The 71,089-nt window shown below is 46.6% G+C and overlaps 9 non-coding genes and 5 pseudogenes across 9 annotated transcripts; all 14 read right to left on the bottom strand.

The window, feature by feature from the left end:
- Positions 1–5,012: 5,012 nt before the first annotated feature.
- LOC142685998 (U2 spliceosomal RNA) lies at positions 5,013–5,082 on the bottom strand (annotated as a pseudogene).
- A 1,284-nt stretch (positions 5,083–6,366) lies between these two features.
- Positions 6,367–6,564, bottom strand: LOC142685964 (U2 spliceosomal RNA). The gene has a single exon (XR_012855376.1). It is a non-coding gene; the product is annotated as a U2 spliceosomal RNA (small nuclear RNA).
- Positions 6,565–7,857: 1,293 nt separating this feature from the next.
- On the bottom strand, positions 7,858–7,999 carry LOC142685988 (U2 spliceosomal RNA; annotated as a pseudogene).
- A 1,280-nt stretch (positions 8,000–9,279) lies between these two features.
- LOC142685951 (U2 spliceosomal RNA) lies at positions 9,280–9,492 on the bottom strand (annotated as a pseudogene).
- Positions 9,493–16,104: 6,612 nt separating this feature from the next.
- On the bottom strand, positions 16,105–16,290 carry LOC142685961 (U2 spliceosomal RNA). The gene has a single exon (XR_012855374.1). It is a non-coding gene; the product is annotated as a U2 spliceosomal RNA (small nuclear RNA).
- A 6,615-nt stretch (positions 16,291–22,905) lies between these two features.
- On the bottom strand, positions 22,906–23,096 carry LOC142685925 (U2 spliceosomal RNA). The gene has a single exon (XR_012855353.1). It is a non-coding gene; the product is annotated as a U2 spliceosomal RNA (small nuclear RNA).
- Positions 23,097–24,408: 1,312 nt separating this feature from the next.
- On the bottom strand, positions 24,409–24,550 carry LOC142685987 (U2 spliceosomal RNA; annotated as a pseudogene).
- Positions 24,551–25,830: 1,280 nt separating this feature from the next.
- Positions 25,831–26,028, bottom strand: LOC142685976 (U2 spliceosomal RNA). The gene has a single exon (XR_012855384.1). It is a non-coding gene; the product is annotated as a U2 spliceosomal RNA (small nuclear RNA).
- Positions 26,029–32,654: 6,626 nt separating this feature from the next.
- On the bottom strand, positions 32,655–32,842 carry LOC142685959 (U2 spliceosomal RNA). The gene has a single exon (XR_012855372.1). It is a non-coding gene; the product is annotated as a U2 spliceosomal RNA (small nuclear RNA).
- A 6,224-nt stretch (positions 32,843–39,066) lies between these two features.
- LOC142685975 (U2 spliceosomal RNA) lies at positions 39,067–39,264 on the bottom strand. The gene has a single exon (XR_012855383.1). It is a non-coding gene; the product is annotated as a U2 spliceosomal RNA (small nuclear RNA).
- Positions 39,265–45,886: 6,622 nt separating this feature from the next.
- LOC142685960 (U2 spliceosomal RNA) lies at positions 45,887–46,072 on the bottom strand. Its single transcript, XR_012855373.1, has one exon. It is a non-coding gene; the product is annotated as a U2 spliceosomal RNA (small nuclear RNA).
- A 6,628-nt stretch (positions 46,073–52,700) lies between these two features.
- LOC142685923 (U2 spliceosomal RNA) lies at positions 52,701–52,891 on the bottom strand. Its single transcript, XR_012855352.1, has one exon. It is a non-coding gene; the product is annotated as a U2 spliceosomal RNA (small nuclear RNA).
- A 13,496-nt stretch (positions 52,892–66,387) lies between these two features.
- On the bottom strand, positions 66,388–66,457 carry LOC142685997 (U2 spliceosomal RNA; annotated as a pseudogene).
- A 1,280-nt stretch (positions 66,458–67,737) lies between these two features.
- LOC142685974 (U2 spliceosomal RNA) lies at positions 67,738–67,935 on the bottom strand. Its single transcript, XR_012855382.1, has one exon. It is a non-coding gene; the product is annotated as a U2 spliceosomal RNA (small nuclear RNA).
- Positions 67,936–71,089: the final 3,154 nt, after the last annotated feature.

Raw genomic sequence — 71,089 nt, 5'->3', positions numbered from 1 at the left:
ACTCCCAGAATTTTGATGAAGTCCGGCTTGATAGTAAACGGGAAGGAGGCAGGAGAAGGCAGGTACCACTTTCCGAAGAGCATGGCTTCCGACTTCCCGCAGTTGACTTTTGCCCCTGAAGCGCGTCCGAACTCCTCACAGGTCTGGACGAGTGCAGTCACCGAACTCTGGTCAGCGCAGAAGACGGTCACGTCGTCCATGTACAGCGAGCATTTGACCTCGAAGTGTCCTGGACCTGGTGCGGTGATCCCTCTGATCTCTCCATTCTGCCGGATAGCCTCTGCGAAGAGCTCTATAACACAAACAAAAAGGAGAGGTGAAAGAGGACAGCCTTGTCTAACCCCCGACGATACAGGAAAGGGGTCAGTCTTCCAGCCGTTCACCAGCACCGAGCTGTAAATGTCGCAATACATCAGGTTAACATACAAACAGAACAACCTGCCAAGCCGCAGCCTACGCAGAGCCTTACCCATGAATTCGTGAGAGACCCGGTCAAAAGCCTTCTCCTGATCCAGACTGACCAGGGCCGCGTGTGTACGGCGGCTTTGCATGTAATGCACCGTGTCCCTCACCAGGGCAAGACTGTCGGCCACCCTACGGCCAGGAATGCCGCAGGTTTGGTCCGATCCGATGATCTGTCCGATGACAACCTTCAGTCTGTTGGTCAATACTTTGGCGAGGATCTTGTAGTCCACGTTCAGGAGAGAGATGGGACGCCAGTTTTTCAGGTCACATCTCTCCCCCTTCCGCTTATACAAGATCGTGATCATGCCTTCTCTCAAGGACGGTGGCATTCTACCCTCCACCACCATCTCCTCATAGAGCTCCAGCAGGTCCGGACAGATCAAGTCCCCCAGCGCTACATAGAGCTCTGCTGGGAGACCATCACTGCCCGGGGTCCTGCCGGGTCTGAAGGATTTAGCGGCAGAGAGCAGTTCCTCCACCGTCAGGGGTACGTCCATAGCCTCCGTACCTGCAGGATCAAGATGATTAGTGATACCTGACAGGAATTTATCGGCGGCTTCGGGGTCAGTGGTTTTCCGGGAGTAGAGGCTTCGGTAGTAGTCTGTGACGACTCCCATCACCTCCTTCTTCCCAGAATGCATGTTTCCGGTCTCATCTCGGAGTTCCTTCAGGGGCGTGTGGCCGGCATGGAGTTTCCTGAAAAAGAACGAGTTACATTTCTCACCCTTCTCCAGGTTCTCCACCTTGGAACGAAAGACAATTCGCTTGGATTCCTCCTCAAAGTGCCTTTTCAGGCCCTTTTTGGCTTCCTCCAGCTCCTTCCTGACGTCCCAGCCGCATTGAAGGAGGTCTTGCAGGGATCGCAGCTGACGCTGCATCTCTCTGAAGTCTCTCTTCCTCTCACACGCCTGTTGACGACTTTTTGCCTGAAAGAAACAACGAAATTCAACTTTAACATATTCCCACCAGTCACAGGTTTTGTCAAAGAAAACTTTATCATTCCTCCAAACAATATAGGCGTCTCTAAGTTCCGCCAGTACCTCTTCTCTTTCCAGCAGGGCACAATTCAGCTTCCAGGAGCCAGGGCCGGGAGGAAAACCGTGGCCGATGGCACCCTGGAAGAGAATGGCCCTGTGGTCAGAGAAGAAGCAGGGGACCATGGAGTGCCCATGCTGCTTGACTGCCCGGGAGGTGAACACAAAGTCAATCCGAGAACGAAGTGAGCCATCGGGTCGGCTCCATGAATAGTTCACAGAGCCGATCCCCATGGAGCCCACAACGTCCTGCAAGGATGCTTCGGTTACCATCTCGATAAGCAGTTTGGAACTGACATCCAGCTTGATTGAAGTGCCGGAACTTCGTCCATCCTCTTCGATGGGGCAGTTGAAGTCCCCGGCCATCACCACTGCCCTAGTGGTGGCGAGCTGGGTCCGCAGGGTCTGGAATAGTTCCAGGCGCTCAGCCTTCATAGGGGGAGCGTATACGTTGATGAGCCTAATCGGCTCTCCTGCCCAGGAACCGTCTACGACCAACAAGCGGCCGCAGGCGAGCTCCTGGACAGAGTCAACAGTAAATACGCTTCCCCTAATCAGGATGGCAACCCCTGCAGACTTACAGTCGCCCCCACCAGACCAGTAGGACGGGCCATGGGTCCACTGCCTGGCCAGATGATGGTATGACCTGGAAGAGGGGAGAGTACATTCCTGCAGCATAAATACATCACTCGACTGCTTGGAAAGAAAAGTTAGCACCATCTGACATCTAGTCCTATCTCTAACACTCCTCACATTGAGGCTAAAGATGTTAAGTTTAGCAGCCATGGGGGAGAATAAAGAAGGTTAGTGCAAACGATACACCTTAGTTACCAGTCCGGTCGGGCGGATCCTCCTCGCCTGGCGGGTCCGAAAGATCCAGCAGGCCCTCTGACAGAAATTGTTCCAGGATTGTAGCCACCTGGATGTCTGTTGTGAAGTCGATGACCTCAGGTTCAGACACGAGTTCCTCCACCATCTGCTCCATTTCCTCCTGCTGCGCAAGGGAATCTTCGCAGATTTCCACGACTTGTCGCTTTGAGGACTCAGCAGCTGGGCTGTCCCTCACCTTTCTCTTCCTCTGGATGGCACCTGAGGAGACAAGAGGGGGAAAATCCTCCAGGGAGAGGACTCCAGCAGCTGGAGGGGAAGATGTTAGTGCTGCTGGAGCTGGGGAGAAGGGAGGCTGGGTTGGGAGAGGTGCAGGTGACAGGACCACTGAGATGGGTGGGTAGGAGAAGGTGAGAGCCTCAGTGGGGGTGACAGGGGTTGGGGACGGGGGGGTGGGGAGGGCCGGGCGAGGGAGGGTGGGAAGGGTAGGGCGAGGGAGGGCCGGGAGAGGGGGGGGAGGGACTGTCGTCTTCTTACCATCCTTCTTTTTCCCGGTCTTCTGTGCCGCTGGAGCTCTGGCTGGGGCGGGGTTCCCTCTGGCTGGAGCTTTCGCTGCTACAGTTGCCCAGGATCGATCCCTCTTCGGGCAGTCCTTGTAAGAGTGGGCTGCTTGTCCGCAGAGGTTGCACATTGTCCGTTTCGGGCAGTCTTTGGTCTCGTGTCCTGTTACCCGGCAGTTCTTGCAGGCGTCCTCCTTGCAGTCCTTCACCGAATGACCCTTCTTGCTGCATCTCCTGCAGATCTGCGGCATGTCCGGGTAATAGATGAGGCCGTAGGAGTTGCCCAGCGAGAATGACTGGGGCAGGTGCTGGAGGCCGTCTTCCGCGCTCGAATCCTTGTTCAGTCGGACGATTACCGACCACTTGCCAGTCCAGAAGCCGAGTCCGTTCAGGATGTGGGTGGGTTCCCTCACCACTGTGCAGAACCGCTTCAGGAGCGTGGTGATGTCTTTGCCGGGGGTGTGTGGGTTCCGCATTGAGACCGTCACCCGCCTTTCCTCTCTTTGGACAGGGCAGTTGCCCACAAAGCGAGAGAAAGGGGATTCAGGCCTCGCCGCTTTCACCATCTCCCAGTACCTTCTGCAGATGTTGATCGAAGCGAAGGTCACGAAGAACATCCCGGTCATGAAGGCCTGGATACTGATGGTCTCCGGCTTAGCGAAGCCCTGATCCAGGAGCATCTTCTGGCAGAACACTTCTTCCGTCATGTCCGGCACTCTCCCGTCCACCTCCTTGAGCTTCAGGGCCACCGTCTGCTTCATCCAGGGCTCCAGGGTTGGAGCAGCCTGGTTCGGCTTCCTGGTGGCCTGTTGGCTTGAGGAGGCTTCAGGAGGAGATGTCCTGGCCTGGGCCGGCTCACCTGGTCCATCAGCCTTCTCCTTCTGGGTGGCAGGGTTGCTGGTTGAGGCCATGGCTTCTTCCAGCTGTTCCTGTCGCTTGGGGAGGATCTTCGATAGCTCTTTCCCGAAGGGGGCGGAGCTATGCAAATCTTCTCCTTGCTGGCCGAGGTTCTTCCACGAAATTTCTTCCGCAGCGGTTCCTCGTCGAGCTTCTTCTTCTGCGGCCGAGCTTCTTCGAAGATCCCCTTCAGCAGCGGCTCTTCTCCGAAGTTCTCCTTCTTCTTCCCGGCAGCGATCTCCCGGAGCTTCTTCCTCGATGGCGGCTTCTCCCTTCTGGATCGTCGTCTTCGCTGGTTCTTCTCCGCAGTTCGTCGCCGGCTTCGTCTGGAACGCTCTTGGATCGCTAAGCTAGTGTTTATAGCCCCCAGTGGTTCTCCGAGCTATCTATCCTTACAAGGACTGATAAGAACAGATTTTTTTTTTTATTGAAAGCCCGAGCCGTGCTTTCTATCACCCAAGTGCATAAAAAGTGCAGAGGTGCCACACAAAAAGTGCACAAGGATGCGGTCTATCGCAGCCCTTCTCTTAAAAGAGAGAGGCCCCGCATAACCATTCCCTGACCCTCCAAACCATAGGCCTAGAGGATCAAGGATCGATGGTCCCCCCTCGCCGAAGCTTAGGGAGACCCAAACACACTCCTAGGCTTCTACCTGGGCTGCCACCCCAGTGTCCACCCAGGAGCCTGCATCCTAGTTGCACCTCCCCTCCGAAGAAGGGAGGCCGGGTTGCAGGGGAAAAAGGAACCAGAAGGCCACACATTTTCCCCCTAGACCTCAGGAGGGTCCCAAAAGGGCACCGCATCCCAAAATCCTTGTGACAAACGTGACAAACACACAGTGAAAAACAAAATTAAATAAGTGGATGTGCGCTGTGATACAGCCTGGACATCCGCCAGGTATATAAAAATTCCTCATCTCCCAGCCAGAAGGCCGGGAGAATAAAGGTGTGTGCTTAAAAGTGTGAAAGAAGAGTGCGTGCAAGTGTGCCTTCACTCAGTGGGATCCCACCCCCAGTGAGTTAAGGCACCCCAGGGTCACCAGCCCTGGGGCACATAGCAACTCGGGCTTTCAAACTACCCGACCTCCTGACCTCGATCCGGCGGTCGCCTGGTCACCTACAAATGGTACCTTTAAACCAAATGCGTACACCAGAGCGATGACCGTTGTGGTTCCCTGCCCTCACCTCGGCGTTCTGTCATCCCCCTACGATGGCCCACGTACCACCGGCAGGGATGATTACTAACCTCAGCTTGAGCAGGTACTACACTTGATCTTAGCCAAAAGGCCGAGAAGCGATAACCCGAATGGGCCTGGCGTTGACCGAGCCTGCCTAATACTGCTGTTCACCCCTTGCAGCGATTCAGCCTACTTCTAGGCAATTCCATGGGGCCCTGCAGGCTCACACACATTTACAGCTACTAAGCGGGAGGTGAATAAAGGCCGGAGAGGAAGCTACACAGGATTTGCTTCTTTTGCTTGCACCACAATGCAGTGCTGAAAGAGGAGGAATCTACATAAAAACGCCTTCTTGGCAACGCCCAAATGCCCTCCTGCCGTGCAAATACTGGCAGCAGCAGCAGCAGTAAGTGCATGCCCACAGCCACCCCTTGTTCCTTCACAACTTGTATTAGCTTTAATCCAGTCCAGTGCTGCCTGCTGAGCAGCACTGACCAACACTGCCTGGGCCCAGGCTTTTATCTATCTCTGAGGCCCCATTATGATGTCAGAAAGCTGGCTCTGGAATCCTGAGGGCTCCACTATGACACGTGCAAAGTTCCGTCTGAACTTTATATAAGACGGTGAGGCTCAGTCAGTCACTCAGTGTTGCCTGAGAGGGCAACACTGCAACAGCCGGCCGCCAGGCTGTCTTTTTTTTGCACATTTATTTGCCTCCAGGAGGCCACAAGAGGGAGACAAGGGACTGCAAAATGGAAAATAAGCATCCACCAACTTTACAGACAACTTCTCCTTGCTCCTACAACCTCCATCCTTGCACAGTTTGTTATTCTTCCAGGTAACAAAGTAACAAATCCAAATTGCTGCTCTCTTTGTAGGCAAGCAAGGGTTTGTTGCAACTGCAATTCTTACTTCTTCTTGAAATGTAGGGACGACAGTACATTCCATCACATCCATCTAGTGTACACAGGTAGGTCCATTGTGGCGGGTAGGCGGCTGGCTGCTTTAATGGCTGTTTGCTGTTCCCCTACTCCACTCCACTCCACTATTTGACTGTGGTGCTGCATCAATCAGTGGCTGGCTCAGGTGCAGCTCTTTAACTTACCTAGGAGGGAGGGCGGAGAGAAGACAAGGAAGGTGAATGAGCTGTTCCAATGTGAAATGCCGGAAACACAGAAACACAGAAGACACACACACACACACACACACACACACAACAAGAGGTGGCAATGTATTAATTAATTGCATTTAATAAATGAGCTCATTATCACACATGACTGTACAAATGCATTGTCCAACAGGTGTTGAAATAATGGGATTAAAAGGGGAGATCCCATCAGAAAGACAAAAACAATAGCAAACACAAATAGCACTTTTGGAATCTGATTTTAGTCAACACATAAGGGAAGGGTGCACCGGTCCTGGAAATACTGCAATACCAGGTCAATGCGTGGAGTGGACAGAGCAAGCTCTATTTCCATCTCCCTGTTCTAAAAATCCATTTAATATATGGTCCCCAGATAGGGGACGTATCAGATATTAAACTGATAAGAACAGATTTTTTTTTTTTTTTTTTTTTTTTTTTTTTTATATCAGAAGAATTTTGCAAAACATGAACAACAGATAAGAACAAAGAACATCAAAGTCCTGACATCAGAAACATTTAAATCATGTCACCAAGCCTTTTCTAACCGCGCAAACAGCAAGCATCTCCAATAGTTCCTGCTTCAGGGGTTTACCATCCCATTCATTCTTGACCTCTTCCACCAACCAAGGTGGTATTTTATATGTTTCCATAAAACGGAAAAATTGTTTTGTCAAATGCGTCTCTATTATTCCACGCAAAACCTCTACATCCGCCTTCTTCCGTAAATTAATCGACTCTCTTATTATATCCTCTCTTTCTTCACTTTCTTCTTTAGATATTTTAACTTTCCCAATTTTCCTTTTTTCAGCAATTTTACCTTTGCCCACATCAGTATCTTTAATACCTCCTCCTCCACTATTCTCCACTTTTTCCGTTACTGGAGAAACCTCTTCAATATTCGGTTTACTTTTCTCCCTGCTTGCTCCACTCTCTTGTTGCACTCCTCTTCTATGTCTCTTTGGACATATCCTGAAGACATGCCCACCCTCTCCACACATGTTACAAATCTTTTCCTCTTTGCAGTCTTGATAGTCGTGGCCTTCATGCAAACATTTTGTACACACAATCTTTTGACATTCTGCTGTATTGTGCCCATATTTCTTACAGTTCCTGCAAAAAATGTCCATTCCAGAAAAGAACAAATCTCCAGTTGTGTTTCCAATTTTAAAGCGAGCTGGTGGGGTTACCATTTTTCCTGAAGTTCTGTCCAGTTTCATTGAACAAAAAAATCTCCATTTTCCGGTCCAGAAGCCAAATTCATTCAGAACTTTGCCTTTCTCCACAACTTTCTCGCAATACTTCCCTAGGAATATACTAATATCCTCCTCTTCAACATATGGCGAGTACATCTTGACGGTCACAAGACGCTGCCACACAGAAAAGTGTGGTACCAACACCACACCTTCCAACTTTGGATCTTCACGTGACTTCAACAAGTTTACCGAAAACTTCAAATACGTTTCTTCATTGATGAACGTGACGTCATAGACACCTCTCTGTGGGTAGTCCATTACCGCCAGTATGTCCTCCTTGCTCAGCCGAAACAGTCCCAGCAACAAATCTTCGCTCAGGAAACGCAGGTCTTTCTTGGTCCTTTCCAGTTCCGTCACCGTAAAACGAACAGCATTCCTGGTCCTCATATATTCCGGTATGGCCTCCATTCTGATGGTTTTCAGGATAGACCTTCAACACCGAGGTGTCAGGTGGGTGATCGCTCCTCGTTGCCCTGGACTAATCCTCCTCCCCAATAGCAGCAGAGGGGTGAAGTCTCTTGTGAAAGAGACGATCCCCCCAGGCCAAGGAAAAGGGTACCAGGGCACCTCCTGACCAAGAAACAAGGCAATACCCTAAAGCACTACACTTGATCTTAGCCAAAAGGCCGAGAAGCGATAACCCGAATGGGCCTGGCGTTGACCGAGCCTGCCTAATACTGCTGTTCACCCCTTGCAGCGATTCAGCCTACTTCTAGGCAATTCCATGGGGCCCTGCAGGCTCACACACATTTACAGCTACTAAGCGGGAGGTGAATAAAGGCCGGAGAGGAAGCTACACAGGATTTGCTTCTTTTGCTTGCACCACAATGCAGTGCTGAAAGAGGAGGAATCTACATAAAAACGCCTTCTTGGCAACGCCCAAATGCCCTCCTGCCGTGCAAATACTGGCAGCAGCAGCAGCAGTAAGTGCATGCCCACAGCCACCCCTTGTTCCTTCACAACTTGTATTAGCTTTAATCCAGTCCAGTGCTGCCTGCTGAGCAGCACTGACCAACACTGCCTGGGCCCAGGCTTTTATCTATCTCTGAGGCCCCATTATGATGTCAGAAAGCTGGCTCTGGAATCCTGAGGGCTCCACTATGACACGTGCAAAGTTCCGTCTGAACTTTATATAAGACGGTGAGGCTCAGTCAGTCACTCAGTGTTGCCTGAGAGGGCAACACTGCAACAGCCGGCCGCCAGGCTGTCTTTTTTTTGCACATTTATTTGCCTCCAGGAGGCCACAAGAGGGAGACAAGGGACTGCAAAATGGAAAATAAGCATCCACCAACTTTACAGACAACTTCTCCTTGCTCCTACAACCTCCATCCTTGCACAGTTTGTTATTCTTCCAGGTAACAAAGTAACAAATCCAAATTGCTGCTCTCTTTGTAGGCAAGCAAGGGTTTGTTGCAACTGCAATTCTTACTTCTTCTTGAAATGTAGGGACGACAGTACATTCCATCACATCCATCTAGTGTACACAGGTAGGTCCATTGTGGCGGGTAGGCGGCTGGCTGCTTTAATGGCTGTTTGCTGTTCCCCTACTCCACTCCACTCCACTATTTGACTGTGGTGCTGCATCAATCAGTGGCTGGCTCAGGTGCAGCTCTTTAACTTACCTAGGAGGGAGGGCGGAGAGAAGACAAGGAAGGTGAATGAGCTGTTCCAATGTGAAATGCCGGAAACACAGAAACACAGAAGACACACACACACACACACACACACAACAAGAGGTGGCAATGTATTAATTAATTGCATTTAATAAATGAGCTCATTATCACACATGACTGTACAAATGCATTGTCCAACAGGTGTTGAAATAATGGGATTAAAAGGGGAGATCCCATCAGAAAGACAAAAACAATAGCAAACACAAATAGCACTTTTGGAATCTGATTTTAGTCAACACATAAGGGAAGGGTGCACCGGTCCTGGAAATACTGCAATACCAGGTCAATGCGTGGAGTGGACAGAGCAAGCTCTATTTCCATCTCCCTGTTCTAAAAATCCATTTAATATATGGTCCCCAGATAGGGGACGTATCAGATATTAAACTGATAAGAACAGATTTTTTTTCAGTTGGCTACCCCTTTGCAGGGGTGTCAATGATTTATTGATAAAAAAAAATTCAATTTTACAATAAAATACTTTTTGGTTACATAGATAGATAAAAAAATTTTTTACATTGTAACAATAGTAAAATCAAATTTCCTTAAAATTTATGTAGGGGGACATGGGGCAAATCTTTATTTATTTGGAGTTCCAGTCAGTCACAAACCATTTATTTAGAAGGGTGGCATTCCTTTTTTTGTCTAATAAAAAATAAATATACATCTCACTAAAACAAAGACCTAAAACATCATCAACCGATAAAACGTCGTGCTTAAAAAGGAGGATGTTCCTGGCCTTCCATAGAGCTTCTTTGGCGCAATTCATCGTCTTCCATGCAATTATTTTCTGATTCGCGGTTGGGCATCCAAAAAGTCCATATAAAATATCCTCATAGTTTAAGTCCTTTAGGTCTGCCATCTTCACCAAAAGAGGGAATATTTTTTTCCAAAATTCTTTTGCAAAGTCACATGTCCAAAAAATATGTCTTATCGTCTCCTCGGCCTGGCAGCCTTCCCTCGGGCAGACGGCAGACCTCGCGAATCCTCTTCTGTACTGGAATGCCCGGCATGGAAGACATTGATGAACGCAGCTCCAGGCCAGGTCCATCTGTGTATTAAAAAGATAAAACACATTAATCATTTTGAAAATAAAAGCACATCGTTGTGTATTAAAATTCTCTACATTGCTGACCGTCTCGCTCTCTCTCAGGTCTTTTATTAGTTTTTTGCTATTCTTGAGTTCATTCACGGTCTTCCCTTTTAAATTGAAGAGAGCCACTATTTTTTCTAAAATTACGTAGTTAGCTGGTAATTTAAAAGCGTATGGTGAGGATAAAATTATGTTAAACCAACCAAACCTCCGCATAAAAAACCCAGTATTAAAACGTAAAAAGTAAGACCAATAGTGCTCTTTAAAAAGGGAATTAAAACAGAAACTAAAGAACTTAATTAAAAGAAACCTATTAAAATCAGGAAAATCTTTGCCACCCTTTGGTTTGGACTTTATTACCGTTTCTCGTTTCAATTTCTCCATCCTGGAACTCCAAAAGAAGGTAAAACATGCTTTTGTTATTTTTCGTAATAAAACTGTTGGGGGAGGGAACACCATGCTTGTATATAAAAGAAGGGGTAAAATGACCATTTTTATGATTAAAATTTTTCCCTCCATGGTGAGTTTCCTCATATTCCACATACAAATTTTATTGTTTACCTTCTGCGCCACCATGTCCCAACTTATAAAACCATTGTCGTGCTCACTGAAGGAGATACCTAAAACTTTAATAGTATCTGACACAGGAACGGGTACGTCTCTAAAAACCATGCTTCCTATTCTTAAAATATTACTTTTGCTGAAATTTATTCTAAAACCAGAAGCACAGCAATAAAACTCAATTTGTTTTAGGGCTTTCTGAAGCGACAGGGTGTCCCTACAAAGTATCGCCACATCATCCATGTACCCCACTGCTTTAGCCTCTATGCCGCCTCCCCCCGGCAGGGGGACTCCACGTATTTGTTTATCACGGCGTATTGCGCATAGCAGAGGCTCTAGTGCACATATGAAAAGCAGTGGGGACAAGGGACACCCCTGCTTCACCCCAGAGTTTAAAAGAACGTCCTGTGTCTTAAAACCATTTACTAAAATTTTGCTTGTGCAATCTTTATAAAAGGCTTTAATAGATAGTAAAAAACCTTCAGGTATACCCATCCGCTCTAAAACCTTAAAAAGATAAAAGTGCGATACTCGGTCGAAAGCTTTTTGAAAATCTATGGATAAAATGGCTAATTTTCCGTTTCTAGATTTTGTGTCTTCAATCGCATCTTTTATTAAATTAATATTATCCCAGATGCTGCGGCCTGGCACCCCACATACCTGGTTAGAGTGTATGATGTGGGGTACTATGGCTTTTAAACGGTTTGCGCATAGTTTTGCCATTATTTTGTAGTCACTATTCAGAAGGGTTATTGGTCTCCAATTCTCTAAAACTGCGATGTCACCTTTCTTGTATAGCAAGGAGACCTCACCCTTCCGCCAGGACTTAGGCAGCATCTTGGAATGAAAGACTTCGGTAAAAAGGTTTAAGAGATCATCTTTTAAAATGTCGTAAAATTTGACATAAAACTCGCTGGGTATACCGTCCGGGCCAGGAACTTTACCTGCTTTAAAACTCTTCACTGTCTCTAAAATCTCCTGCTCCGACAGTTCCTGCAATAAAAAATTCTGGGAGACAGGGTCTAAAACAGTGGTAATCTCCTTCAGCGAGTCACGCATAAAATCACGATCCACAGTTTTCACATTAAAAAGGTCAGTATAAAACTCATGAACTTTACTTAAAAGACCCTGTATATCCGACACCCCATCAATATTTTTAAGAATAGCTTTTTTATTGTTCATTTTCTTAAAAAAGTACCTGGAGCAGGTCTCGTTCTCTTCCACGTGCTGTACTTTAGAACGAAATATAATTTCTTTACCTTTCTGCTCCAGGCACTGAGCTATCTCTTTTTTTAAGTTGGCGATGTCGTCTTTTACCTCTATCTCGTGCGCTCTCATCTTGTACAGGGTCTGTAGGCGGGTGTTGAGAATTTTAAAAAAAGCTTGCTTCTCTCTGGCTTTCGCCACGCTTTTTTTAATAAAAAATTCTTTTATTTTCCTTTTCATTTTCTCCCACCATGTGGTGATGGGAGCCCGCGTGTCTCTCACCCGCCTACTCTCTTTGTAAAATTCAATAAAATCTGTAAAAACCTGTGGATCATCTAAAAGGGAAACATTTAACTTCCAGGACTTTTTACTAATAACGTTATTAAAATCACGCTTTACATAAAATGATAAAAGCTTGTGATCAGAAAACACATTGGTTAAAACTTCACATTTAAAAGGCAGTAGATTCTCATTACAAAATATAAAATCTATCCTGGAGCTACAGGTGGCGTTGCTCCAGGTAACGCCGGCTTCCTCTGGACTGCTCCTGTTACATTCTTTATAAACGTCTTTTAACTTAAAATCACCCACCATATCTTTGAGCAGTCCAGAGGTCTTGTCATAGTTTCTGCTTGTAGCGCTGGTAAGCCGGCGTTCCCCTCTCAGGATACAATTAAAATCACCTGCGAGGATAAAAGGCTCAGTCGTGTTAATAAAAAGAGGTAAAATCGCTAACATTTCTGCTCTTTCATTTTTGTCTGGTGAGCCGTAAAAATTTAAAAACTGCCATTTCACACCGTCAATAAAAGCCTTAACCAATAAAATACGTCCTGGAAGAATCTCTTGGATAAAATCGATTAAAACGTTTCCCTTAAAAAGAATGGCGACCCCTGCTGATCTGGACTCGTTAGATCCAGACCAGACTGATGGACCATACTTCCAATCCTCTTGGTATTTATGGTACTTCATCGTATGGGGAATGCCGCACTCCTGCAGGAAAAAAACAGAGGCTGCCAGGCCAGCTAAAAAGCTGAAGAGAGCAACCCTTCTAACTTTGGACTTGGCGCCCCTCACGTTGAGGGAGATTCCCTTTACTTCTGACATTGTGGAGATTAAAATAACGTCTTGATTTTAAAATAATAAATATTCGTGGAACTTAAAATCAGACATTTCCTCCACCAGCATTACCAGAACTCTCGTTTGCGCTCATATCCCCACCCTCGTCCGAATCGCCTGCAAAGAGGGACGAAAAGGGAGAGGAACTACCTTCACTGAGAGCCGTGCCAGCAACTCTTATCTCGTACAAGGGGAGCCCACTCTCGCTTAGCGTCACCTGGGTCTCCACTGGGTGACCACGTAGGTCCATTTCGGGTGGGTCCCCCAAGGGCCCCGCCTCTCCCCCCAGGCTCTGTTGACGCCGTCTTAGAGGGGGAGGTTGCGCACACGGCGGGGTGTCCGGTATCTGGGAGGGAACAGTGCCCACCCTCCTCACCAGGTCAGGCGAGGAGGTGGTCCTAGGAGGAGCCTCACTTTTCTTCACGTATGTGTCCATCTGCTCCTCCCCTGATTCCCTCCTACCAGCACGCTCCTGTTTTCCCTTTTTTCGGGGACCCACCGCTACCCAGTTCTCCTGCTCGGAGTCAGACTCCTGAGACCCAGGTACAGGAGCAGGCCCGGCACCCACTGGACAACCAGCCCTCTGGGATGCCACAGTATCATTGGTGGCCTGCTCCTTTTCCGCCTTCCGCTTAGCTTGCCTTTTGTCATTGGCGCTGGGCTCCTTCCTTTCTCCAGAGGTTGCTGGCTGCGAGGCACCTGCTTTGGCTCCATTACTCCGCACCACTGAAGCCCAGGTGCCTCGCTGCTCCTTCGCGGCCCCGGCATGCTCCTCTCCCCGGGGGTGGGACTGGTCCGCTGGTGGAGCACGTGGGGGCGCCTCGGGTTGCTCATTTTCTTCGCCTCGGTACCTATGGGGACAAGAATAGTACAAATGACCAGTTTTTTGGCAAAAATTACATTTTTTCTCTTGTGAGCACTCTCTCATATTGTGCTCTTTGCTTCCACAGTTTCTACAGGTGACATCGCAGTTAAAACTGGTATGTCCATAAGTACCGCAGGCCCTGCAGAAGTTTGGCATCCCTGAAAAATAGAGGTCGCCATTCACATTTCCAATTTTAAAACGAGCCGGTGGTAATCTCGTTTCCTGGGTGGAGGGGTCCTTTATCAATGTTACTAAAAACTTCCACTTGACGGTCCACACTCCACACTCGTTCATAACTCTCCCCAACAGTTTGACATTCTTGAAGTAGGCAGCTAAGAATGCTGCCACTTCCATATCCTTCACATATGGGGAGTACATTTTAATCACCACGAGTTTCGTAATTTCGAAGGCATGTTCTACTACCTGGACTCCCGCTACCACGAGTTCACCTTTTCTCCTCTCAGCTCGGTCCATGGCATCACGGAGGATTCCTTCTCCCATAAAGGTGACGTCGAAAATTCCTCGTTTCGGGTAGTCCTGGATAGCCAGAATCTCATTCTTGTGGACCGCCAGTAGTTCTTCCAAGATCTTGTGGACCAAGAACTTTACGCCACGTGGACCGCCTCCACCCTCTGCCACGATAAATCGGGCAGAGTTCCTTAGCCGGGCATACACCGGCACCGCATCAGGCTCGCCTGCCATTTCCGTGGCCAGGCCGAACCGCACAGCAATTGCTGCGCCCTATGGGGTCCTGAGACTTACCAAAGGGCTGGGGGGGGATCGCAACTCGTTGCTCAGGACTAAGCCTCTCTCCCAAATAGCAGCACGGGGGTGAAGTCCAGGCGAACCTGGACGATCCCCCGAGGCCGAGAGAGAGGGTACCTGAGCACCTTCTGACTAAAAACCTCCTGTATAAATACACTTGGTCTTAGCCAAAAGGCCGAGAAGCGATAACCCGAATGGGCCTGGCGTTGACCGAGCCTGCCTAATACTGCTGTTCACCCCTTGCAGCGATTCAGCCTACTTCTAGGCAATTCCATGGGGCCCTGCAGGCTCACACACATTTACAGCTACTAAGCGGGAGGTGAATAAAGGCCGGAGAGGAAGCTACACAGGATTTGCTTCTTTTGCTTGCACCACAATGCAGTGCTGAAAGAGGAGGAATCTACATAAAAACGCCTTCTTGGCAACGCCCAAATGCCCTCCTGCCGTGCAAATACTGGCAGCAGCAGCAGCAGTAAGTGCATGCCCACAGCCACCCCTTGTTCCTTCACAACTTGTATTAGCTTTAATCCAGTCCAGTGCTGCCTGCTGAGCAGCACTGACCAACACTGCCTGGGCCCAGGCTTTTATCTATCTCTGAGGCCCCATTATGATGTCAGAAAGCTGGCTCTGGAATCCTGAGGGCTCCACTATGACACGTGCAAAGTTCCGTCTGAACTTTATATAAGACGGTGAGGCTCAGTCAGTCACTCAGTGTTGCCTGAGAGGGCAACACTGCAACAGCCGGCCGCCAGGCTGTCTTTTTTTTGCACATTTATTTGCCTCCAGGAGGCCACAAGAGGGAGACAAGGGACTGCAAAATGGAAAATAAGCATCCACCAACTTTACAGACAACTTCTCCTTGCTCCTACAACCTCCATCCTTGCACAGTTTGTTATTCTTCCAGGTAACAAAGTAACAAATCCAAATTGCTGCTCTCTTTGTAGGCAAGCAAGGGTTTGTTGCAACTGCAATTCTTACTTCTTCTTGAAATGTAGGGACGACAGTACATTCCATCACATCCATCTAGTGTACACAGGTAGGTCCATTGTGGCGGGTAGGCGGCTGGCTGCTTTAATGGCTGTTTGCTGTTCCCCTACTCCACTCCACTCCACTATTTGACTGTGGTGCTGCATCAATCAGTGGCTGGCTCAGGTGCAGCTCTTTAACTTACCTAGGAGGGAGGGCGGAGAGAAGACAAGGAAGGTGAATGAGCTGTTCCAATGTGAAATGCCGGAAACACAGAAACACAGAAGACACACACACACACACACACACACAACAAGAGGTGGCAATGTATTAATTAATTGCATTTAATAAATGAGCTCATTATCACACATGACTGTACAAATGCATTGTCCAACAGGTGTTGAAATAATGGGATTAAAAGGGGAGATCCCATCAGAAAGACAAAAACAATAGCAAACACAAATAGCACTTTTGGAATCTGATTTTAGTCAACACATAAGGGAAGGGTGCACCGGTCCTGGAAATACTGCAATACCAGGTCAATGCGTGGAGTGGACAGAGCAAGCTCTATTTCCATCTCCCTGTTCTAAAAATCCATTTAATATATGGTCCCCAGATAGGGGACGTATCAGATATTAAACTGATAAGAACAGATTTTTTTTAAGTTGGCTACCCCTTTTCAGGGGTGTCAATGATTTATTTCATGATAAAAAATACAGTTTACAATAAAACCAACTTTTGTACAAATAAATAACAATAAAATCAATATTTCATTGCATTACATTACATAAAAGGGACATGGTGGCAAATCTTTATATGTTGGAGTTCCATTCTTTCACAAACCATTTATTAAGAAGGGTGGCATTTCTTTTTTTGTCTAATAAATAATAAATGTACATTTCGCTAAAACAAAGACCTAAAACATCATCAGTAGATAAAACATCGTGCTTAAAAATCAGGATGTTCCTGGCCTTCCATAGAGCTTCTTTGGCGCAATTCATCGTCTTCCACGCTATTATCTTTTGGCTCGCGGTTGGGCATCCAAATAGTCCATATAAAATATCTTCATAATTCAAATCTTTCAGGTCTGCCATCTTTACCAAAAGAGGGAATATTTTTTTCCAAAATTCCTTCGCAAAATCACACGTCCAAAAAATGTGTCGAATCGTTTCCTCGGCCTGGCAGCCTTCCCTCGGGCAGACGGCAGACCTCGCGAGCCTCCTTCTGTATTGGAATGCCCGGCATGGAAGACATTGATGAATGCAGCTCCAGGCCAGGTCCATCTGTGTATTAAAAAGATAAAACACATTAATAATTTTGAAGATAAAAGCACTTCGTTCCTCATTAAAATTCTCAATCCTGCTGACCGTCTCACTTTCTCTTAGGTCTTTAATTAATTTTTTACTATTTTTCAGCTCATTTACATTTTTTCCCTTCAGGTTGAATAAGGTCACTATCTTTTCTAAAATCACATAGTTTATTGAGAGTTTAAAAGCGTAAGGTGAGGATAAAACAATGTTGAACCACCCAAACCTTCGCATTAAAAACCCTGTATTAAAACGTAAAAAATAGGACCAATAATGTTCTTTAAAAAGGGAATTAAAACAGAAACTGAAGAACTTGATTAAAAGAAACCTGTTAAAATTCGGAAAATCTTTGCCACCCTTCGGTTTGGATTTCATCACAATCTCTCTTTTAAGTTTCTCCATTCTGGAACTCCAAAAGAAGGTAAAACATGCTTTAGTAATTTTTTGCAATAAAACCGTGGGGGGAGGGAAAACCATACTGAGATATAAAAGCAGGGGTAAAATGACCATTTTAATAATTAAAACTTTTCCCTCCATGGTAAGTTTTCTCATGTTCCACATACATATTTTTTGATTTACCTTCTGCGCCACCATGTCCCAACTGATAAAACCATTATCGCACTCACTGAAGGAGACACCTAAAATCGTAATATTATCTGACACAGGGACGGGTATGTCTCTAAAAGCCATGCTTCCTATATTTAAAATATTACTTTTGTCGAAGTTCACCTTAAAACCGGAAGCACAGCAATAAAACTCAATTTGTCTGAGGGTTCTCTGAAGCGACAGGGTGTCCCTGCAAAAAACCGCTACATCGTCCATGTACCCCACTGCTTTAGCCTCTACGCCGCCACCCCCGGGCAGGGGGACTCCACGTATTAACTTATCGCGGCGAATTGTACACAGTAGAGGCTCTAATGCGCAAATAAAAAGCAGTGGGGACAAGGGACACCCCTGCTTCACCCCTGAGTCTAAAATCACGTCCTGTGTCTTAAAACCATTCACTAAAATTTTGCTTGTGCAATCTTTATAAAAGGCTTTAAGTGATAATAAAAATCCTTCAGGTATACCCATACGCTCTAAAACCTTAAAAAGATAAAAATGAGAGACACGGTCGAACGCCTTCTCGAAGTCTATAGATAAAATGGCTAATTTACCTCTTCTAGACCTCGTGTCCTCAATCACATCTTTTACCAGGTTAAGATTATCCCAGATGCTGCGGCCTGGCACCCCACACACCTGGTTAGAGTGTACAATGTGGGGTATTATGGCTTTTAATCTATTTGCGCACACTTTTGCCATTATTTTATAGTCGCTATTCAGAAGGGTTATTGGTCTCCAGTTCTTCAAAACTGCGATGTCACCTTTCTTATGTAGCAGGGAGACCTCACCCTTCCGCCAGGACTTAGGCAGCATCTTGGAATTAAAAACTTCATAAAAAAGGCTAAAAAGATCCTCTTTTAAAATGTCATAAAATTTGACATAAAACTCACTGGGTATACCGTCCGGTCCGGGAACTTTTCCGGCTTTAAAACTCTTTACCGTTTCTAAAACCTCCTGCTCCGTCAGCTCCTGTAATAAAAAATTCTGGGAGACAGGGTCTAAAACAGTAGTAATCTCCTTCAGTGAGTCACGCATAAAATTATGATCCACAGTTTTAACACTAAAAAGGTCAGCATAAAACTCATGAACTTTACTTAAAATACCCTGTACATCTGACACACCTTCAATATTTTTAATAATAGCCTTTTTATTGTTAATTTTTTTAAAAAAGTACCTGGAGCAGGTCTCATTCTCCTCCACATGCTGAATTTTGGAACGAAAAATGATTTCTTTGCCTTTCTGCTCCAGGCACTGAGCTATTTCTTTTTTTAAATTAGTGATGTCAGTTTTAACGTCAATTTCATTATCTCTCATCTTGTACAGGGTCTGCAGACGGGTGCTGAGAATTTTAAAAAAAGCATGTTTTTCTCTGGCTTTCGCCACGCTCTTTTTAATAAAAAATTCCTTTATTCTTTTTTTCATTTTCTCCCACCATGCACTGATGGGAGTACGCATGTCTCTCCCCCGCCTGCATTTTTGGTAAAATTCAATAAAATCAGTAAAAACCTGTGGATCATCTAAAAGGGAAACATTTAACTTCCAGGACTTCTTACACACCGGTTTATTAAAATCACGCTTTACATAAAATGATAAAAGCTTGTGATCTGAGAAAACATTAGTTAAAACTTCACAATTAAAAGGCAGTACATTCTCATTACAAAAAATAAAATCTATCCTGGAGCTACAGGTGGCGTTGCTCCAGGTAACGCCGGCTTCCTCTGGGCTGCTCCTATTACATTCTTTGTACAAATCTGTTAATTTAAAATCATTTACAATATCTTTGAGCAGTCCAGAGGTCTTATCGTAATTCCTACTTGTAGTACTGGTAAGCCGGCGTTCCCCCCTCAGGATACAGTTAAAATCACCTGCGAGGATAAAAGGCTCAGTTGTATTAATAAAAAGAGGTAACATTTCTAGCATCTCTGCTCTCTCATTTTTGTCAGGTGAGCCGTAAAAATTTAAAAACTGCCATTTTACGCCGTCAATAAAAGCTTTAACCAATAAAATACGTCCTGGAAGAATCTCTTGAATAAAATCAATAAAAACGTTTCCCTTAAAAAGAATGGCGACCCCTGCTGATCTGGACTCGTTAGATCCAGACCAGACTGATGGACCATACTTCCAATCCTCTTTGTATTTATGGTACTTCATTGCATGGGGAATGCCGCACTCCTGCAGGAAAAAAACAGAGGCTGCCAGGCCAGATAAAAAACTGAAGAGAGCAACCCTTCTGACTTTGGACTTGGCGCCCCTCACGTTGAGGGAGATCCCCTTTATTTCAGACATCGTGGAGTTTTAATTGTGTTAGTCTTGATTTTAAAAAATAAATAATCGTGTTACTTAAAATCAGACTTGGCCTCCACCAGCAATACCAGAAATCTCGCTTGAACTCATCTCCCCGCCCTCGTCTGACTCTAGCGAGAAAGGGGATGATTCAGGAGAGGAACTACCTTCCGTGAGCGTCGAGCCAACAGCCCTCATCTCGTATACAGGGAGTCCAGATTCACACAGCCTTACCTGGGTCTCTAACGGCTGACCATATAGGTCTGTATCGGGTGGGTCCCCCAAGGGCCCCGCCGCTCCCCCCTGAGGCCGTGCAGGCCGTTCTAGAGGGGGAGGTTGCGCACATGGCGGGGTGTCGGTTGGCTCGGGGGGAACAGTGCCCACCCTCCTCACCAGTAACGACGAGGGGGCGGTCCTAGGAGGAGCCTCACTTTGCTTTACGGACGTATCCATTTGCTCCTCCCCTGTCACCCCCCTACCGGCACGCTCCTGTTTACCCTTTTTACGGGGACCCACTTTCAGCCAACCTTCCTCTTCAGACTCCGTATCTAGAGACCCAGGATTGGGAGCAGGCCCGGCATCCACTGAGCAACCAGCACTCTGGGATGCCTCAGTTATCTCACTGGCCTGCCCCTTCTCAGCCTTACGTTTGGCTTGGCGTTTTTCCTTCGCACTGGACTCCCTTCTCTCCTCTGAGGCTGTTGGCTGTGAGGTACCTGCTTTGGCTCCAACAGACCGTACCCTTGAAGCCCAGGTACCCCGCTGCTCCTTTGCAGCACTGGCTTGTTCCTCTCCCTGAGGGCGGGGCTGGTCCGCTGGTGGAGCACGTGGGGGCGCCCCGGGTTGCTCTTCTTCTCCGCTTCGGTACCTATGAGGACAAGAAAAATACAAGTGACCAGTTTTTTGACAAAAGTTGCATTTTTTTTCTTCTGTGCACTCCCTTATATTGTGCTCTTTGCTTCCACAGTTTCTGCAGGTGACATCGCAGTTAAAACTGGTATGTCCATAGGTACCACAAGCCCTGCAGAAGTTTGGCATCCCTGAGAAGTAGAGGTCGCCATTCACATTTCCAATTTTAAAACGAGCCGGTGGTAATCTCGTTTCTTGGGTGGAGGGGTCCTTAATCAGCGTAACTAAAAACTTCCATTTGGCGGTCCACACTCCACACTCGTTCATCACTTTCCCCAGGAGTTTGACATTTTTGAAGTAGGCAGCTAGAAATGCTGCCACTTCCATATCTCTCACATATGGGGAATACATTTTAATCACCACGAGTTTGGTTATTTCAAATTCATGCTCTACTACCTTGACTCCCGCTGCTACGAGTTCACCTTGTTTCCTCTCAGCTCGGTCCATAGCATCACGGAGTATTCCTTCTCCCATGAAGGTGACATCGTAGATTCCTCGCTTCGGGTAGTCCTGGATAGCCAAGAGCTCGTTCTTGTGGACCGCCAGCAGATCTTCCAAAATGGCGTGGACTAAAAATTTAATACCACGGGGACCGCCTCCACCCTCTGCCACGATAAATCGTGCAGAATTCTTAAGCCGGGCGTACACCGGCACCGCATCGGGTTCGCCTGCCATTAGCGTGGCCAGGTCGAACCGCACAGCTTTCGCTGCGCCCCTTGTCTTACGGAGACCAAGGGGCTGGGGGGGATCGCAACTCGTTGCTCAGGACTAAGCCTCTCTCCCAAATAGCAGCACGGGGGTGAAGTCCAGGCGAACCTGGACGATCCCCCGAGGCCGAGAGAGAGGGTACCTGAGCACCTTCTGACTAAAAACCTCCTGTATAAATACACTTGGTCTTAGCCAAAAGGCCGAGAAGCGATAACCCGAATGGGCCTGGCGTTGACCGAGCCTGCCTAATACTGCTGTTCACCCCTTGCAGCGATTCAGCCTACTTCTAGGCAATTCCATGGGGCCCTGCAGGCTCACACACATTTACAGCTACTAAGCGGGAGGTGAATAAAGGCCGGAGAGGAAGCTACACAGGATTTGCTTCTTTTGCTTGCACCACAATGCAGTGCTGAAAGAGGAGGAATCTACATAAAAACGCCTTCTTGGCAACGCCCAAATGCCCTCCTGCCGTGCAAATACTGGCAGCAGCAGCAGCAGTAAGTGCATGCCCACAGCCACCCCTTGTTCCTTCACAACTTGTATTAGCTTTAATCCAGTCCAGTGCTGCCTGCTGAGCAGCACTGACCAACACTGCCTGGGCCCAGGCTTTTATCTATCTCTGAGGCCCCATTATGATGTCAGAAAGCTGGCTCTGGAATCCTGAGGGCTCCACTATGACACGTGCAAAGTTCCGTCTGAACTTTATATAAGACGGTGAGGCTCAGTCAGTCACTCAGTGTTGCCTGAGAGGCCAACACTGCAACAGCCGGCCGCCAGGCTGTCTTTTTTTTGCACATTTATTTGCCTCCAGGAGGCCACAAGAGGGAGACAAGGGACTGCAAAATGGAAAATAAGCATCCACCAACTTTACAGACAACTTCTCCTTGCTCCTACAACCTCCATCCTTGCACAGTTTGTTATTCTTCCAGGTAACAAAGTAACAAATCCAAATTGCTGCTCTCTTTGTAGGCAAGCAAGGGTTTGTTGCAACTGCAATTCTTACTTCTTCTTGAAATGTAGGGACGACAGTACATTCCATCACATCCATCTAGTGTACACAGGTAGGTCCATTGTGGCGGGTAGGCGGCTGGCTGCTTTAATGGCTGTTTGCTGTTCCCCTACTCCACTCCACTCCACTATTTGACTGTGGTGCTGCATCAATCAGTGGCTGGCTCAGGTGCAGCTCTTTAACTTACCTAGGAGGGAGGGCGGAGAGAAGACAAGGAAGGTGAATGAGCTGTTCCAATGTGAAATGCCGGAAACACAGAAACACAGAAGACACACACACACACACACACACACAACAAGAGGTGGCAATGTATTAATTAATTGCATTTAATAAATGAGCTCATTATCACACATGACTGTACAAATGCATTGTCCAACAGGTGTTGAAATAATGGGATTAAAAGGGGAGATCCCATCAGAAAGACAAAAACAATAGCAAACACAAATAGCACTTTTGGAATCTGATTTTAGTCAACACATAAGGGAAGGGTGCACCGGTCCTGGAAATACTGCAATACCAGGTCAATGCGTGGAGTGGACAGAGCAAGCTCTATTTCCATCTCCCTGTTCTAAAAATCCATTTAATATATGGTCCCCAGATAGGGGACGTATCAGATATTAAACTGATAAGAACAGATTTTTTACTTTTTTATTGAATTATTCAGAAAATACAATACATTATATCAGAAGAATTTTGCAAAACATGAACAACAGATAAGAACAAAAAACATCAAAGTCCTGACATCAGAAACATTTAAATCATGTCACCAAGCCTTTTCTAACCGCGCAAACAGCAAGCATCTCCAATAGTTCCTGCTTCAGGGGTTTACCATCCCATTCATTCTTGACCTCTTCCACCAACCAAGGTGGTATTTTATATGTTTCCATAAAACGGAAAAATTGTTTTGTCAAATGCGTCTCTATTATTCCACGCAAAACCTCTACATCCGCCTTCTTCCGTAAATTAATCGACTCTCTTATTATATCCTCTCTTTCTTCACTTTCTTCTTTAGATATTTTAGCTTTCCCAATTTTCCTTTTTTCAGCAATTTTACCTTTGCCCACATCAGTATCTTTAATACCTCCTCCTCCACTATTCTCCACTTTTTCCGTTACTGAAGAAACCTCTTCAATATTCGGTTTACTTTTCTCCCTGCTTGCTCCACTCTCTTGTTGCACTCCTCTTCTATGTCTCTTTGGACATATCCTGAAGACATGCCCACCCTCTCCACACATGTTACAAATCTTTTCCTCTTTGCAGTCTTGATAGTCGTGGCCTTCATGCAAACATTTTGTACACACAATCTTTTGACATTCTGCTGTATTGTGCCCATATTTCTTACAGTTCCTGCAAAAAATGTCCATTCCAGAAAAGAACAAATCTCCAGTCGTGTTTCCAATTTTAAAGCGAGCTGGTGGGGTTACCATTTTTCCTGAAGTTCTGTCCAGTTTCATTGAACAAAAAAATCTCCATTTTCCGGTCCAGAAGCCAAATTCATTCAGAACTTTGCCTTTCTCCACAACTTTCTCGCAATACTTCCCTAGGAATATACTAATATCCTCCTCTTCAACATATGGCGAGTACATCTTGACGGTCACAAGACGCTGCCACACAGAAAAGTGTGGTACCAACACCACACCTTCCAACTTTGGATCTTCACGTGACTTCAACAAGTTTACCGAAAACTTCAAATACGTTTCTTCATTGATGAACGTGACGTCATAGACACCTCTCTGTGGGTAGTCCATTACCGCCAGTATGTCCTCCTTGCTCAGCCGAAACAGTCCCAGCAACAAATCTTCGCTCAGGAAACGCAGGTCTTTCTTGGTCCTTTCCAGTTCCGTCACCGTAAAACGAACAGCATTCCTGGTCCTCATATATTCCGGTATGGCCTCCATTCTGATGGTTTTCAGGATAGACCTTCAACACCGAGGTGTCAGGTGGGTGATCGCTCCTCGTTGCCCTGGACTAATCCTCCTCCCCAATAGCAGCAGAGGGGTGAAGTCTCTTGTGAAAGAGACGATCCCCCCAGGCCAAGGAAAAGGGTACCAGGGCACCTCCTGACCAAGAAACAAGGCAATACCCTAAAGCACTACACTTGATCTTAGCCAAAAGGCCGAGAAGCGATAACCCGAATGGGCCTGGCGTTGACCGAGCCTGCCTAATACTGCTGTTCACCCCTTGCAGCGATTCAGCCTACTTCTAGGCAATTCCATGGGGCCCTGCAGGCTCACACACATTTACAGCTACTAAGCGGGAGGTGAATAAAGGCCGGAGAGGAAGCTACACAGGATTTGCTTCTTTTGCTTGCACCACAATGCAGTGCTGAAAGAGGAGGAATCTACATAAAAACGCCTTCTTGGCAACGCCCAAATGCCCTCCTGCCGTGCAAATACTGGCAGCAGCAGCAGCAGTAAGTGCATGCCCACAGCCACCCCTTGTTCCTTCACAACTTGTATTAGCTTTAATCCAGTCCAGTGCTGCCTGCTGAGCAGCACTGACCAACACTGCCTGGGCCCAGGCTTTTATCTATCTCTGAGGCCCCATTATGATGTCAGAAAGCTGGCTCTGGAATCCTGAGGGCTCCACTATGACACGTGCAAAGTTCCGTCTGAACTTTATATAAGACGGTGAGGCTCAGTCAGTCACTCAGTGTTGCCTGAGAGGGCAACACTGCAACAGCCGGCCGCCAGGCTGTCTTTTTTTTGCACATTTATTTGCCTCCAGGAGGCCACAAGAGGGAGACAAGGGACTGCAAAATGGAAAATAAGCATCCACCAACTTTACAGACAACTTCTCCTTGCTCCTACAACCTCCATCCTTGCACAGTTTGTTATTCTTCCAGGTAACAAAGTAACAAATCCAAATTGCTGCTCTCTTTGTAGGCAAGCAAGGGTTTGTTGCAACTGCAATTCTTACTTCTTCTTGAAATGTAGGGACGACAGTACATTCCATCACATCCATCTAGTGTACACAGGTAGGTCCATTGTGGCGGGTAGGCGGCTGGCTGCTTTAATGGCTGTTTGCTGTTCCCCTACTCCACTCCACTCCACTATTTGACTGTGGTGCTGCATCAATCAGTGGCTGGCTCAGGTGCAGCTCTTTAACTTACCTAGGAGGGAGGGCGGAGAGAAGACAAGGAAGGTGAATGAGCTGTTCCAATGTGAAATGCCGGAAACACAGAAACACAGAAGACACACACACACACACACACACACAACAAGAGGTGGCAATGTATTAATTAATTGCATTTAATAAATGAGCTCATTATCACACATGACTGTACAAATGCATTGTCCAACAGGTGTTGAAATAATGGGATTAAAAGGGGAGATCCCATCAGAAAGACAAAAACAATAGCAAACACAAATAGCACTTTTGGAATCTGATTTTAGTCAACACATAAGGGAAGGGTGCACCGGTCCTGGAAATACTGCAATACCAGGTCAATGCGTGGAGTGGACAGAGCAAGCTCTATTTCCATCTCCCTGTTCTAAAAATCCATTTAATATATGGTCCCCAGATAGGGGACGTATCAGATATTAAACTGATAAGAACAGATTTTTTTTTCAGTTGGCTACCCCCTCGCGGGGGTGTCAATGATTTATTTATAAAAATTTCAATTTTACAATAAAACACATTTTAGTTACATAGATAAATACAAAGAATTTTTACATTGTAACAATAGTAAAATCAAATTTTCATAAAATTTATGTAGAGGGACATGGGGCAAATCTTTATTTATTTGGAGTTCCAGTCAGTCGCAAACCATTTATTTAGAAGGGTGGCATTCCTTTTTTTGTCTAGTAAAAAATAAATATACATCTCACTAAAACAAAGACCTAAAACATCATCAACCGATAAAACGTCGTGCTTAAAAAGGAGGATGTTCCTGGCCTTCCATAGAGCTTCTTTGGCGCAATTCATCGTCTTCCATGCAATTATCTTCTGACTCGCGGTTGGGCATCCAAAAAGTCCATATAAAATATCTTCATAGTTTAAGTCCTTTAGGTCCGCCATCTTCACCAAAAGAGGGAATATTTTTTTCCAAAATTGTTTTGCAAAGTCACATGTCCAAAAAATATGTCTTATAGTTTCCTCGGCCTGGCAGCCTTCCCTCGGGCAGACGGCAGACCTCGCGAATCCTCTTCTGTACTGGAATGCCCGGCATGGAAGACATTGATGAACGCAGCTCCAGGCCAGGTCCATCTGTGCATTAAAAAGATAAAACACATTAATCATTTTGAAAATAAAAGCACATCGTTGCGTATTAAAATTCTCTACATTGCTGACCGTCTCGCTCTCTCTCAGGTCTTTAATTATTTTTTTGCTGTTTTTAAGCTCGTTCACGGTCTTCCCTTTTAAATTGAAGAGAGCCACTATTTTTTCTAAAATTACGTAATTCGCTGGTAATTTAAAAGCGTATGGTGAGGATAAAATTATGTTGAACCAACCAAACCTCCGCATAAAAAACCCAGTATTAAAACGTAAAAAGTAAGACCAATAGTGCTCTTTAAAAAGGGAATTAAAACAGAAACTAAAGAACTTAATTAAAAGAAACCTATTAAAATCAGGGAAATCTTTGCCACCCTTTGGTTTGGACTTTATTACCGTTTCTCGTTTCAATTTCTCCATCCTGGAACTCCAAAAGAAGGTAAAACATGCTTTTGTTATTTTTTGTAATAAAACTGTTGGGGGAGGGAACACCATGCTCGTGTATAAAAGAAGGGGTAAAATGACCATTTTTATGATTAAAATTTTTCCCTCCATAGTGAGTTTCCTCATATTCCACATACAAATTTTATTGTTTACCTTCTGCGCCACCATGTCCCAACTTATAAAACCATTTTCGTGCTCACTGAAGGAGATACCTAAAACTTTAATAGTATCTGACACAGGAACGGGTACGTCTCTAAAAACCATGCTTCCTATGCTTAAAATATTACTTTTGCTGAAGTTTATTCTAAAACCGGAAGCACAGCAATAAAACTCAATTTGTTTTAGGGCTTTCTGAAGCGAGAGGGTGTCCCTACAAAGTATCGCCACATCATCCATGTACCCCACTGCTTTAGCCTCTATGCCGCCACCCCCCGGCAGGGGGACTCCACGTATCTGTTTGTCCCGGCGTATTGCGCATAGCAGAGGCTCTAGTGCACATATGAAAAGCAGTGGGGACAAGGGACACCCCTGCTTCACCCCAGAGTTTAAAAGAACGTCCTGTGTCTTAAAACCATTTACTAAAATTTTGCTTGTGCAATCTTTATAAAAGGCTTTAATAGATAATAAAAAACCTTCAGGTATACCCATCCGCTCTAAAACCTTAAAAAGATAAAAGTGCGATACTCGGTCGAAAGCTTTTTGAAAATCTATGGATAAAATGGCTAATTTACCTTTTCTAGATTTTGTGTCTTCAATCGCATCTTTTATTAAATTAATATTATCCCAGATGCTGCGGCCTGGCACCCCACACACCTGGTTAGAGTGTATGATGTGGGGTACTATGGCTTTTAAACGGTTTGCGCATAGTTTTGCCATTATTTTGTAGTCACTATTCAGAAGGGTTATTGGTCTCCAATTCTCTAAAACTGCGATGTCACCTTTCTTGTATAGCAAGGAGACCTCACCCTTCCGCCAGGACTTAGGCAGCATCTTGGAATGAAAGACTTCAGTAAAAAGGTTTAAGAGATCATCTTTTAAAATGTCATAAAATTTGACATAAAACTCGCTGGGTATACCGTCCGGGCCAGGAACTTTACCTGCTTTAAAACTCTTCACTGTCTCTAAAATCTCCTGCTCCGACAGTTCCTGCAATAAAAAATTCTGGGAGACAGGGTCTAAAACAGTGGTAATCTCCTTCAGCGAGTCACGCATAAAATCACGATCCACAGTTTTCACATTAAAAAGGTCAGTATAAAACTCATGAACTTTACTTAAAAGACCCTGTACATCCGACACCCCATCAATATTTTTAAGAATAGCTTTTTTATTGTTCATTTTCTTAAAAAAGTACCTGGAGCAGGTCTCGTTCTCTTCCACGTGCTGTACTTTAGAACGAAATATAATTTCTTTACCTTTCTGCTCCAGGCACTGAGCTATCTCTTTTTTTAAGTTGGCGATGTCGTCTTGTACCTCTATCTCGTGTTCTCTCATCTTGTACAGGGTCTGTAGGCGGGTGTTGAGAATTTTAAAAAAAGCTTGCTTCTCTCTGGCTTTCGCCACGCTTTTTTTAATAAAAAATTCTTTTATTTTCCTTTTCATTTTCTCCCACCATGCGGTGATGGGAGCCCGTGTGTCTCTCACCCGCCTACTCTCTTTGTAAAATTCAATAAAATCTGTAAAAACCTGTGGATCATCTAAAAGGGAAACATTTAACTTCCAGGACTTTTTACTAATAATGTTATTAAAATCACGCTTTACATAAAATGATAAAAGCTTGTGATCGGAAAAAACATTGGTTAAAACTTCACATTTAAAAGGCAGTAGATTCTCATTACAAAATATAAAATCTATCCTGGAGCTACAGGTGGCGTTGCTCCAGGTAACGCCGGCTTCCTCTGGACTGCTCCTGTTACACTCTTTATAAACGTCTTTTAATTTAAAATCACCCACCATATCTTTGAGCAGTCCAGAGGTCTTGTCATAGTTTCTGCTTGTAGCGCTGGTAAGCCGGCGTTCCCCCCTCAGGATACAATTAAAATCACCTGCGAGGATAAAAGGCTCAGTCGTGTTAATAAAAAGAGGTAAAATCGCTAACATTTCTGCTCTTTCATTTTTATCTGGTGAGCCGTAAAAATTTAAAAACTGCCATTTCACACCGTCAATAAAAGCCTTAACCAATAAAATACGTCCTGGAAGAATCTCTTGGATAAAATCGATTAAAACGTTTCCCTTAAAAAGAATGGCGACCCCTGCTGATCTGGACTCGTTAGATCCAGACCAGACTGATGGACCATACTTCCAATCCTCTTGGTATTTATGGTACTTCATCATATGGGGAATGCCGCACTCCTGCAGGAAAAAAACAGAGGCTGCCAGGCCAGCTAAAAAGCTGAAGAGAGCAACCCTTCTAACTTTGGACTTGGCGCCCCTCACGTTGAGGGAGATTCCCTTTACTTCTGACATTGTGGAGATTAAAATAGCGTCTTGATTTTAAAATAATAAATATTCGTGGAACTTAAAATCAGACATTTCCTCCACCAGCATTACCAGAACTCTCGTTTGCGCTCATATCCCCACCCTCGTCCGAATCGCCTGCAAAGAGGGACGAAAAGGGAGAGGAACTACCTTCACTGAGAGCCGTGCCAGCAACTCTTATCTCGTACAAGGGGAGCCCACTCTCGCTTAGCGTCACCTGGGTCTCCACTGGGTGACCACGTAGGTCCATTTCGGGTGGGTCCCCCAAGGGCCCCGCCTCTCCCCCCAGGCTCTGTTGACGCCGTCTTAGAGGGGGAGGTTGCGCACACGGCGGGGTGTCCGGTATCTGGGAGGGAACAGTGCCCACCCTCCTCACCAGGTCAGGCGAGGAGGTGGTCCTAGGAGGAGCCTCACTTTTCTTCACGTATGTGTCCATCTGCTCCTCCCCTGATTCCCTCCTACCAGCACGCTCCTGTTTTCCCTTTTTTCGGGGACCCACCGCTACCCAGTTCTCCTGCTCGGAGTCAGACTCCTGAGACCCAGGTACAGGAGCAGGCCCGGCACCCACTGGACAACCAGCCCTCTGGGATGCCACAGTATCATTGGTGGCCTGCTCCTTTTCCGCCTTTCGCTTAGCTTGCCTTTTGTCATTGGCGCTGGGCTCCTTCCTTTCCTCAGAGGTTGCTGGCTGCGAGGCACCTGCTTTGGCTCCATTACTCCGCACCACTGAAGCCCAGGTGCCTCGCTGCTCCTTCGCGGCCCCGGCATGCTCCTCTCCCCGGGGGTGGGACTGGTCTGCTGGTGGAGCACGTGGGGGCGCCTCGGGTTGCTCATTTTCTTCGCCTCGGTACCTATGGGGACAAGAATAGTACAAATGACCAGTTTTTTGGCAAAAATTACATTTTTTCTCTTGTGAGCACTCTCTCATATTGTGCTCTTTGCTTCCACAGTTTCTACAGGTGACATCGCAGTTAAAACTGGTATGTCCATAAGTACCGCAGGCCCTGCAGAAGTTTGGCATCCCTGAAAAATAGAGGTCGCCATTCACATTTCCAATTTTAAAACGAGCCGGTGGTAATCTCGTTTCCTGGGTGGAGGGGTCCTTTATCAATGTTACTAAGAACTTCCACTTGACGGTCCACACTCCACACTCGTTCATTACTCTCCCCAACAGTTTGACATTCTTGAAGTAGGCAGCTAAGAATGCTGCCACTTCCATATCCTTCACATATGGGGAGTACATTTTAATCACCACGAGTTTCGTAATTTCGAAGGCATGTTCTACTACCTGGACTCCCGCTACCACGAGTTCACCTTTTCTCCTCTCAGCTCGGTCCATGGCATCACGGAGGATTCCTTCTCCCATAAAGGTGACATCGAAAATTCCTCGTTTCGGGTAGTCCTGGATTGCCAAAATCTCGTTCTTGTGGACCGCCAGTAGTTCTTCCAAGATCTTGTGGACCAAGAATTTTACGCCACGTGGACCGCCTCCACCCTCTGCCACGATAAATCGGGCAGAGTTCCTTAGCCGGGCATACACCGGCACCGCATCTGGCTCGCCTGCCATTTCCGTGGCCAGGCCGAACCGCACAGCAAAAAGCTGCGCCCTATGGGGTCCTGAGACGTACCAAAGGGCTGGGGGGGGATCGCAACTCGTTGCTCAGGACTAAGCCTCTCTCCCAAATAGCAGCACGGGGGTGAAGTCCAGGCGAACCTGGACGATCCCCCGAGGCCGAGAGAGAGGGTACCTGAGCACCTTCTGACTAAAAACCTCCTGTATAAATACACTTGGTCTTAGCCAAAAGGCCGAGAAGCGATAACCCGAATGGGCCTGGCGTTGACCGAGCCTGCCTAATACTGCTGTTCACCCCTTGCAGCGATTCAGCCTACTTCTAGGCAATTCCATGGGGCCCTGCAGGCTCACACACATTTACAGCTACTAAGCGGGAGGTGAATAAAGGCCGGAGAGGAAGCTACACAGGATTTGCTTCTTTTGCTTGCACCACAATGCAGTGCTGAAAGAGGAGGAATCTACATAAAAACGCCTTCTTGGCAACGCCCAAATGCCCTCCTGCCGTGCAAATACTGGCAGCAGCAGCAGCAGTAAGTGCATGCCCACAGCCACCCCTTGTTCCTTCACAACTTGTATTAGCTTTAATCCAGTCCAGTGCTGCCTGCTGAGCAGCACTGACCAACACTGCCTGGGCCCAGGCTTTTATCTATCTCTGAGGCCCCATTATGATGTCAGAAAGCTGGCTCTGGAATCCTGAGGGCTCCACTATGACACGTGCAAAGTTCCGTCTGAACTTTATATAAGACGGTGAGGCTCAGTCAGTCACTCAGTGTTGCCTGAGAGGGCAACACTGCAACAGCCGGCCGCCAGGCTGTCTTTTTTTTGCACATTTATTTGCCTCCAGGAGGCCACAAGAGGGAGACAAGGGACTGCAAAATGGAAAATAAGCATCCACCAACTTTACAGACAACTTCTCCTTGCTCCTACAACCTCCATCCTTGCACAGTTTGTTATTCTTCCAGGTAACAAAGTAACAAATCCAAATTGCTGCTCTCTTTGTAGGCAAGCAAGGGTTTGTTGCAACTGCAATTCTTACTTCTTCTTGAAATGTAGGGACGACAGTACATTCCATCACATCCATCTAGTGTACACAGGTAGGTCCATTGTGGCGGGTAGGCGGCTGGCTGCTTTAATGGCTGTTTGCTGTTCCCCTACTCCACTCCACTCCACTATTTGACTGTGGTGCTGCATCAATCAGTGGCTGGCTCAGGTGCAGCTCTTTAACTTACCTAGGAGGGAGGGCGGAGAGAAGACAAGGAAGGTGAATGAGCTGTTCCAATGTGAAATGCCGGAAACACAGAAACACAGAAGACACACACACACACACACACACACAACAAGAGGTGGCAATGTATTAATTAATTGCATTTAATAAATGAGCTCATTATCACACATGACTGTACAAATGCATTGTCCAACAGGTGTTGAAATAATGGGATTAAAAGGGGAGATCCCATCAGAAAGACAAAAACAATAGCAAACACAAATAGCACTTTTGGAATCTGATTTTAGTCAACACATAAGGGAAGGGTGCACCGGTCCTGGAAATACTGCAATACCAGGTCAATGCGTGGAGTGGACAGAGCAAGCTCTATTTCCATCTCCCTGTTCTAAAAATCCATTTAATATATGGTCCCCAGATAGGGGACGTATCAGATATTAAACTGATAAGAACAGATTTATTTTTTTTTTTTTTTTTTTTTTTAAAACCATTTCAGTTAGTTATAAGCAACTTATAATGTTTCTCAAAACTTGAAAATCAAATCCACGTTGCTTCAAACTTATCATCATTCTGGTTTGTTCTTTATTTTTTCTTCAATTTACATAAACAATCACAAAAAAAAACAGAACAATATTACCTACATCGTATCAGGAATTTCCATTTTTTGAACTTCCATATCCCCTCTGAATCTAGGCCACCACCACGCTGTCTATCCCACAAATACATGACGTAAAGTCTAGACAAAATCATCCTAATACACTCATTTACAGGCACTAATTTCCTTTTAAACACTAACAAGTTTCTCACATCCCACAAACTTTCCATCACACATGCCATAATTAACCACATAATTCTATCTTTCATACGACTACTTGCACCCATTCCAAACATTGCTACTTTCCAATTAACAAATTTTACCCCCGCTAGTTCTTTACACAAACCACCCACCCCTTTCCATACTTCATACGAATAGTCACAATCCCACAACATATGTCTCACACTCTCACTTGCTCCACATCCATTCCTCGGGCAAACCTCAGACCTAATAAGATCCCTTCTTTTCTGCACTTGCCTAACAGGTAGGATATTATGCAGCGACATCCATACAATATCACGCTGTCTGTTTGACATACCACTCACCTTCAATTTACTCCATACACTCTGCACTTCATTAGACCTCAAACCTGCAATTTCACATGGAATTTCATTCGCACGTATTCTCTTCATCACCGCATTCTTATTTTTAAACTCACTCATTGGCACAGCAAGCAAGTCATTTTTCCTCACAAAAACCTCAATCCTCATATACCACACTGGACACTTGAAAGCCACAGGCACACTTGCATCTCTCTTTACCCAATTCAGACCATACAACATCCAACCAGCCAAGTATCTAATCATGAAACCAGTCTTATTATTCCTCTGCACTAACACAGACACCACTTTGATATAATTCAAAGCCAAAAATACCTCAACATTTGGAAAATCCAAACCACCATTCACACACATCTTATACACATACTCTCTCTTCAATTTTTCCATTCTACTCCCCCAAAAAAATGTAAAAATCATCTTTTCCGTCTTCTTAATTTTGTGAGTAGCAAAAGGGAAAACAACTGCACAAAAAAGTAAAATTGGTAACACAACAGATTTAACTATCAAAATTTTTCCCGTCAGTGTCAAACTTCTCAGTCTCCAAAAGTTCAGTTTTCGTTCTATTCTCATACCACATTCATCCCAACTTTCATTCCCTCTCAAATCCTCATTAAATTGCACACCCAATATTTTAATAGCACCCATCTCACAATTAACCCCATCCATTCTCACACTCCTATCACCAAAACACTTAAAGCTACATTTACCCCAATTCACTTTAAACGCAGACGCACTACAAAACAACCTCAACAACAATCTCGCTCTATTTATCTCCGCCTCTCTTTCACTAACAATCACCACATCGTCCATATAACCCAATACTTTCAGAAACTTACCATTACTCCCAGGAATTAATAACCCCCTCATAAATTTTTCCCTTCTAACCATACACAACAACACTTCAATCACACTAATGAACAGGACAGGGGACATAGGACAACCCTGCCTGACACCTGACCTTATCCCCACTTTTCCACTCAGAAACCCATTTACGAGAAACTCACTTGTTACGTTCCCATACAAACCTTTCACTGCATACACAAACTTTCTCGGAAAACCCATTTTACACAGCACACTAAACATAAACTCATGCGACACCCTATCAAATGCCTTTTCAAAATCCACAGATAGGACCATACATTTCTGCTTTCTATCCATACAGTCCCCAATCATATCCCTTAGTAACAACAAATTATCAGTCATACTTCTACCAGGCACTGCACACACTTGATCTTCATTCACCACTTCAGCAACAACCTCACGCATCCTATTGGCCAATACTTTACTAAAACACTTATAGTCAGAATCCAACAAAGTAATTGGCCTCCAATTTGCCAAATTTTTCTTCTCACCTTTTTTATATATCAGCACAACCACACCTTCTTTCATAGATTTGCTCAACACACCATGCTTCCACATATACTGACATACCTCAAGCAAATCCCCACCAATTATATCCCACATCCTCACATATAATTCAATTGGGATCCCATCCTTCCCAGGTGTTTTATTTTTACTTGCACTCATCACCACATTTCTCACTTCATCCATGGTAATATCACCACACAGAGACTCACAATCTTCCTCTCCAAGTTTATTTTCCAACCCATTCAAAACCTCATTCATCAAATCCTTATCATACCACTTCTCTCCATACAACTGGGTATAAAAACCTTCAACTTCACTCATCACATCCTTTCCAGAAACACACTCACCCCTATCATTCAATAATTCATCCATATCATCCTTTTTACCACATATTTTTTTGAAAAAAAATCTTGTACATTTTTCATCTTTGTCTAAGTTTTCAACTTTTGATCTATATATAATTTTTTTCCCTTTTTCCTCTAATAAAAGCCTACTTTCATTCCTTGCGTCCCTCATCAAATCACTGACATCCACACCAAGCTCGCCAAGTTTTCTCAACCATTCTATTCTAACATTCAACTCATTATATTGGTTTCTTAGCATAGCTGCTTTTTTATAGCCCCATTTTTTAAAGAATCTTTTACATTCATTCTTCATCCAATCCCACCACTCCAACACATTCCCAAAAGATTCCTGCCGCGATTTCCATCCTTTATACGCATATATAAAAGCCTTCACAATTCTTTCATCCTCTAATAAACTTACATTTAACTTCCATACCCCTGCACCACGCACTAAACGAACATCCCCTTCAAAAGTTGCACACATACACACATGGTCAGAAAAGGTCACATCGCGCTGCCGCAAACTCATGCACCCCACATTTTTTGAGAAAAGCACCCGATCTATCCTTGATGTTACCCCTCCTCTATCAGACCTATAAGTGTCGGGTGGTGGCTTTCCCAAATGAACCTCAGCAGCATCTATAAAAGAAAAATCTTTGATTAATTGGTACAACTTTTTACCAGATACATCCATTTTTTCCCCTTCCGTCACACAGTTAAAGTCCCCAACCCAAATCGTAGGAATTCTCCCTGGCAAAAAAAAGGACAACTTCTCTAGGAGCTCTAACCTCTCTTCTTTTTTTGTTGCTCCATATATATTAATTACCCTTACCCTCCACCCTCTGACATTTATCTCTGCCAAAATACACCTCCCCACTTCCACCACAATATAACTTTCTAATTTTAAATTCCTATTCCCTAGCAATATTCCTACCCCATCATTTTTATTTATAGAAGAACCAGACCATATACATTGGCCATATGGCCATTCCTGTTCTGGCACAGGTTCCCTAATACCGCATTCTTGCAAACAATATACATCAGCTCCTAAATTTTTTAAAAAATCCAGAACTGCAGCCCTCCTGGGCTTAGATTGAATCAGTCGTACATTTAAGGATACGACATCAAATGTAGGTTTGGATGCCATATTTTAATTTTCATAGCCAGATAACCGCAGGTTGTCCATTTGCACTTCAGCCTTTGCCTTCTGGAGGCTGGCAACCTAATGTGAAGAAACTGGTCCCTTGATCTTCTAGAAAAGGCTCATCAAACGAAATCACTGATGAGGGGTATTCCTCCTCCCTTCCAGGGGTTACAGGGGGTGACGTGGCCAGCCTGGCTCTCTTAGCCCCCATATCCAGAATTTCGTCTGCAGGTCGGGTGCCTACAGTGGTAAAATCCCCTTGACCTCCAACTCCTTCCAGAAACACTTCATCCAGACTCCAAGAAACAGGAGGAGTCACGGGGACGTCGCCCTCAATTTCTCCCTCACCCTGTAGCCCAGTCTGGGCATCGGATGGGTGAGGAAGATCCTCCTCGACCGGGGCTACCTCCATGCCTGCCCCTTCCTCCACACGTACTTCTACTGGAGATGTGCTTAAAGAAGCCAGATAGTCAGCGGGTACCTCCTCGCCCAACCGTCCAGTTCTCGCTATCATCTCAGCCACTTGGCTCCTGGCTGCCTCTGCATATGACTTCTTCCGCAGAGGGCAGTCTTTGAATGTATGCCCTTCCACCTCGCAGAGATTACAAACAATGCGGTTGACACATTCTTTTGCTTTGTGACCCTCCTGGTTACATCTGGAACACTTCCCTGAATTTTGACATCCTTCCCTTGTGTGGCCAAAAACTTTACAATTCCTGCAGAAGGGAGGACACCTGGGAAAAAACAGATATCCCCTGTCTCTTCCAATGGAGAAGTTCGATGGAGGGAAATGGAAGCCTCCTGGTTCCTCAATATCTTGCCGAAACCGGACCCGAAATTTGTATTTCCCATTCCAGATCATTTCAGTGTTCAAGATTTTATTCTCAAACTTAACATATGCACAATGTCTAGACAGGAATGCCGTGATATCTTGCAAAGGTACATGTGCATTGTAGAGAAAAACAACCAGGAAGACTTCTCCTTCATCATACAGCAGGATAAAAGTAAGTCCTCCAAGCTCAGGATTGTTCACATTTTGCATCAAATTGTAATGGAAAGTATGGCAGGCAGGTAAATCCGTCAATATCAAGGTAAAATGACCAACCTTATGCTCCTGAAGACAAAGGATTTTCTTCCGCTCCACTTTCAGAATTCCAAACAAGATGTTGTTCACCAGGTGTCGTAGGTCCAGGGTCTTCTCTGATCCAACATCAACTTCGATCCGAATGCCGTACTTGACCCGGGTTTCCCCGGCCTTAGCGTGACGTACAATAACGCCCATGTCGATCGCCTTCCTGCCACTGGCTGTCTCCCTATAGCAACAAGCAGCTTAAGCCCCAAAGGGCGATGCTGCAGGGCCGAGAGTTCAGCACTGGACGCCTCTGGTTAGCCACTTGAGCTTAGCCAAAAGGCCGAGAAGCGATAACCCGAATGGGCCTGGCGTTGACCGAGCCTGCCTAATACTGCTGTTCACCCCTTGCAGCGATTCAGCCTACTTCTAGGCAATTCCATGGGGCCCTGCAGGCTCACACACATTTACAGCTACTAAGCGGGAGGTGAATAAAGGCCGGAGAGGAAGCTACACAGGATTTGCTTCTTTTGCTTGCACCACAATGCAGTGCTGAAAGAGGAGGAATCTACATAAAAACGCCTTCTTGGCAACGCCCAAATGCCCTCCTGCCGTGCAAATACTGGCAGCAGCAGCAGCAGTAAGTGCATGCCCACAGCCACCCCTTGTTCCTTCACAACTTGTATTAGCTTTAATCCAGTCCAGTGCTGCCTGCTGAGCAGCACTGACCAACACTGCCTGGGCCCAGGCTTTTATCTATCTCTGAGGCCCCATTATGATGTCAGAAAGCTGGCTCTGGAATCCTGAGGGCTCCACTATGACACGTGCAAAGTTCCGTCTGAACTTTATATAAGACGGTGAGGCTCAGTCAGTCACTCAGTGTTGCCTGAGAGGGCAACACTGCAACAGCCGGCCGCCAGGCTGTCTTTTTTTTGCACATTTATTTGCCTCCAGGAGGCCACAAGAGGGAGACAAGGGACTGCAAAATGGAAAATAAGCATCCACCAACTTTACAGACAACTTCTCCTTGCTCCTACAACCTCCATCCTTGCACAGTTTGTTATTCTTCCAGGTAACAAAGTAACAAATCCAAATTGCTGCTCTCTTTGTAGGCAAGCAAGGGTTTGTTGCAACTGCAATTCTTACTTCTTCTTGAAATGTAGGGACGACAGTACATTCCATCACATCCATCTAGTGTACACAGGTAGGTCCATTGTGGCGGGTAGGCGGCTGGCTGCTTTAATGGCTGTTTGCTGTTCCCCTACTCCACTCCACTCCACTATTTGACTGTGGTGCTGCATCAATCAGTGGCTGGCTCAGGTGCAGCTCTTTAACTTACCTAGGAGGGAGGGCGGAGAGAAGACAAGGAAGGTGAATGAGCTGTTCCAATGTGAAATGCCGGAAACACAGAAACACAGAAGACACACACACACACACACACACACAACAAGAGGTGGCAATGTATTAATTAATTGCATTTAATAAATGAGCTCATTATCACACATGACTGTACAAATGCATTGTCCAACAGGTGTTGAAATAATGGGATTAAAAGGGGAGATCCCATCAGAAAGACAAAAACAATAGCAAACACAAATAGCACTTTTGGAATCTGATTTTAGTCAACACATAAGGGAAGGGTGCACCGGTCCTGGAAATACTGCAATACCAGGTCAATGCGTGGAGTGGACAGAGCAAGCTCTATTTCCATCTCCCTGTTCTAAAAATCCATTTAATATATGGTCCCCAGATAGGGGACGTATCAGATATTAAACTGATAAGAACAGATTTTTTTTTCAGTTGGCTACCCCCTCGCGGGGGTGTCAATGATTTATTTATAAAAATTTCAATTTTACAATAAAACACATTTTAGTTACACAGATACATACAAATAATTTTTACATTGTAACAATAGTAAAATCAAATTTTCATAAAATTTATGTAGAGGGACATGGGGCAAATATTTATTTGGAGTTCCAGTCAGTCACAAACCATTTATTTAGAAGGGTGGCATTCCTTTTTTTGTCTAATAAAAAATAAATATACATCTCACTAAAACAAAGACCTAAAACATCATCAACCGATAAAACGTCGTGCTTAAAAAGGAGGATGTTCCTGGCCTTCCATAGAGCTTCTTTGGCGCAATTCATCGTCTTCCATGCAATTATTTTCTGATTCGCGGTTGGGCATCCAAAAAGTCCATATAAAATATCCTCATAGTTTAAGTCCTTTAGGTCTGCCATCTTCACCAAAAGAGGGAATATTTTTTTCCAAAATTCTTTTGCAAAGTCACATGTCCAAAAAATATGTCTTATCGTCTCCTCGGCCTGGCAGCCTTCCCTCGGGCAGACGGCAGACCTCGCGAATCCTCTTCTGTACTGGAATGCCCGGCATGGAAGACATTGATGAACGCAGCTCCAGGCCAGGTCCATCTGTGTATTAAAAAGATAAAACACATTAATCATTTTGAAAATAAAAGCACATCGTTGTGTATTAAAATTCTCTACATTGCTGACCGTCTCGCTCTCTCTCAGGTCTTTTATTAGTTTTTTGCTATTCTTAAGTTCATTCACGGTCTTCCCTTTTAAATTGAAGAGAGCCACTATTTTTTCTAAAATTACGTAGTTAGCTGGTAATTTAAAAGCGTATGGTGAGGATAAAATTATGTTAAACCAACCAAACCTCCGCATAAAAAACCCAGTATTAAAACGTAAAAAGTAAGACCAATAGTGCTCTTTAAAAAGGGAATTAAAACAGAAACTAAAGAACTTAATTAAAAGAAACCTATTAAAATCAGGAAAATCTTTGCCACCCTTTGGTTTGGACTTTATTACCGTTTCTCGTTTCAATTTCTCCATCCTGGAACTCCAAAAGAAGGTAAAACATGCTTTTGTTATTTTTCGTAATAAAACTGTTGGGGGAGGGAACACCATGCTTGTATATAAAAGAAGGGGTAAAATGACCATTTTTATGATTAAAATTTTTCCCTCCATGGTGAGTTTCCTCATATTCCACATACAAATTTTATTGTTTACCTTCTGCGCCACCATGTCCCAACTTATAAAACCATTGTCGTGCTCACTGAAGGAGATACCTAAAACTTTAATAGTATCTGACACAGGAACGGGTACGTCTCTAAAAACCATGCTTCCTATTCTTAAAATATTACTTTTGCTGAAATTTATTCTAAAACCAGAAGCACAGCAATAAAACTCAATTTGTTTTAGGGCTTTCTGAAGCGACAGGGTGTCCCTACAAAGTATCGCCACATCATCCATGTACCCCACTGCTTTAGCCTCTATGCCGCCTCCCCCTGGCAGGGGGACTCCACGTATTTGTTTATCACGGCGTATTGCGCATAGCAGAGGCTCTAGTGCACATATGAAAAGCAGTGGGGACAAGGGACACCCCTGCTTCACCCCAGAGTTTAAAAGAACGTCCTGTGTCTTAAAACCATTTACTAAAATTTTGCTTGTGCAATCTTTATAAAAGGCTTTAATAGATAGTAAAAAACCTTCAGGTATACCCATCCGCTCTAAAACCTTAAAAAGATAAAAGTGCGATACTCGGTCGAAAGCTTTTTGAAAATCTATGGATAAAATGGCTAATTTTCCGTTTCTAGATTTTGTGTCTTCAATCGCATCTTTTATTAAATTAATATTATCCCAGATGCTGCGGCCTGGCACCCCACACACCTGGTTAGAGTGTATGATGTGGGGTACTATGGCTTTTAAACGGTTTGCGCATAGTTTTGCCATTATTTTGTAGTCACTATTCAGAAGGGTTATTGGTCTCCAATTCTCTAAAACTGCGATGTCACCTTTCTTGTATAGCAAGGAGACCTCACCCTTCCGCCAGGACTTAGGCAGCATCTTGGAATGAAAGACTTCGGTAAAAAGGTTTAAGAGATCATCTTTTAAAATGTCGTAAAATTTGACATAAAACTCGCTGGGTATACCGTCCGGGCCAGGAACTTTACCTGCTTTAAAACTCTTCACTGTCTCTAAAATCTCCTGCTCCGACAGTTCCTGCAATAAAAAATTCTGGGAGACAGGGTCTAAAACAGTGGTAATCTCCTTCAGCGAGTCACGCATAAAATCACGATCCACAGTTTTCACATTAAAAAGGTCAGTATAAAACTCATGAACTTTACTTAAAAGACCCTGTATATCCGACACCCCATCAATATTTTTAAGAATAGCTTTTTTATTGTTCATTTTCTTAAAAAAGTACCTGGAGCAGGTCTCGTTCTCTTCCACGTGCTGTACTTTAGAACGAAATATAATTTCTTTACCTTTCTGCTCCAGGCACTGAGCTATCTCTTTTTTTAAGTTGGCGATGTCGTCTTTTACCTCTATCTCGTGCGCTCTCATCTTGTACAGGGTCTGTAGGCGGGTGTTGAGAATTTTAAAAAAAGCTTGCTTCTCTCTGGCTTTCGCCACGCTTTTTTTAATAAAAAATTCTTTTATTTTCCTTTTCATTTTCTCCCACCATGTGGTGATGGGAGCCCGCGTGTCTCTCACCCGCCTACTCTCTTTGTAAAATTCAATAAAATCTGTAAAAACCTGTGGATCATCTAAAAGGGAAACATTTAACTTCCAGGACTTTTTACTAATAATGTTATTAAAATCACGCTTTACATAAAATGATAAAAGCTTGTGATCAGAAAAAACATTGGTTAAAACTTCACATTTAAAAGGCAGTAGATTCTCATTACAAAATATAAAATCTATCCTGGAGCTACAGGTGGCATTGCTCCAGGTAACGCCGGCTTCCTCTGGACTGCTCCTGTTACACTCTTTATAAACGTCTTTTAATTTAAAATCACCCACCATATCTTTGAGCAGTCCAGAGGTCTTATCATAGTTCCTGCTTGTAGCACTGGTAAGCCGGCGTTCCCCTCTCAGGATACAATTAAAATCACCTGCGAGGATAAAAGGCTCAGTCGTGTTAATAAAAAGAGGTAAAATCGCTAACATTTCTTCTCTTTCATTTTTGTCAGGTGAGCCATAAAAATTTAAGAACTGCCATTTCACACCGTCAATAAAAGCCTTAACCAATAAAATACGTCCTGGAAGAATCTCTTGGATAAAATCGATTAAAACGTTTCCCTTAAAAAGAATGGCGACCCCTGCTGATCTGGACTCGTTAGATCCAGACCAGACTGATGGACCATACTTCCAATCCTCTTGGTATTTATGGTACTTCATCATATGGGGAATGCCGCACTCCTGCAGGAAAAAAACAGAGGCTGCCAGGCCAGCTAAAAAGCTTAAGAGAGCAACCCTTCTAACTTTGGACTTGGCGCCCCTCACGTTGAGGGAGATTCCCTTTACTTCTGACATTGTGGAGATTAAAATAACGTCTTGATTTTAAAATAATAAATATTCGTGGAACTTAAAATCAGACATTTCCTCCACCAGCATTACCAGAACTCTCGTTTGCGCTCATATCCCCACCCTCGTCCGAATCGCCTGCAAAGAGGGACGAAAAGGGAGAGGAACTACCTTCACTGAGAGCCGTGCCAGCAACTCTTATCTCGTACAAGGGGAGCCCACTCTCGCTTAGCGTCACCTGGGTCTCCACTGGGTGACCACGTAGGTCCATTTCGGGTGGGTCCCCCAAGGGCCCCGCCTCTCCCCCCAGGCTCTGTTGACGCCGTCTTAGAGGGGGAGGTTGCGCACACGGCGGGGTGTCCGGTATCTGGGAGGGAACAGTGCCCACCCTCCTCACCAGGTCAGGCGAGGAGGTGGTCCTAGGAGGAGCCTCACTTTTCTTCACGTATGTGTCCATCTGCTCCTCCCCTGATTCCCTCCTACCAGCACGCTCCTGTTTTCCCTTTTTTCGGGGACCCACCGCTACCCAGTTCTCCTGCTCGGAGTCAGACTCCTGAGACCCAGGTACAGGAGCAGGCCCGGCACCCACTGGACAACCAGCCCTCTGGGATGCCACAGTATCATTGGTGGCCTGCTCCTTTTCCGCCTTCCGCTTAGCTTGCCTTTTGTCATTGGCGCTGGGCTCCTTCCTTTCCTCAGAGGTTGCTGGCTGCGAGGCACCTGCTTTGGCTCCATTACTCCGCACCACTGAAGCCCAGGTGCCTCGCTGCTCCTTCGCGGCCCCGGCATGCTCCTCTCCCCGGGGGTGGGACTGGTCCGCTGGTGGAGCACGTGGGGGCGCCTCGGGTTGCTCATTTTCTTCGCCTCGGTACCTATGGGGACAAGAATAGTACAAATGACCAGTTTTTTGGCAAAAATTACATTTTTTCTCTTGTGAGCACTCTCTCATATTGTGCTCTTTGCTTCCACAGTTTCTACAGGTGACATCGCAGTTAAAACTGGTATGTCCATAAGTACCGCAGGCCCTGCAGAAGTTTGGCATCCCTGAAAAATAGAGGTCGCCATTCACATTTCCAATTTTAAAACGAGCCGGTGGTAATCTCGTTTCCTGGGTGGAGGGGTCCTTTATCAATGTTACTAAAAACTTCCACTTGACGGTCCACACTCCACACTCGTTCATAACTCTCCCCAACAGTTTGACATTCTTGAAGTAGGCAGCTAAGAATGCTGCCACTTCCATATCCTTCACATATGGGGAGTACATTTTAATCACCACGAGTTTCGTAATTTCGAAGGCATGTTCTACTACCTGGACTCCCGCTACCACGAGTTCACCTTTTCTCCTCTCAGCTCGGTCCATGGCATCACGGAGGATTCCTTCTCCCATAAAGGTGACGTCGAAAATGCCTCGTTTCGGGTAGTCCTGGATAGCCAGAATCTCATTCTTGTGGACCGCCAGTAGTTCTTCCAGGATCTTGTGGACCAAGAACTTTACGCCACGTGGACCGCCTCCACCCTCTGCCACGATAAATCGGGCAGAGTTCCTTAGCCGGGCATACACCGGCACCGCATCAGGCTCGCCTGCCATTTCCGTGGCCAGGCCGAACCGCACAGCAATTGCTGCGCCCTATGGGGTCCTGAGACTTACCAAAGGGCTGGGGGGGGGATCGCAACTCGTTGCTCAGGACTAAGCCTCTCTCCCAAATAGCAGCACGGGGGTGAAGTCCAGGCGAACCTGGACGATCCCCCGAGGCCGAGAGAGAGGGTACCTGAGCACCTTCTGACTAAAAACCTCCTGTATAAATACACTTGGTCTTAGCCAAAAGGCCGAGAAGCGATAACCCGAATGGGCCTGGCGTTGACCGAGCCTGCCTAATACTGCTGTTCACCCCTTGCAGCGATTCAGCCTACTTCTAGGCAATTCCATGGGGCCCTGCAGGCTCACACACATTTACAGCTACTAAGCGGGAGGTGAATAAAGGCCGGAGAGGAAGCTACACAGGATTTGCTTCTTTTGCTTGCACCACAATGCAGTGCTGAAAGAGGAGGAATCTACATAAAAACGCCTTCTTGGCAACGCCCAAATGCCCTCCTGCCGTGCAAATACTGGCAGCAGCAGCAGCAGTAAGTGCATGCCCACAGCCACCCCTTGTTCCTTCACAACTTGTATTAGCTTTAATCCAGTCCAGTGCTGCCTGCTGAGCAGCACTGACCAACACTGCCTGGGCCCAGGCTTTTATCTATCTCTGAGGCCCCATTATGATGTCAGAAAGCTGGCTCTGGAATCCTGAGGGCTCCACTATGACACGTGCAAAGTTCCGTCTGAACTTTATATAAGACGGTGAGGCTCAGTCAGTCACTCAGTGTTGCCTGAGAGGGCAACACTGCAACAGCCGGCCGCCAGGCTGTCTTTTTTTTGCACATTTATTTGCCTCCAGGAGGCCACAAGAGGGAGACAAGGGACTGCAAAATGGAAAATAAGCATCCACCAACTTTACAGACAACTTCTCCTTGCTCCTACAACCTCCATCCTTGCACAGTTTGTTATTCTTCCAGGTAACAAAGTAACAAATCCAAATTGCTGCTCTCTTTGTAGGCAAGCAAGGGTTTGTTGCAACTGCAATTCTTACTTCTTCTTGAAATGTAGGGACGACAGTACATTCCATCACATCCATCTAGTGTACACAGGTAGGTCCATTGTGGCGGGTAGGCGGCTGGCTGCTTTAATGGCTGTTTGCTGTTCCCCTACTCCACTCCACTCCACTATTTGACTGTGGTGCTGCATCAATCAGTGGCTGGCTCAGGTGCAGCTCTTTAACTTACCTAGGAGGGAGGGCGGAGAGAAGACAAGGAAGGTGAATGAGCTGTTCCAATGTGAAATGCCGGAAACACAGAAACACAGAAGACACACACACACACACACACACACAACAAGAGGTGGCAATGTATTAATTAATTGCATTTAATAAATGAGCTCATTATCACACATGACTGTACAAATGCATTGTCCAACAGGTGTTGAAATAATGGGATTAAAAGGGGAGATCCCATCAGAAAGACAAAAACAATAGCAAACACAAATAGCACTTTTGGAATCTGATTTTAGTCAACACATAAGGGAAGGGTGCACCGGTCCTGGAAATACTGCAATACCAGGTCAATGCGTGGAGTGGACAGAGCAAGCTCTATTTCCATCTCCCTGTTCTAAAAATCCATTTAATATATGGTCCCCAGATAGGGGACGTATCAGATATTAAACTGATAAGAACAGATTTTTTTTAAGTTGGCTACCCCTTTTCAGGGGTGTCAATGATTTATTTCATGATAAAAAATACAGTTTACAATAAAACCAACTTTTGTACAAATAAATAACAATAAAATCAATATTTCATTGCATTACATTACATAAAAGGGACATGGTGGCAAATCTTTATATGTTGGAGTTCCATTCTTTCACAAACCATTTATTAAGAAGGGTGGCATTTCTTTTTTTGTCTAATAAATAATAAATGTACATTTCGCTAAAACAAAGACCTAAAACATCATCAGTAGATAAAACATCGTGCTTAAAAATCAGGATGTTCCTGGCCTTCCATAGAGCTTCTTTGGCGCAATTCATCGTCTTCCACGCTATTATCTTTTGGCTCGCGGTTGGGCATCCAAATAGTCCATATAAAATATCTTCATAATTCAAATCTTTCAGGTCTGCCATCTTTACCAAAAGAGGGAATATTTTTTTCCAAAATTCCTTCGCAAAATCACACGTCCAAAAAATGTGTCGAATCGTTTCCTCGGCCTGGCAGCCTTCCCTCGGGCAGACGGCAGACCTCGCGAGCCTCCTTCTGTATTGGAATGCCCGGCATGGAAGACATTGATGAATGCAGCTCCAGGCCAGGTCCATCTGTGTATTAAAAAGATAAAACACATTAATAATTTTGAAGATAAAAGCACTTCGTTCCTCATTAAAATTCTCAATCCTGCTGACCGTCTCACTTTCTCTTAGGTCTTTAATTAATTTTTTACTATTTTTCAGCTCATTTACATTTTTTCCCTTCAGGTTGAATAAGGTCACTATCTTTTCTAAAATCACATAGTTTATTGAGAGTTTAAAAGCGTAAGGTGAGGATAAAACAATGTTGAACCACCCAAACCTTCGCATTAAAAACCCTGTATTAAAACGTAAAAAATAGGACCAATAATGTTCTTTAAAAAGGGAATTAAAACAGAAACTGAAGAACTTGATTAAAAGAAACCTGTTAAAATTCGGAAAATCTTTGCCACCCTTCGGTTTGGATTTCATCACAATCTCTCTTTTAAGTTTCTCCATTCTGGAACTCCAAAAGAAGGTAAAACATGCTTTAGTAATTTTTTGCAATAAAACCGTGGGGGGAGGGAAAACCATACTGAGATATAAAAGCAGGGGTAAAATGACCATTTTAATAATTAAAACTTTTCCCTCCATGGTAAGTTTTCTCATGTTCCACATACATATTTTTTGATTTACCTTCTGCGCCACCATGTCCCAACTGATAAAACCATTATCGCACTCACTGAAGGAGACACCTAAAATCGTAATATTATCTGACACAGGGACGGGTATGTCTCTAAAAGCCATGCTTCCTATATTTAAAATATTACTTTTGTCGAAGTTCACCTTAAAACCGGAAGCACAGCAATAAAACTCAATTTGTCTGAGGGTTCTCTGAAGCGACAGGGTGTCCCTGCAAAAAACCGCTACATCGTCCATGTACCCCACTGCTTTAGCCTCTACGCCGCCACCCCCGGGCAGGGGGACTCCACGTATTAACTTATCGCGGCGAATTGTACACAGTAGAGGCTCTAATGCGCAAATAAAAAGCAGTGGGGACAAGGGACACCCCTGCTTCACCCCTGAGTCTAAAATCACGTCCTGTGTCTTAAAACCATTCACTAAAATTTTGCTTGTGCAATCTTTATAAAAGGCTTTAAGTGATAATAAAAATCCTTCAGGTATACCCATACGCTCTAAAACCTTAAAAAGATAAAAATGAGAGACACGGTCGAACGCCTTCTCGAAGTCTATAGATAAAATGGCTAATTTACCTCTTCTAGACCTCGTGTCCTCAATCACATCTTTTACCAGGTTAAGATTATCCCAGATGCTGCGGCCTGGCACCCCACACACCTGGTTAGAGTGTACAATGTGGGGTATTATGGCTTTTAATCTATTTGCGCACACTTTTGCCATTATTTTATAGTCGCTATTCAGAAGGGTTATTGGTCTCCAGTTCTTCAAAACTGCGATGTCACCTTTCTTATGTAGCAGGGAGACCTCACCCTTCCGCCAGGACTTAGGCAGCATCTTGGAATTAAAAACTTCATAAAAAAGGCTAAAAAGATCCTCTTTTAAAATGTCATAAAATTTGACATAAAACTCACTGGGTATACCGTCCGGTCCGGGAACTTTTCCGGCTTTAAAACTCTTTACCGTTTCTAAAACCTCCTGCTCCGTCAGCTCCTGTAATAAAAAATTCTGGGAGACAGGGTCTAAAACAGTAGTAATCTCCTTCAGTGAGTCACGCATAAAATTATGATCCACAGTTTTAACACTAAAAAGGTCAGCATAAAACTCATGAACTTTACTTAAAATACCCTGTACATCTGACACACCTTCAATATTTTTAATAATAGCCTTTTTATTGTTAATTTTTTTAAAAAAGTACCTGGAGCAGGTCTCATTCTCCTCCACATGCTGAATTTTGGAACGAAAAATGATTTCTTTGCCTTTCTGCTCCAGGCACTGAGCTATTTCTTTTTTTAAATTAGTGATGTCAGTTTTAACGTCAATTTCATTATCTCTCATCTTGTACAGGGTCTGCAGACGGGTGCTGAGAATTTTAAAAAAAGCATGTTTTTCTCTGGCTTTCGCCACGCTCTTTTTAATAAAAAATTCCTTTATTCTTTTTTTCATTTTCTCCCACCATGCACTGATGGGAGTACGCATGTCTCTCCCCCGCCTGCATTTTTGGTAAAATTCAATAAAATCAGTAAAAACCTGTGGATCATCTAAAAGGGAAACATTTAACTTCCAGGACTTCTTACACACCGGTTTATTAAAATCACGCTTTACATAAAATGATAAAAGCTTGTGATCTGAGAAAACATTAGTTAAAACTTCACAATTAAAAGGCAGTACATTCTCATTACAAAAAATAAAATCTATCCTGGAGCTACAGGTGGCGTTGCTCCAGGTAACGCCGGCTTCCTCTGGGCTGCTCCTATTACATTCTTTGTACAAATCTGTTAATTTAAAATCATTTACAATATCTTTGAGCAGTCCAGAGGTCTTATCGTAATTCCTACTTGTAGTACTGGTAAGCTGGCGTTCCCCCCTCAGGATACAGTTAAAATCACCTGCGAGGATAAAAGGCTCAGTTGTATTAATAAAAAGAGGTAACATTTCTAGCATCTCTGCTCTCTCATTTTTGTCAGGTGAGCCGTAAAAATTTAAAAACTGCCATTTTACGCCGTCAATAAAAGCTTTAACCAATAAAATACGTCCTGGAAGAATCTCTTGAATAAAATCAATAAAAACGTTTCCCTTAAAAAGAATGGCGACCCCTGCTGATCTGGACTCGTTAGATCCAGACCAGACTGATGGACCATACTTCCAATCCTCTTTGTATTTATGGTACTTCATTGCATGGGGAATGCCGCACTCCTGCAGGAAAAAAACAGAGGCTGCCAGGCCAGATAAAAAACTGAAGAGAGCAACCCTTCTGACTTTGGACTTGGCGCCCCTCACGTTGAGGGAGATCCCCTTTATTTCAGACATCGTGGAGTTTTAATTGTGTTAGTCTTGATTTTAAAAAATAAATAATCGTGTTACTTAAAATCAGACTTGGCCTCCACCAGCAATACCAGAAATCTCGCTTGAACTCATCTCCCCGCCCTCGTCTGACTCTAGCGAGAAAGGGGATGATTCAGGAGAGGAACTACCTTCCGTGAGCGTCGAGCCAACAGCCCTCATCTCGTATACAGGGAGTCCAGATTCACACAGCCTTACCTGGGTCTCTAACGGCTGACCATATAGGTCTGTATCGGGTGGGTCCCCCAAGGGCCCCGCCGCTCCCCCCTGAGGCCGTGCAGGCCGTGCAGGCCGTTCTAGAGGGGGAGGTTGCGCACATGGCGGGGTGTCGGTTGGCTCGGGGGGAACAGTGCCCACCCTCCTCACCAGTAACGACGAGGGGGCGGTCCTAGGAGGAGCCTCACTTTGCTTTACGGACGTATCCATTTGCTCCTCCCCTGTCACCCCCCTACCGGCACGCTCCTGTTTACCCTTTTTACGGGGACCCACTTTCAGCCAACCTTCCTCTTCAGACTCCGTATCTAGAGACCCAGGATTGGGAGCAGGCCCGGCATCCACTGAGCAACCAGCACTCTGGGATGCCTCAGTTATCTCACTGGCCTGCCCCTTCTCAGCCTTACGTTTGGCTTGGCGTTTTTCCTTCGCACTGGACTCCCTTCTCTCCTCTGAGGCTGTTGGCTGTGAGGTACCTGCTTTGGCTCCAACAGACCGTACCCTTGAAGCCCAGGTACCCCGCTGCTCCTTTGCAGCACTGGCTTGTTCCTCTCCCTGAGGGCGGGGCTGGTCCGCTGGTGGAGCACGTGGGGGCGCCCCGGGTTGCTCTTCTTCTCCGCTTCGGTACCTATGAGGACAAGAAAAATACAAGTGACCAGTTTTTTGACAAAAGTTGCATTTTTTTTCTTCTGTGCACTCCCTTATATTGTGCTCTTTGCTTCCACAGTTTCTGCAGGTGACATCGCAGTTAAAACTGGTATGTCCATAGGTACCACAAGCCCTGCAGAAGTTTGGCATCCCTGAGAAGTAGAGGTCGCCATTCACATTTCCAATTTTAAAACGAGCCGGTGGTAATCTCGTTTCTTGGGTGGAGGGGTCCTTAATCAGCGTAACTAAAAACTTCCATTTGGCGGTCCACACTCCACACTCGTTCATCACTTTCCCCAGGAGTTTGACATTTTTGAAGTAGGCAGCTAGAAATGCTGCCACTTCCATATCTCTCACATATGGGGAATACATTTTAATCACCACGAGTTTGGTTATTTCAAATTCATGCTCTACTACCTTGACTCCCGCTGCTACGAGTTCACCTTGTTTCCTCTCAGCTCGGTCCATAGCATCACGGAGTATTCCTTCTCCCATGAAGGTGACATCGTAGATTCCTCGCTTCGGGTAGTCCTGGATAGCCAAGAGCTCGTTCTTGTGGACCGCCAGCAGATCTTCCAAAATGGCGTGGACTAAAAATTTAATACCACGGGGACCGCCTCCACCCTCTGCCACGATAAATCGTGCAGAATTCTTAAGCCGGGCGTACACCGGCACCGCATCGGGTTCGCCTGCCATTAGCGTGGCCAGGTCGAACCGCACAGCTTTCGCTGCGCCCCTTGTCTTACGGAAACCAAGGGGCTGGGGGGGATCGCAACTCGTTGCTCAGGACTAAGCCTCTCTCCCAAATAGCAGCACGGGGGTGAAGTCCAGGCGAACCTGGACGATCCCCCGAGGCCGAGAGAGAGGGTACCTGAGCACCTTCTGACTAAAAACCTCCTGTATAAATACACTTGGTCTTAGCCAAAAGGCCGAGAAGCGATAACCCGAATGGGCCTGGCGTTGACCGAGCCTGCCTAATACTGCTGTTCACCCCTTGCAGCGATTCAGCCTACTTCTAGGCAATTCCATGGGGCCCTGCAGGCTCACACACATTTACAGCTACTAAGCGGGAGGTGAATAAAGGCCGGAGAGGAAGCTACACAGGATTTGCTTCTTTTGCTTGCACCACAATGCAGTGCTGAAAGAGGAGGAATCTACATAAAAACGCCTTCTTGGCAACGCCCAAATGCCCTCCTGCCGTGCAAATACTGGCAGCAGCAGCAGCAGTAAGTGCATGCCCACAGCCACCCCTTGTTCCTTCACAACTTGTATTAGCTTTAATCCAGTCCAGTGCTGCCTGCTGAGCAGCACTGACCAACACTGCCTGGGCCCAGGCTTTTATCTATCTCTGAGGCCCCATTATGATGTCAGAAAGCTGGCTCTGGAATCCTGAGGGCTCCACTATGACACGTGCAAAGTTCCGTCTGAACTTTATATAAGACGGTGAGGCTCAGTCAGTCACTCAGTGTTGCCTGAGAGGGCAACACTGCAACAGCCGGCCGCCAGGCTGTCTTTTTTTTGCACATTTATTTGCCTCCAGGAGGCCACAAGAGGGAGACAAGGGACTGCAAAATGGAAAATAAGCATCCACCAACTTTACAGACAACTTCTCCTTGCTCCTACAACCTCCATCCTTGCACAGTTTGTTATTCTTCCAGGTAACAAAGTAACAAATCCAAATTGCTGCTCTCTTTGTAGGCAAGCAAGGGTTTGTTGCAACTGCAATTCTTACTTCTTCTTGAAATGTAGGGACGACAGTACATTCCATCACATCCATCTAGTGTACACAGGTAGGTCCATTGTGGCGGGTAGGCGGCTGGCTGCTTTAATGGCTGTTTGCTGTTCCCCTACTCCACTCCACTCCACTATTTGACTGTGGTGCTGCATCAATCAGTGGCTGGCTCAGGTGCAGCTCTTTAACTTACCTAGGAGGGAGGGCGGAGAGAAGACAAGGAAGGTGAATGAGCTGTTCCAATGTGAAATGCCGGAAACACAGAAACACAGAAGACACACACACACACACACACACACACACAACAAGAGGTGGCAATGTATTAATTAATTGCATTTAATAAATGAGCTCATTATCACACATGACTGTACAAATGCATTGTCCAACAGGTGTTGAAATAATGGGATTAAAAGGGGAGATCCCATCAGAAAGACAAAAACAATAGCAAACACAAATAGCACTTTTGGAATCTGATTTTAGTCAACACATAAGGGAAGGGTGCACCGGTCCTGGAAATACTGCAATACCAGGTCAATGCGTGGAGTGGACAGAGCAAGCTCTATTTCCATCTCCCTGTTCTAAAAATCCATTTAATATATGGTCCCCAGATAGGGGACGTATCAGATATTAAACTGATAAGAACAGATTTTTTACTTTTTTATTGAATTATTCAGAAAATACAATACATTATATCAGAAGAATTTTGCAAAACATGAACAACAGATAAGAACAAAAAACATCAAAGTCCTGACATCAGAAACATTTAAATCATGTCACCAAGCCTTTTCTAACCGCGCAAACAGCAAGCATCTCCAATAGTTCCTGCTTCAGGGGTTTACCATCCCATTCATTCTTGACCTCTTCCACCAACCAAGGTGGTATTTTATATGTTTCCATAAAACGGAAAAATTGTTTTGTCAAATGCGTCTCTATTATTCCACGCAAAACCTCTACATCCGCCTTCTTCCGTAAATTAATCGACTCTCTTATTATATCCTCTCTTTCTTCACTTTCTTCTTTAGATATTTTAGCTTTCCCAATTTTCCTTTTTTCAGCAATTTTACCTTTGCCCACATCAGTATCTTTAATACCTCCTCCTCCACTATTCTCCACTTTTTCCGTTACTGAAGAAACCTCTTCAATATTCGGTTTACTTTTCTCCCTGCTTGCTCCACTCTCTTGTTGCACTCCTCTTCTATGTCTCTTTGGACATATCCTGAAGACATGCCCACCCTCTCCACACATGTTACAAATCTTTTCCTCTTTGCAGTCTTGATAGTCGTGGCCTTCATGCAAACATTTTGTACACACAATCTTTTGACATTCTGCTGTATTGTGCCCATATTTCTTACAGTTCCTGCAAAAAATGTCCATTCCAGAAAAGAACAAATCTCCAGTCGTGTTTCCAATTTTAAAGCGAGCTGGTGGGGTTACCATTTTTCCTGAAGTTCTGTCCAGTTTCATTGAACAAAAAAATCTCCATTTTCCGGTCCAGAAGCCAAATTCATTCAGAACTTTGCCTTTCTCCACAACTTTCTCGCAATACTTCCCTAGGAATATACTAATATCCTCCTCTTCAACATATGGCGAGTACATCTTGACGGTCACAAGACGCTGCCACACAGAAAAGTGTGGTACCAACACCACACCTTCCAACTTTGGATCTTCACGTGACTTCAACAAGTTTACCGAAAACTTCAAATACGTTTCTTCATTGATGAACGTGACGTCATAGACACCTCTCTGTGGGTAGTCCATTACCGCCAGTATGTCCTCCTTGCTCAGCCGAAACAGTCCCAGCAACAAATCTTCGCTCAGGAAACGCAGGTCTTTCTTGGTCCTTTCCAGTTCCGTCACCGTAAAACGAACAGCATTCCTGGTCCTCATATATTCCGGTATGGCCTCCATTCTGATGGTTTTCAGGATAGACCTTCAACACCGAGGTGTCAGGTGGGTGATCGCTCCTCGTTGCCCTGGACTAATCCTCCTCCCCAATAGCAGCAGAGGGGTGAAGTCTCTTGTGAAAGAGACGATCCCCCCAGGCCAAGGAAAAGGGTACCAGGGCACCTCCTGACCAAGAAACAAGGCAATACCCTAAAGCTTTATTGACAATCAATCGTCATCATACAAACATTACTGCGACGCAGCGCAAGCCATGAAGCAGCAAATAATAAATAATAACAGTCGTCAAACATAACATGACAGTATAATACACAGTACAGGCTAGCCTATGCTATACATTACACCACATGCTACACTAACATTCTTGCATTCACTAAAGCCAAACAACAAAGCATTACAGACAAGTGATGGGATAGGGGAGTGGGTAGGAGGGGATAGGGAAGGGGGAAATCACAGGCCCGAAGCTTTATTGAAAGACAACACACAAGAAGGGAGAGTGGGGGGAAGGGGAGTATCAGTCCTCTTCCTCATCGACGTCCGGGCTGTCCCAGGTGGAATAGTCTCTGAGCAGGCTGTGGATCAGCCTGCGGCAGTCCTGGACGGACACACTCTCTCTCCGCAAAATCAGACGGTTCCTGGCAAACCATATAGCGTCCTTAAAGCAGTTCATAAGGCGCCAGGCTTCCTGGATTGCTCCATCCGTGGTATTCCCAGGAAATAGTCCATAAAGTACCGAGCGGTACGACAGTCTGTTCCTGGGTACTGAGTCCTTGAGTTCATGTTCCAAGGCTTTCAACAGACCCTGTGCAAAGGGGCACTGCCAGAAAATGTGCAAAGATGTTTCCTCCGTGAAGGGGCACCTGGGGCAGTACCGGGTCTTGCACAGGTTGCGGGCATGCATGAATGACCTAAGAGGCAGTCCTCCCTGGATGGCCATCCATGAAATGTCCTTGTGCCCGTTGGTCAACCTGCCAGATGACACGTTAGTCCAAACAGTCTCCAACGTGTCGGCATGAAGCCCTGGAACAGACTCCAGTGAGTCCTTTGCTCTGATGTGCTTGTGGATCGTCTTAGGTTTCCACAAGTCGGGCTTAAGACCCTCCAGTTGATGCTCCCTCACGAACCGGACGACATCTCCGTAGAACCAGGGAGCGTGCCAGTTGTAAGGGAAGGAGCTGTCCCACTTGTCCCAGCCAAAACCTCGCCAGAGGGGAAGGAGGAAGTAGCGGGACATGGCCTTGCCCGCAGAGCCGTTTGCTGTCCTCAGAGTCCTACGAACACAGTCACATACAAAAGCGATCCGCAGCAGAGTGGGAATGTCGGGTATACCCTTCCCACCTTTGCGGGGCTCCTTGTACATAACAGTCCGCTTTACTCTGTCCATTTTCGAGCCCCAGATGAAGCGAAACACAGTCCTGGTAATGGCCCTCGAGACGGTGGCAAGAGGGGGCCATGCCTGTGCAGTGTATTGTAGCACAGGCAAGACTTCGTTACGCAGGACCATTGCTTTGCCCTCAATAGTGAGTTGTCTGAGGCTCCACAGTCCGATCCTTTGGTTGACTTTGGCCAAGCGTTCTTCCCACGACTTTAGGGCTGCACCTTCCTTACCGAACCAGACTCCCAGAATTTTGATGAAGTCCGGCTTGATAGTAAACGGGAAGGAGGCAGGAGAAGGCAGGTACCACTTTCCGAAGAGCATGGCTTCCGACTTCCCGCAGTTGACTTTTGCCCCTGAAGCGCGTCCGAACTCCTCACAGGTCTGGACGAGTGCAGTCACCGAACTCTGGTCAGCGCAGAAGACGGTCACGTCGTCCATGTACAGCGAGCATTTGACCTCGAAGTGTCCTGGACCTGGTGCGGTGATCCCTCTGATCTCTCCATTCTGCCGGATAGCCTCTGCGAAGAGCTCTATAACACAAACAAAAAGGAGAGGTGAAAGAGGACAGCCTTGTCTAACCCCCGACGATACAGGAAAGGGGTCAGTCTTCCAGCCGTTCACCAGCACCGAGCTGTAAATGTCGCAATACATCAGGTTAACATACAAACAGAACAACCTGCCAAGCCGCAGCCTACGCAGAGCCTTACCCATGAATTCGTGAGAGACCCGGTCAAAAGCCTTCTCCTGATCCAGACTGACCAGGGCCGCGTGTGTACGGCGGCTTTGCATGTAATGCACCGTGTCCCTCACCAGGGCAAGACTGTCGGCCACCCTACGGCCAGGAATGCCGCAGGTTTGGTCCGATCCGATGATCTGTCCGATGACAACCTTCAGTCTGTTGGTCAATACTTTGGCGAGGATCTTGTAGTCCACGTTCAGGAGAGAGATGGGACGCCAGTTTTTCAGGTCACATCTCTCCCCCTTCCGCTTATACAAGATCGTGATCATGCCTTCTCTCAAGGACGGTGGCATTCTACCCTCCACCACCATCTCCTCATAGAGCTCCAGCAGGTCCGGACAGATCAAGTCCCCCAGCGCTACATAGAGCTCTGCTGGGAGACCATCACTGCCCGGGGTCCTGCCGGGTCTGAAGGATTTAGCGGCAGAGAGCAGTTCCTCCACCGTCAGGGGTACGTCCATAGCCTCCGTACCTGCAGGATCAAGATGATTAGTGATACCTGACAGGAATTTATCGGCGGCTTCGGGGTCAGTGGTTTTCCGGGAGTAGAGGCTTCGGTAGTAGTCTGTGACGACTCCCATCACCTCCTTCTTCCCAGAATGCATGTTTCCGGTCTCATCTCGGAGTTCCTTCAGGGGCGTGTGGCCGGCATGGAGTTTCCTGAAAAAGAACGAGTTACATTTCTCACCCTTCTCCAGGTTCTCCACCTTGGAACGAAAGACAATTCGCTTGGATTCCTCCTCAAAGTGCCTTTTCAGGCCCTTTTTGGCTTCCTCCAGCTCCTTCCTGACGTCCCAGCCGCATTGAAGGAGGTCTTGCAGGGATCGCAGCTGACGCTGCATCTCTCTGAAGTCTCTCTTCCTCTCACACGCCTGTTGACGACTTTTTGCCTGAAAGAAACAACGAAATTCAACTTTAACATATTCCCACCAGTCACAGGTTTTGTCAAAGAAAACTTTATCATTCCTCCAAACAATATAGGCGTCTCTAAGTTCCGCCAGTACCTCTTCTCTTTCCAGCAGGGCACAATTCAGCTTCCAGGAGCCAGGGCCGGGAGGAAAACCGTGGCCGATGGCACCCTGGAAGAGAATGGCCCTGTGGTCAGAGAAGAAGCAGGGGACCATGGAGTGCCCATGCTGCTTGACTGCCCGGGAGGTGAACACAAAGTCGATCCGAGAACGAAGTGAGCCATCGGGTCGGCTCCATGAATAGTTCACAGAGCCGATCCCCATGGAGCCCACAACGTCCTGCAAGGATGCTTCGGTTACCATCTCGATAAGCAGTTTGGAACTGACATCCAGCTTGATTGAAGTGCCGGAACTTCGTCCATCCTCTTCGATGGGGCAGTTGAAGTCCCCGGCCATCACCACTGCCCTAGTGGTGGCGAGCTGGGTCCGCAGGGTCTGGAATAGTTCCAGGCGCTCAGCCTTCATAGGGGGAGCGTACACGTTGATGAGCCTAATCGGCTCTCCCGCCCAGGAACCGTCTACGACCAACAAGCGGCCGCAGACGAGCTCCTGGACAGAGTCAACAGTAAATACGCTTCCCCTAATCAGGATGGCAACCCCTGCAGACTTACAGTCGCCCCCACCAGACCAGTAGGACGGGCCATGGGTCCACTGCCTGGCCAGATGATGGTATGACCTGGAAGAGGGGAGAGTACATTCCTGCAGCATAAATACATCACTCGACTGCTTGGAAAGAAAAGTTAGCACCATCTGACATCTAGTCCTATCTCTAACACTCCTCACATTGAGGCTAAAGATGTTAAGTTTAGCAGCCATGGGGGAGAATAAAGAAGGTTAGTGCAAACGATACACCTTAGTTACCAGTCCGGTCGGGCGGATCCTCCTCTCTGGAGCCTGGCGGGTCCGGAAGATCCAGCAGGCCCTCTGACAAAAATTGTTCCAGGATTGTAGCCACCTGGATGTCTGTTGTGAAGTCGATGACCTCAGGTTCAGACACGAGTTCCTCCACCATCTGCTCCATTTCCTCCTGCTGCGCAAGGGAATCTTCGCAGATTTCCACGACTTGTCGCTTTGAGGACTCAGCAGCTGGGCTGTCCCTCACCTTTCTCTTCCTCTGGATGGCACCTGAGGAGACAAGAGGGGGAAAATCCTCCAGGGAGAGGACTCCAGCAGCTGGAGGGGAAGATGTTAGTGCTGCTGGAGCTGGGGAGAAGGGAGGCTGGGTTGGGAGAGGTGCAGGTGACAGGACCACTGAGATGGGTGGGTAGGAGAAGGTGAGAGCCTCAGTGGGGGTGACAGGGGTTGGGGACGGGGGGGTGGGGAGGGCCGGGCGAGGGAGGGTGGGAAGGGTAGGGCGAGGGAGGGCCGGGAGAGGGGGGGGAGGGACTGTCGTCTTCTTACCATCCTTCTTTTTCCCGGTCTTCTGTGCCGCTGGAGCTCTGGCTGGGGCGGGGTTCCCTCTGGCTGGAGCTTTCGCTGCTACAGTTGCCCAGGATCGATCCCTCTTCGGGCAGTCCTTGTAAGAGTGGGCTGCTTGTCCGCAGAGGTTGCACATTGTCCGTTTCGGGCAGTCTTTGGTCTCGTGTCCTGTTACCCGGCAGTTCTTGCAGGCGTCCTCCTTGCAGTCCTTCACCGAATGACCCTTCTTGCTGCATCTCCTGCAGATCTGCGGCATGTCCGGGTAATAGATGAGGCCGTAGGAGTTGCCCAGCGAGAATGACTGGGGCAGGTGCTGGAGGCCGTCTTCCGCGCTCGAATCCTTGTTCAGTCGGACGATTACCGACCACTTGCCAGTCCAGAAGCCGAGTCCGTTCAGGATGTGGGTGGGTTCCCTCACCACTGTGCAGAACCGCTTCAGGAGCGTGGTGATGTCTTTGCCGGGGGTGTGTGGGTTCCGCATTGAGACCGTCACCCGCCTTTCCTCTCTTTGGACAGGGCAGTTGCCCACAAAGCGAGAGAAAGGGGATTCAGGCCTCGCCGCTTTCACCATCTCCCAGTACCTTCTGCAGATGTTGATCGAAGCGAAGGTCACGAAGAACATCCCGGTCATGAAGGCCTGGATACTGATGGTCTCCGGCTTAGCGAAGCCCTGATCCAGGAGCATCTTCTGGCAGAACACTTCTTCTGTCATGTCCGGCACTCTCCCGTCCACCTCCTTGAGCTTCAGGGCCACCGTCTGCTTCATCCAGGGCTCCAGGGTTGGAGCAGCCTGGTTCGGCTTCCTGGTGGCCTGTTGGCTTGAGGAGGCTTCAGGAGGAGATGTCCTGGCCTGGGCCGGCTCACCTGGTCCATCAGCCTTCTCCTTCTGGGTGGCAGGGTTGCTGGTTGAGGCCATGGCTTCTTCCAGCTGTTCCTGTCGCTTGGGGAGGATCTTCGATAGCTCTTTCCCGAAGGGGGCGGAGCTATGCAAATCTTCTCCTTGCTGGCCGAGGTTCTTCCACGAAATTTCTTCCGCAGCGGTTCCTCGTCGAGCTTCTTCTTCTGCGGCCGAGCTTCTTCGAAGATCCCCTTCAGCAGCGGCTCTTCTCCGAAGTTCTCCTTCTTCCCGGCAGCGATCTCCCGGAGCTTCTTCCTCGATGGCGGCTTCTCCCTTCTGGATCGTCGTCTTCGCTGGTTCTTCTCCGCAGTTCGTCGCCGGCTTCGTCTGGAACGCTCTTGGATCGCTAAGCTAGTGTTTATAGCCCCCAGTGGTTCTCCGAGCTATCTATCCTTACAAGGACTGATAAGAACAGATTTTTTGATTGAAAAATGCTTTATTGACAATCAATCGTCATCATACAAACATTACTGCGACGCAGCGCAAGCCATGAAGCAGCAAATAATAAATAATAACAGTCGTCAAACATAACATGACAGTATAATACACAGTACAGGCTAGCCTATGCTATACATTACACCACATGCTACACTAACATTCTTGCATTCACTAAAGCCAAACAACAAAGCATTACAGACAAGTGATGGGATAGGGGAGTGGGTAGGAGGGGATAGGGAAGGGGGAAATCACAGGCCCGAAGCTTTATTGAAAGACAACACACAAGAAGGGAGAGTGGGGGGAAGGGGAGTATCAGTCCTCTTCCTCATCGACGTCCGGGCTGTCCCAGGTGGAATAGTCTCTGAGCAGGCTGTGGATCAGCCTGCGGCAGTCCTGGACGGACACACTCTCTCTCCGCAAAATCAGACGGTTCCTGGCAAACCATATAGCGTCCTTAAAGCAGTTCATAAGGCGCCAGGCTTCCTGGATTGCTCCATCCGTGGTATTCCCAGGAAATAGTCCATAAAGTACCGAGCGGTACGACAGTCTGTTCCTGGGTACTGAGTCCTTGAGTTCATGTTCCAAGGCTTTCAACAGACCCTGTGCAAAGGGGCACTGCCAGAAAATGTGCAAAGATGTTTCCTCCGTGAAGGGGCACCTGGGGCAGTACCGGGTCTTGCACAGGTTGCGGGCATGCATGAATGACCTAAGAGGCAGTCCTCCCTGGATGGCCATCCATGAAATGTCCTTGTGCCCGTTGGTCAACCTGCCAGATGACACGTTAGTCCAAACAGTCTCCAACGTGTCGGCATGAAGCCCTGGAACAGACTCCAGTGAGTCCTTTGCTCTGATGTGCTTGTGGATCGTCTTAGGTTTCCACAAGTCGGGCTTAAGACCCTCCAGTTGATGCTCCCTCACGAACCGGACGACATCTCCGTAGAACCAGGGAGCGTGCCAGTTGTAAGGGAAGGAGCTGTCCCACTTGTCCCAGCCAAAACCTCGCCAGAGGGGAAGGAGGAAGTAGCGGGACATGGCCTTGCCCGCAGAGCCGTTTGCTGTCCTCAGAGTCCTACGAACACAGTCACATACAAAAGCGATCCGCAGCAGAGTGGGAATGTCGGGTATACCCTTCCCACCTTTGCGGGGCTCCTTGTACATAACAGTCCGCTTTACTCTGTCCATTTTCCAGCCCCAGATGAAGCGAAACACAGTCCTGGTAATGGCCCTCGAGACGGTGGCAAGAGGGGGCCATGCCTGTGCAGTGTATTGTAGCACAGGCAAGACTTCGTTACGCAGGACCATTGCTTTGCCCTCAATAGTGAGTTGTCTGAGGCTCCACAGTCCGATCCTTTGGTTGACTTTGGCCAAGCGTTCTTCCCACGACTTTAGGGCTGCACCTTCCTTACCGAACCAGACTCCCAGAATTTTGATGAAGTCCGGCTTGATAGTAAACGGGAAGGAGGCAGGAGAAGGCAGGTACCACTTTCCGAAGAGCATGGCTTCCGACTTCCCGCAGTTGACTTTTGCCCCTGAAGCGCGTCCGAACTCCTCACAGGTCTGGACGAGTGCAGTCACCGAACTCTGGTCAGCGCAGAAGACGGTCACGTCGTCCATGTACAGCGAGCATTTGACCTCGAAGTGTCCTGGACCTGGTGCGGTGATCCCTCTGATCTCTCCATTCTGCCGGATAGCCTCTGCGAAGAGCTCTATAACACAAACAAAAAGGAGAGGTGAAAGAGGACAGCCTTGTCTAACCCCCGACGATACAGGAAAGGGGTCAGTCTTCCAGCCGTTCACCAGCACCGAGCTGTAAATGTCGCAATACATCAGGTTAACATACAAACAGAACAACCTGCCAAGCCGCAGCCTACGCAGAGCCTTACCCATGAATTCGTGAGAGACCCGGTCAAAAGCCTTCTCCTGATCCAGACTGACCAGGGCCGCGTGTGTACGGCGGCTTTGCATGTAATGCACCGTGTCCCTCACCAGGGCAAGACTGTCGGCCACCCTACGGCCAGGAATGCCGCAGGTTTGGTCCGATCCGATGATCTGTCCGATGACAACCTTCAGTCTGTTGGCCAATACTTTGGCGAGGATCTTGTAGTCCACGTTCAGGAGAGAGATGGGACGCCAGTTTTTCAGGTCACATCTCTCCCCCTTCCGCTTATACAAGATCGTGATCATGCCTTCTCTCAAGGACGGTGGCATTCTACCCTCCACCACCATCTCCTCATAGAGCTCCAGCAGGTCCGGACTGATCAAGTCCCCCAGCGCTACATAGAGCTCTGCTGGGAGACCATCACTGCCCGGGGTCCTGCCGGGTCTGAAGGATTTAGCGGCAGAGAGCAGTTCCTCCACCGTCAGGGGTACATCCATAGCCTCCGTACCTGCAGGATCAAGATGATTAGTGATACCTGACAGGAATTTATCGGCGGCTTCGGGGTCAGTGGTTTTCCGGGAGTAGAGGCTTCGGTAGTAGTCTGTGACGACTCCCATCACCTCCTTCTTCCCAGAATGCATGTTTCCGGTCTCATCTCGAAGTTCCTTCAGGGGCGTGTGGCCGGCATGGAGTTTCCTGAAAAAGAACGAGTTACATTTCTCACCCTTCTCCAGGTTCTCCACCTTGGAACGAAAGACAATTCGCTTGGATTCCTCCTCAAAGTGCCTTTTCAGGCCCTTTTTGGCTTCCTCCAGCTCCTTCCTGACGTCCCAGCCGCATTGAAGGAGGTCTTGCAGGGATCGCAGCTGACGCTGCATCTCTCTGAAGTCTCTCTTCCTCTCACACGCCTGTTGACGACTTTTTGCCTGAAAGAAACAACGAAATTCAACTTTAACATATTCCCACCAGTCACAGGTTTTGTCAAAGAAAACTTTATCATTCCTCCAAACAATATAGGCGTCTCTAAGTTCCGCCAGTACCTCCTCTCTTTCCAGCAGGGCACAATTCAGCTTCCAGGAGCCAGGGCCGGGAGGAAAACCGTGGCCGATGGCACCCTGGAAGAGAATGGCCCTGTGGTCAGAGAAGAAGCAGGGGACCATGGAGTGCCCATGCTGCTTGACTGCCCGGGAGGTGAACACAAAGTCAATCCGAGAACGAAGTGAGCCATCGGGTCGGCTCCATGAATAGTTCACAGAGCCAATCCCCATGGAGCCCACAACGTCCTGCAAGGATGCTTCGGCTACCATCTCGATAAGCAGTTTGGAACTGACATCCAGTTTGATTGAAGTGCCGGAACTTCGTCCATCCTCTTCGATGGGGCAGTTGAAGTCCCCGGCCATCACCACTGCCCTAGTGGTGGCGAGCTGGGTCCGCAGGGTCTGGAATAGTTCCAGGCGCTCAGCCTTCATAGGGGGAGCGTACACGTTGATGAGCCTAATCGGCTCTCCTGCCCAGGAACCGTCTACGACCAACAAGCGGCCGCAGGCGAGCTCCTGGACAGAGTCAACAGTAAATACGCTTCCCCTAATCAGGATGGCAACCCCTGCAGACTTACAGTCGCCCCCACCAGACCAGTAGGACGGGCCATGGGTCCACTGCCTGGCCAGATGATGGTATGACCTGGAAGAGGGGAGAGTACATTCCTGCAGCATAAATACATCACTCGACTGCTTGGAAAGAAAAGTTAGCACCATCTGACATCTAGTCCTATCTCTAACACTCCTCACATTGAGGCTAAAGATGTCAAGTTTAGCAGCCATGGGGGAGAATAAAGAAGGTTAGTGCAAACGATACACCTTAGTTACCAGTCCGGTCGGGCGGATCCTCCTCTCCTGGCGGGTCCGAAAGATCCAGCAGGCCCTCTGACAAAAATTGTTCCAGGATTGTAGCCACCTGGATGTCTGTTGTGAAGTCGATGACCTCAGGTTCAGACACGAGTTCCTCCACCATCTGCTCCATTTCCTCCTGCTGCGCAAGGGAATCTTCGCAGATTTCCACGACTTGTCGCTTTGAGGACTCAGCAGCTGGGCTGTCCCTCACCTTTCTCTTCCTCTGGATGGCACCTGAGGAGACAAGAGGGGGAAAATCCTCCAGGGAGAGGACTCCAGCAGCTGGAGGGGAAGATGTTAGTGCTGCTGGAGCTGGGGAGAAGGGAGGCTGGGTTGGGAGAGGTGCAGGTGACAGGACCACTGAGATGGGTGGGTAGGAGAAGGTGAGAGCCTCAGTGGGGGTGACAGGGGTTGGGGACGGGGGGGTGGGGAGGGCCGGGCGAGGGAGGGTGGGAAGGGTAGGGCGAGGGAGGGCCGGGAGACGGGGGGGAGGGACTGTCGTCTTCTTACCATCCTTCTTATTCCCGGTCTTCTGCGCCGCTGGAGCTCTGGCTGGGGCGGGGTTCCCTCTGGCCGGAGCTTTCGCCGCTACAGTTGCCCAGGATCGATCCCTCTTCGGGCAGTCCTTGTAGGAGTGGGCTGCTTGTCCGCAGAGGTTGCACATTGTCCGTTTCGGGCAGTCTTTGGTCTCGTGTCCTGTTACCCGGCAGTTCTTGCAGGCGTCCTCCTTGCAGTCCTTCACCGAATGACCCTTCTTGCTGCATCTCCTGCAGATCTGCGGCATGTCCGGGTAGTAGATGAGGCCGTAGGAGTTGCCCAGCGAGAATGACTGGGGCAGGTGTTGGAGGCCGTCTTCCGCGCTGGAATCCTTGTTCAGTCGGACGATTACCGACCACTTGCCAGTCCAGAAGCCGAGTCCGTTCAGGATGTGGGTGGGTTCCCTCACCACTGTGCAGAACCGCTTCAGGAGCGTGGTGATGTCTTTGCCGGGGGTGTGTGGGTTCCGCATTGAGACCGTCACCCGCCTTTCCTCTCTTTGGACAGGGCAGTTGCCCACAAAGCGAGAGAAAGGGGATTCAGGCCTCGCCGCTTTCACCATCTCCCAGTACCTTCTGCAGATGTTGATCGAAGCGAAGGTCACGAAGAACATCCCGGTCATGAAGGCCTGGATGCTGATGGTCTCCGGCTTAGCGAAGCCCTGGTCCAGGAGCATCTTCTGGCAGAACACTTCTTCCGTCATGTCCGGCACTCTCCCGTCCACCTCCTTCAGCTTCAGGGCCACCGTCTGCTTCATCCAGGGCTCCAGGGTTGGAGCAGCCTGGTTCGGCTTCCTGGTGGCCTGTTGGCTTGAGGAGGCTTCAGGAGGAGATGTCCTGGCCTGGGCCGGCTCACCTGGTCCATCAGCCTTCTTCTTCTGGGTGGCAGGGTTGCTGGTTGAGGCCATGGCTTCTTCCAGCTGTTCCTGTCGCTTGGGGAGGATCTTCGATAGCTCTTTCCCGAAGGGGGCGGAGCTATGCAAATCTTCTCCTTGCTGGCCGAGGTTCTTCCACGAAATTTCTTCCGCAGCGGTTCCTCGTCGAGCTTCTTCTGCGGCCGAGCTTCTTCAAAGATCCCCTTCAGCAGCGGCTCTTCTCCGAAGGTCTCTGTCGCAGTTCTCCTTCTTCTTCCCGGCAGCGATCTCCCGGAGCTTCTTCCCCGATGGCGGCTTCTCCCTTCTGGATCGTCGTCTTCGCTGGTTCTTCTCCGCAGTTCGTCGCCGGCTTCGTCTGGAACGCTCTTGGATCGCTAAGCTAGTGTTTATAGCCCCCAGTGGTTCTCCGAGCTATCTATCCTTACAAGGACTGATAAGAACAGATTTTTTTTTTTTTTATTGAAAGCCCGAGTCGTGCTTTCTATCACCCAAGTGCATAAAAAGTGCAGAGGTGCCACACAAAAAGTGCACAAGGATGCGGTCTATCGCAGCCCTTCTCTTAAAAGAGAGAGGCCCCGCATAACCATTCCCTGACCCTCCAAACCATAGGCCTAGAGGATCAAGGATCGATGGTCCCCCCTCGCCGAAGCTTAGGGAGACCCAAACACACTCCTAGGCTTCTACCTGGGCTGCCACCCCAGTGTCCACCTAGGAGCCTGCATCCTAGTTGCACCTCCCCTCCGAAGAAGGGAGGCCGGGTTGCAGGGGAAAAAGGAACCAGAAGGCCACACATTTTCCCCCTAGACCTCAGGAGGGTCCCAAAAGGGCACCGCATCCCAAAATCCTTGTGACAAACGTGACAAACACACAGTGAAAAACAAAATTAAATAAGTGGATGTGCGCTGTGATACAGCCTGGACATCCGCCAGGTATAAAAAATTCCTCATCTCCCAGCCAGAAGGCCGGGAGAATAAAGGTGTGTGCTCATATAGCGTGAAAGAGAGTGCGTGCAAGTGTGCCTTCACTCAGTGGGATCCCACCCCCAGTGAGTTAGGGCACCCCAGGGTCACCAGCCCTGGGGCACATAGCAACTCGGGCTCCCAAACTACCCGGCCTAATGACCTCGATCCGGCGGTCGCCTGGTCACCTACAAATGGTACCTTTAAACCAAATGCGTACACCAGAGCGATGACCGTTGTGGTTCCCTGCCCTCACCTCGGCGTTCTGTCATCCCCCTACGATGGCCCACGTACCACCGGCAGGGATGATTACTAACCTCAGCTTGAGCAGGTACTACACTTGATCTTAGCCAAAAGGCCGAGAAGCGATAACCCGAATGGGCCTGGCGTTGACCGAGCCTGCCTAATACTGCTGTTCACCCCTTGCAGCGATTCAGCCTACTTCTAGGCAATTCCATGGGGCCCTGCAGGCTCACACACATTTACAGCTACTAAGCGGGAGGTGAATAAAGGCCGGAGAGGAAGCTACACAGGATTTGCTTCTTTTGCTTGCACCACAATGCAGTGCTGAAAGAGGAGGAATCTACATAAAAACGCCTTCTTGGCAACGCCCAAATGCCCTCCTGCCGTGCAAATACTGGCAGCAGCAGCAGCAGTAAGTGCATGCCCACAGCCACCCCTTGTTCCTTCACAACTTGTATTAGCTTTAATCCAGTCCAGTGCTGCCTGCTGAGCAGCACTGACCAACACTGCCTGGGCCCAGGCTTTTATCTATCTCTGAGGCCCCATTATGATGTCAGAAAGCTGGCTCTGGAATCCTGAGGGCTCCACTATGACACGTGCAAAGTTCCGTCTGAACTTTATATAAGACGGTGAGGCTCAGTCAGTCACTCAGTGTTGCCTGAGAGGGCAACACTGCAACAGCCGGCCGCCAGGCTGTCTTTTTTTTGCACATTTATTTGCCTCCAGGAGGCCACAAGAGGGAGACAAGGGACTGCAAAATGGAAAATAAGCATCCACCAACTTTACAGACAACTTCTCCTTGCTCCTACAACCTCCATCCTTGCACAGTTTGTTATTCTTCCAGGTAACAAAGTAACAAATCCAAATTGCTGCTCTCTTTGTAGGCAAGCAAGGGTTTGTTGCAACTGCAATTCTTACTTCTTCTTGAAATGTAGGGACGACAGTACATTCCATCACATCCATCTAGTGTACACAGGTAGGTCCATTGTGGCGGGTAGGCGGCTGGCTGCTTTAATGGCTGTTTGCTGTTCCCCTACTCCACTCCACTCCACTATTTGACTGTGGTGCTGCATCAATCAGTGGCTGGCTCAGGTGCAGCTCTTTAACTTACCTAGGAGGGAGGGCGGAGAGAAGACAAGGAAGGTGAATGAGCTGTTCCAATGTGAAATGCCGGAAACACAGAAACACAGAAGACACACACACACACACACACACACAACAAGAGGTGGCAATGTATTAATTAATTGCATTTAATAAATGAGCTCATTATCACACATGACTGTACAAATGCATTGTCCAACAGGTGTTGAAATAATGGGATTAAAAGGGGAGATCCCATCAGAAAGACAAAAACAATAGCAAACACAAATAGCACTTTTGGAATCTGATTTTAGTCAACACATAAGGGAAGGGTGCACCGGTCCTGGAAATACTGCAATACCAGGTCAATGCGTGGAGTGGACAGAGCAAGCTCTATTTCCATCTCCCTGTTCTAAAAATCCATTTAATATATGGTCCCCAGATAGGGGACGTATCAGATATTAAACTGATAAGAACAGATTTTTTTTTCAGTTGGCTACCCCCTCGCGGGGGTGTCAATGATTTATTTATAAAAATTTCAATTTTACAATAAAACACATTTTAGTTACATAGATAAATACAAAGAATTTTTACATTGTAACAATAGTAAAATCAAATTTTCATAAAATTTATGTAGAGGGACATGGGGCAAATCTTTATTTATTTGGAGTTCCAGTCAGTCGCAAACCATTTATTTAGAAGGGTGGCATTCCTTTTTTTGTCTAGTAAAAAATAAATATACATCTCACTAAAACAAAGACCTAAAACATCATCAACCGATAAAACGTCGTGCTTAAAAAGGAGGATGTTCCTGGCCTTCCATAGAGCTTCTTTGGCGCAATTCATCGTCTTCCATGCAATTATCTTCTGACTCGCGGTTGGGCATCCAAAAAGTCCATATAAAATATCTTCATAGTTTAAGTCCTTTAGGTCCGCCATCTTCACCAAAAGAGGGAATATTTTTTTCCAAAATTGTTTTGCAAAGTCACATGTCCAAAAAATATGTCTTATAGTTTCCTCGGCCTGGCAGCCTTCCCTCGGGCAGACGGCAGACCTCGCGAATCCTCTTCTGTACTGGAATGCCCGGCATGGAAGACATTGATGAACGCAGCTCCAGGCCAGGTCCATCTGTGCATTAAAAAGATAAAACACATTAATCATTTTGAAAATAAAAGCACATCGTTGCGTATTAAAATTCTCTACATTGCTGACCGTCTCGCTCTCTCTCAGGTCTTTAATTATTTTTTTGCTGTTTTTAAGCTCGTTCACGGTCTTCCCTTTTAAATTGAAGAGAGCCACTATTTTTTCTAAAATTACGTAATTCGCTGGTAATTTAAAAGCGTATGGTGAGGATAAAATTATGTTGAACCAACCAAACCTCCGCATAAAAAACCCAGTATTAAAACGTAAAAAGTAAGACCAATAGTGCTCTTTAAAAAGGGAATTAAAACAGAAACTAAAGAACTTAATTAAAAGAAACCTATTAAAATCAGGGAAATCTTTGCCACCCTTTGGTTTGGACTTTATTACCGTTTCTCGTTTCAATTTCTCCATCCTGGAACTCCAAAAGAAGGTAAAACATGCTTTTGTTATTTTTTGTAATAAAACTGTTGGGGGAGGGAACACCATGCTCGTGTATAAAAGAAGGGGTAAAATGACCATTTTTATGATTAAAATTTTTCCCTCCATAGTGAGTTTCCTCATATTCCACATACAAATTTTATTGTTTACCTTCTGCGCCACCATGTCCCAACTTATAAAACCATTTTCGTGCTCACTGAAGGAGATACCTAAAACTTTAATAGTATCTGACACAGGAACGGGTACGTCTCTAAAAACCATGCTTCCTATGCTTAAAATATTACTTTTGCTGAAGTTTATTCTAAAACCGGAAGCACAGCAATAAAACTCAATTTGTTTTAGGGCTTTCTGAAGCGAGAGGGTGTCCCTACAAAGTATCGCCACATCATCCATGTACCCCACTGCTTTAGCCTCTATGCCGCCACCCCCCGGCAGGGGGACTCCACGTATCTGTTTGTCCCGGCGTATTGCGCATAGCAGAGGCTCTAGTGCACATATGAAAAGCAGTGGGGACAAGGGACACCCCTGCTTCACCCCAGAGTTTAAAAGAACGTCCTGTGTCTTAAAACCATTTACTAAAATTTTGCTTGTGCAATCTTTATAAAAGGCTTTAATAGATAATAAAAAACCTTCAGGTATACCCATCCGCTCTAAAACCTTAAAAAGATAAAAGTGCGATACTCGGTCGAAAGCTTTTTGAAAATCTATGGATAAAATGGCTAATTTACCTTTTCTAGATTTTGTGTCTTCAATCGCATCTTTTATTAAATTAATATTATCCCAGATGCTGCGGCCTGGCACCCCACACACCTGGTTAGAGTGTATGATGTGGGGTACTATGGCTTTTAAACGGTTTGCGCATAGTTTTGCCATTATTTTGTAGTCACTATTCAGAAGGGTTATTGGTCTCCAATTCTCTAAAACTGCGATGTCACCTTTCTTGTATAGCAAGGAGACCTCACCCTTCCGCCAGGACTTAGGCAGCATCTTGGAATGAAAGACTTCAGTAAAAAGGTTTAAGAGATCATCTTTTAAAATGTCATAAAATTTGACATAAAACTCGCTGGGTATACCGTCCGGGCCAGGAACTTTACCTGCTTTAAAACTCTTCACTGTCTCTAAAATCTCCTGCTCCGACAGTTCCTGCAATAAAAAATTCTGGGAGACAGGGTCTAAAACAGTGGTAATCTCCTTCAGCGAGTCACGCATAAAATCACGATCCACAGTTTTCACATTAAAAAGGTCAGTATAAAACTCATGAACTTTACTTAAAAGACCCTGTACATCCGACACCCCATCAATATTTTTAAGAATAGCTTTTTTATTGTTCATTTTCTTAAAAAAGTACCTGGAGCAGGTCTCGTTCTCTTCCACGTGCTGTACTTTAGAACGAAATATAATTTCTTTACCTTTCTGCTCCAGGCACTGAGCTATCTCTTTTTTTAAGTTGGCGATGTCGTCTTGTACCTCTATCTCGTGTTCTCTCATCTTGTACAGGGTCTGTAGGCGGGTGTTGAGAATTTTAAAAAAAGCTTGCTTCTCTCTGGCTTTCGCCACGCTTTTTTTAATAAAAAATTCTTTTATTTTCCTTTTCATTTTCTCCCACCATGCGGTGATGGGAGCCCGTGTGTCTCTCACCCGCCTACTCTCTTTGTAAAATTCAATAAAATCTGTAAAAACCTGTGGATCATCTAAAAGGGAAACATTTAACTTCCAGGACTTTTTACTAATAATGTTATTAAAATCACGCTTTACATAAAATGATAAAAGCTTGTGATCGGAAAAAACATTGGTTAAAACTTCACATTTAAAAGGCAGTAGATTCTCATTACAAAATATAAAATCTATCCTGGAGCTACAGGTGGCGTTGCTCCAGGTAACGCCGGCTTCCTCTGGACTGCTCCTGTTACACTCTTTATAAACGTCTTTTAATTTAAAATCACCCACCATATCTTTGAGCAGTCCAGAGGTCTTGTCATAGTTTCTGCTTGTAGCGCTGGTAAGCCGGCGTTCCCCCCTCAGGATACAATTAAAATCACCTGCGAGGATAAAAGGCTCAGTCGTGTTAATAAAAAGAGGTAAAATCGCTAACATTTCT

The sequence above is a fragment of the Rhinoderma darwinii genome, assembly GCF_050947455.1.
Source record: "Rhinoderma darwinii isolate aRhiDar2 chromosome 5 unlocalized genomic scaffold, aRhiDar2.hap1 SUPER_5_unloc_16, whole genome shotgun sequence".
Classification (NCBI taxonomy): domain Eukaryota; kingdom Metazoa; phylum Chordata; class Amphibia; order Anura; family Rhinodermatidae; genus Rhinoderma; species Rhinoderma darwinii.
This window is presented reverse-complemented; position numbering and strand designations above follow the sequence as displayed.